Genomic DNA, 72,089 nt, shown 5'->3' with positions numbered 1-72,089 from the left:
ACCACACAAACCCATTTTATCTCAACTATGTAACGACACAATTGGCATTCAAATTGATTTCATACAAATTCAAGGAGAAGCAATGCCCCATATCCAATAACCATGTCTTAGCCTTGAGACCTCCTCCTAGGCCATCGAACAATGGTGGTTTAGACATCTAAAGGTCATCCCAACCATGACCTCTCCTACAGTCACCTCTACCACTAGGTGGTGTATGAGAATGCTCATGTTCATGCCCAAGTTCTTCCTCAGCTTCAAGCTCTAACATCTGGGAGTCTCCATGGTGGGATCCCTCTTTGTGGCCATGGTCCTATCAATTTTCCTCAACTTAAGGTCCTAACCAAGCTATAATATTTAGTCACAAAGGCAATAGTAACCTAAAATTACCCTAATTGTTATCACCTTGTCCTCCCCTAACTTCCTAATGTTCTTCCTCATGGTCTTCATCTTCATTGTTATTCTATTGGTTGTTACCTTGACCACTTGGTCTGCACACACGAGACATCAGTAAAGAAGAAACAAGATAAGGGTTAGAGTCACACATAAAAATCATAAGTGTCACAAGCATTAGCTAAAATAATAAACCAATGTTCACAATAAAAAAATATCATAGTGGGAGCATAACACAATGATCCCATGTTGCAACATGGGCTCTGATACTAGATGTAATGCCCCACTCAGAGATCCTTAGAACAAGGATAAATAAAAGACAATACATTTTGTTTTTAAAGAGCATGCATGGAAACAAACACATCAACATGCAATTGATCATAGGATCACAATGGAATACATCACCAAATGATCCATACGTCCAATGATCTCTAAGCATCACTACTTACTGACATGATCAATTGACTATGAAAGTTTGACAATTACGAAACCTGAATCTCTAGTCTATCATAACCTAGAAAAGTGTACAAGCTTAAAGGGTACTCAAAACACCAAATTACATTTCTAGAAAGTATGCATAAATGCTCCCTATCTTTTATGTGAGGAAACACAAAGCTATAGTCTTGTGAGAGAGACTACTTCCTTCCATGAGGAAGTATCCCATTGCACATGAAAGAATGTAATGATGAGATCACCAAAATTCTACTAGTAAAGTAGATGCTTACATGAGCATCTACCTAGCTACATGTGAGAAAATACCCTCTCGCTCAAGTTTTCAACATGCTCTATGTGAGAGAAGGTTTTCTCACATGAGAGAATACATTTCTTGCATGAGAGAATACATTTCTCATGCAAGAGAACATACTTTGGAATTAGGTTTGGTAACAACAAATGGATAAATAACATGCAAAGTAAAATATAGGATAATTTTTCCCACATGGGGGAGTATTAGATCCACAAAAATTGAGGCTCAAACATTCAAATGAATGTAAAACAACTGAGCATGCTAAAGGGATAAATCAAACATCTAATCACCTAATCCATAACATCTAGTATCAATGTAGAAAAGTAACATTGTAATAACATACATGAGCATAAATCACATAGAAACATAGTCTAGAAGGAATGGACCATGTGAGCATCTACCTCTAGAATTGAACATGGAGAAGGGCCAACTCTATACGTTGGTCCCTAGCCATGGTAAATTTAGCTACAACTCCCAACCATGTGGAACCTATAGGTCCACTCCCACCATGCTGATGGAGATAGTGATCTGACCTCAAAAATGCATAAGACAATCATCCATGGCTAACACATGCCAAATAGTATAAAGGACTAAAACCAAGATCATGAGATAATGCAATACAACAAGTCGTAGTCAAACACTCTATAGGTCTACTATGTAGGGACTTTGATGGAGAGTAGGTTTCTTGGTACTCCCAAGCTCAACATCATTATAGAATATTCCTCTATGTACTCCCTTAAGAGGAAAACATTCTACGTCCTTGGATGAGTCATTCAGGCAATGTATTTTCATATCTTAGTTATTTACCCATGAATTTATTTAGTTATTAGTTTTTAGAAACTTTTACACATATACCTTGTCAGGATAATGACCCATGGTTACAAGAGAAGCCCCTCTATTGACATTACCCTGCTTACCCATGCTCATCACATGATGAGTGACCATAGGCAATGCATTTTCCCAACCCAACCCCAATGAACATGACTCAATTGAAAAGCAACCATGAGTTTGGGTCTTGCAAGAACTCAACAAGTTCACACTCACATGCTCGTGTATGGGCATACCAACTATGCAATGATCATAAAAAAAAACAAGTAAAGAAATCACTCAACCTACCTATATCTAGGAGTACAAATTTGACACAAATCCCAATGCAATAAGAAAATAAAAAAGTTTGAAAGATAGCCATATGGATGATTTGGATCCATGACCAACTATAGTGCCAAGAAAACTTGAGAAAGTAGGATGGCACACAAATTGAGGGAAAAACCAAAAATGTCAAAAACCTCAAAATGAAAACTCATTATGTCATTGGGTATAAAAGTCATAAATATCAAATAAAATCTGCATTCAGAGTCCATATGCAAAAATGGCTAGCATAATGACATGAAACCCCAAACCCTCAAGTCCAAAAAGTGACAAATGCTCATACCCACCCACTCAAGTAGAGCTAGCATGTAGAAATGGAGGGGAAAACTAGTTCTCAACCTCTATGCAATTTACTACTAGAAAAAAACATTCAAACAAAAAAAAAAAGTAGAAGAGAAGAGCCCTACCTTGTAGCCAAAAGGGCTAAGTAGAAATGTGTGTGATAAAATAATCTCCCTGCGATCACTGCCAAAAGTCTTGATAAACAAAGGTATCCCCAAGCTGGATCCAACATGATCAACTTCATGATGATCCCACACCCATAGTTCCTATAGTGAATAGAACAATCAATCCTTCAAAGAGGATTTTGGAATTTTCTCTCTAAATTCTTATTTTGCAAGTGAGAAGTGAGGAAACAATTCCCTTTTGTGATATATATTCACTTTTAAAAGTGGAATGTAATATTAGGAAATTTATTGGCTCATTAAATTAACTCTTGTCAACTTAGAAAAAATTGGCCTATTCCAATTAAATGGAATTCAACTACAACAATGCTGCCAGGAATTAAAATAATTAAATCAAATATAAATTCGCAAAAACTATTAAATCATGATATTCCAAAATAACTTTTGCAACAAATGCAAGCCTCTAAATGCACGAACACACTCACTGGCCTAATCACATAATGTAAACAAGTCTAGATTTATAAAATCACCAAAGGGTTTAATTAATCAATTAAATATTATATGTCAACCATACATGGATAACATTGGCTAGGTAAGAAAAACCAAATCACTAACTCCATGTGCCACTGCTAGGGATATAAATCTTAATACTGAACAACATGATCAAGTGAAATTTCATATAATAGTATAGTCAAAGCGATAAATGCATTAAATCACATTAAATAGCCATTTATTTAATCAGTTTAAAATAGTCTATTTAAATCATTCACTACATCATTAAACATCTCAAAGAAAAATTAAAGTAAATAGCTATAGCAACAAATTAAAGTATCCAGAATCCAACAAGTCCATTATATAGTCATAATAGAGTATATGTCCAAATCAAAATTAACTAGATATCATCATAAAATATCATGTCACATCAATGAGCATCATGATGTAGATATGATCAAAATGAACAACATAGCATCTAACATCTATGATACTAGTAAATCAAAATAAAGTATCTGACCATTAGGTCATCTCGAATGTCCTCGAACATGATTATCAAAGTATCTCTCAAAACCAAACTAAAACATGGTACAAAATACAAATATGGGAGGCACCACAATGATATACTAATATGGGTACTCAATATTTATGGGTTGATAATCATTCAATGGTGCTTCTGCTAGCTAATCAATAATAACATTTCATTTAGTAGGTTTCTATTCAACATATTCAATGTTCAATTCTCTAAGAATCATCACCCATTTCCTACTAATGTTTCTTTATTCTATAAATATTTCAATGGATCAATATTTTATAGTAGATTAATAGAATGTGCCAACATCTAGTTCCTAAGAATTTTGGAAGTGAAGGTAGGCAAGATTTTTTAACTATCATGTATTTTATTTTAGACTAGAGTTCTATCGATATAATATATTTCTCTTTCTTTCTTATTTTCACCTTCTTGAACTAAAAGTGTTGGAAGCATGAATACTGATGATATTCCTATGGAAGAGTATTGTAGATATGTTACTATGATGATATGTTACATTCATGATTGAGTTTTTCATTGATTTCAACATAGTAGTTTCATGTGGTATCTGACAAGAATAATAGAAAGATCAAGTTGGTATAGATGACTAGTTGAGCATTCTAACCATTTGAGGTTATGGGAGATACTTTTGAGTATCTAGTATATGAAGCTAATGTCAAAAGAATAAAGGATAAGTCTATAAGAAGTTATGTAAGTTTTGGTGATGTCTATTTTGAGATAGAGTTTATAGAGGCATGTTCTGGTAAACTTTCTATATCTCTTAGCAAAGTTAATATTATAAGAATTGAGGTTGAGGACATGAAGAAGACATGTTGATGATGATGTGGCTAAGTTTTCTCATTATAATATTGCATGTATGAAAAGTTATTTAAGTTGCAAGGTGAAAGATTAATGTTATCACTAAGTGTAACATGTTCTTAATGTGGTCCTATAATAATTAATTCATAAGGTTTAATAGTCAATTTAGTAAATCATTTTGAGGACTTGGTATAAAGGAAGGATATTTTCCTTTATCATGGTATGGAATGATATGGTTTTATGATTGATGATAAGTAGCCATAAGAGTAGAATGCAAAGTTGAGCAGAGCAGTGTGGAAGTAAAGGAAACTTCATTACCAAGATTTTGCTGAGTAATCTAAGGTTTGATATTTGGATTTGTGGTTCTTGACCTACTCTACAGGGTTTGATAGTGATTGGTTCATTTGAAATAATAAAGGAAAGAAGAATACAATAGTAAATTACATGTTTGTGCAACAAACTCTTCTTGTTGTTGAAATTGCATGTTTGGGTAGTGGGCTCATCTTGCATACATTGTACTACAACTTCTAGTAGGGTTGAAATCTCCTAATAGGAACTCTATGTACCAAATGTTGTAATAGGCTCCTAATAGGGTCCATCCTCTAACAAGGAATATTTATATTAGTACATCATCATGCCGGCATCATTCCCATTGGGGTTTTCCCTTTGACCAAGGGTTTCCCTAGTCAACATATCTAGTGTAATTGTCTATGTGCATTATGGTTGCTATTTACTTTGGTTGAACGGTTACGTTTGTTTAAAGAAGATAAATTTTTTAATTCTCAGACAACATATTCAACCCCTCCCACTCTCAGTTATCTAGGTGGACTATTGTTTCTAACAATTGGTATCAGAGCATCAGGTCCTTGAAGGTAAATTTTAACAAGTTTGGGAGATCCATGGCAAACATATTTAGAAAAGATAGTCTAAAGTTTGATGGAAAAAATTATAATAGCTAGAAAGAAATGTGAAGAAACATTTTTTGCATATGGGTTTGGGATATTGGATCTTGAAAAAATCAGAGAAGACAATCATTGTTGAAAAAGGATTTGGAAATTTGCACTAAGGCAGAAAGAAATCTTTTTATGTGTGACATGAGAGCTAGAGAAGGACTATTGACTGCACTCTTTGAAATTGAGTACAATTAGGTAAAATCACTTGCTACTTGACATTTGATTAGGAAAGCTTTGGAAAATGTTTTTGAAGGAGATGTGCATTTTAAGAAGTTGAGACTCCCAAGTTGAATGTGTTGCATTTCAAGATGCTAGAATAATGGAAGATGAATCCGTAAGAGCATATATAAGCAGAATATCAGAAATTATTACGGGTATTCAAAGCTCAAGGAGGAACCAAAGAAAATGATGAGGTTATATGGAAGATATTGAAGACTCTAAAACCACCATTTAAGTTAGCATTTTAGATGATACTATTGTTGATATCTTGTACCAAAGATTTCACAAATGAGTCACTACTTGGAAGACTTGAAGTAGTTGAGAATGAATCTGGTATGAAGATTAAATATTTAAGATCAGATGAGGAGGAGAATTTACTTCAAATGAGTTTAACATGTTTTGTGAAGAAAATGGAATTAAAAGATAGTTATCATCTTCGAGAACCCTTAAATAGAATGGTGTTGCAGAGAGAAGGAACAAGTTAGTTACAAAAGTTGCAAGAGCTATGTTAGTAGAGAATGATGTATCCAAAACATTTTGGAGAGATGTTGTGAATAAAATAGTTTACACTATGAATAGAGTGCAAGTCAGGAAAGACACAAACAATACTCCTTATGGACTGTGGTTTGGTCACTCACCTATAGTTAAGTATTTCAATTTTTTTTGAAGTGCTATATCAAAAGAGATGATGATATTGGTAAGTTTGATGCTAGAAGTGATGAAGGTATGTTTCTTGTTTAGTTATTGAAAAGAAAGGCTTATAGATGTTATAATTAGAGAACTAATACTATTATCAAAAGTGAAAATGTGAGAATTGATGAGAAATTCATAATACAAGAAAGAATAGTTGATTACAATTTAGATGATGATGTTGTTACTAAGCCTAGGAATGATGAAGTATTTCTTTAAACTAATAATGTTTTGTTGAATGAAGAAGAGCCAAGGTAGTAACAAAGCTCATAACCTTCAATAGAGCCAAGAGTTAAGATAGCAACTCCTACTTTAGGAAAGAATATGATAAAGAATCACCCATCTGAGTAGCTCATCGAAAGCAAAGACAAAGGTGTGATGACAAGAAGCAGAGTAAATGAAGAACTATGCTTGATATCTCAAGTTTAGCCTAAGAATGTAGATGAAGCATGTAAAGATGATTATTGGAAACAAGCCATAAAAGAAGAATTGGATCAGATAGCAAAGAATTAGACATGGGAATTGGTCCCTAGACCAACAGACAAGAATGTGATAGGAACTAAATGGGTATTTAGAAACAAAATGAATGAACAAGGTGAAGTTGTAAGAAATGAAGCAAGATTGGTATGTAAAGGTTACTCATAGCAAGAAGTGATAGATTATGATGAGACCTATGCTCTAGTGGCTAGAATAGAAGTAGTAAGATTATTCTTAGCCTATGCAGTATAGAAGAAATTGAAAGTATATCAGATGGATGTCAAGTCAACATTTCTAAATGGAGAACTTGAAGAAGAGGTCTACATTGAGCAGTTTGAAGGATGTCCTTTGACAGATGATAAGGACATAGTATGTAGATTAAAGAAAGCATTGTATGGATTGAAGTAAGCACCCAAAACTTGGTATGCAAGGTTGGACAAAATTTTTGAAAAAACTTGGATATAGCAAAGGTATGGCAAACAACAATCTATATTGGAAAGAAATTGAATGATGGTTTGATGATTTTGGTAATATTTTTTTATGATATCATATTTGGAAGAAATGATGAAGAAAGTGAAAAGTATGCTAAGGAAATGAAGAAAGAATTTGAACTGAGTATGATAGAAGAGATGAAATATTTCCTAGGATTGAAAATTGTATAGAATAAAGAAGGAATTTTTATTTCTCAGACTAAGTACTTAAAGGATTTAATGCAAAGTTTTGGGTCTGGAGTCATGAAAACCCATTGGAACACCTATGGTAACTAGACACAAGTTATCTACAAATGATGAGACACCTACTATTGAGTAAAAGAAGTATAGATCTAAGATTAGAGGATTTCAATATTTGACTCATAGTTGCAAGATTCCAAGCTAATCCCAAAGAAACATATTATGCAGTAGTCAAAATGATATTTAGATATCTAAATGGAACATTTGACTTTGGATTATGGTATGACAGCTCTAATGATTTCACTCTAAGTGCTTATAATAATGTAGATTGGGTAGGTAGTATGGATGATAGAAAAAGCACCAATGGTGGAGCCTTCTTTCTTGGAAGAAGATTGGTTTGTTGGTTAAGCAAGAAGCAAGATTCTACATCACAAAGTACAATAGAAGTAGAGTATGTTGTAGCAGTAAATAATTTCAATCAAGTCATTTGGATGAAGTAGATGCTAAAGGATATAAGGATAGAAATCAATGAACTTGTTGTCATACATTGTGACAACACAAGCATTGTAAATATTTCTAAGAATCTAGTGTTGCATTGTAAGACCAAGCACATTTCTATTAAGTATCATATGTTGAGAGAGAAAGTTGCAAAAAATGAAATTAGACTAAGTATGTGAGCTCTAAGGAATAGATTGTAGATATATTCACTAAACCTCTTCCCAAAGAGACTTTTGATTATTTGCAAGGTATGCTTGGGGTTATGTCCCTTTGTACATCAAAGTAAGAAGATGGAAGAGTGCATCAATCTAGTGTAATAGAGAACCATTTTTGTCTAGACTAAATGCTGATCCTTCCTATATGGGGGAGTATCTATGATGGATAGAGTCATCTAGGACTCTTATTGGATGTTTTTTTTTAATAGTAACTTTTGAAACCTGTGCTAAGTAAGAATTAGTTGTTGTAAAGTTTGATGCAGTAAAGTTGGTTGCTGAAACCTTTGGCATTGATGTCAATAGGGGAGATGTTTAGCATGAAAAATAGCATGGTAAAGTAGTATGCATGATAGTTGGAGATGTTTGGTATAAGTTCAGCATGGAATGACAACTTGGTAGAAAACACATTGAGGTATATCAATTGGGGAGAATGATTGATAAAGAGGATTTGAAGTTAAACTAGAACAATCTTTTGTTGGTATTCTTGGAACTAGATGTTTTTCATCTATGTTGCCATCAATGCTAAAGGGGGAGATTTTTGGAAGCATAAATGTTGATGATATTCATATGGGGGAGTATTATAGATATGTTACTATGATGATATATTACATTCATAACTGAGTTTGTCATTAATGTCAACATAGCAGTTTTCTATGGTATTTGACATAAGAACAATGGAAAGATCAAGTTGGTATAGATGGCTAATTGAGAATTATAACCATCTAAGGTTATGGGAGATACTTCTAAGTATATGGTATATGAAGTTAATGTCAGAATAAGAAAGGATAATTCTAGAAGAATTTATGCAAGTTTTGGTAATGTCTATTCTAAGATAGATTTATAGAGGCATGTTCTGGTAAACTTTCTATATCTCTTAGTAGAGTTGATATTATAAGAATTGTGGTTGAGGACATAAAGAAAATATTTTGATTACAACATGGATAAGTTTTCTCCTTATAAGATTATATGTATGGAAAGTTATTTAAGTTTCAAGGTGAAAGATTAGTGTTATCGCTAAGTGTAACGTATTCTTAATGTGGTCCTATAATAATTAATTAAGAAGGTATAATAATTGACTCAGGGAATTTTTTTGAGGACTTTGTATAAAGGAGGGAAATTTTCCTTTTATCATAGTATGGAGTGATATGGTATTACGATTGATGATAAGCAGCAGTAAGAGAGGAATGCAAAGTTGAGCAGAGCAGTGCGGAAGTAAAGGAAACTTCATTACCATGGTTTTGCTGAGTGATATGAGGTTTGATATTTAGATATGAGGTTCTTGAACTAGTATACAAGGCATGATAGTGATTGGTTTGATTGACAGAACAAAGAAAAGAATAACACAATAGTAAACTACATGTTTGAGTAGTGAGCTCTTCTTGTAGTTGAAATTGCATTTTGGGCAATGGGCTCATCTTGCATAGATTGTACTACAACTCCTAACAGGGATGGAATATCCTAATAGGAACTCTATGCACTATATGTTGTAATAGACACCTAACAAGGTGCATACTCTAACAAGGAATATTTATATTAGTACATCATCTTGTGGGCATTATTCCCACTAGGGTTTTCCCTCTGATCAAGGGTTTCTCTAGCTAACATATCTGGTGTAATTGTCTATGTGTATTTTATTATGGTTGATATTTTCTTTGGTTTAATAGTTAAGTTTTTTAAAGAAGAATTTTTTTTTAATTCTCATATAAATAATTCACCCCCCCTCTCAGTTATCTTGGTGAACTATGATTTCTAACAAAAAATGCCCCCAGTGATGTGGATGTTGTCGAGATGTACAATTAGTGGTTGTATTGAATGGGAAACATTAGAATTGGTGGACTTGAAAGATATTATTTTAGCTTGTACCATCTTAAATTAGACATAGTCAAATTTAATGGAGCTTTAGTACCTACTTAATGCAAGATCATCAATTTACTTGCACCTTTCAATATTTCTTCCCATTTTTTGTCCTTTCTCCTAGGGGGAATTGGGGTAAAACTTAATATATCCTCTTGAAAATTCCTATTTCCATGGGATTAATCTTGATGTTTGATCTATCCTCCCATGTCACTCCTTCCTTTCATTTATCTACATTGAATATGCTCTTTGCATTGAGATGACTATATCTCAAAATTTGTGCCTAATTTTGTGGTTTTGGGACTATGTTGGGTTCATAAAGGGTTCTTAGAGGTTTTGGGCCCTAATAATCAAGGACATAGTGTTCCCTTGATCAATTAGGGCCACAATGCACCGTTGATGCTCTAATTAGGGGCATAGTGCACCCCTAATTGTGTCCTATTTTGGGTCCTCTACTTGGATTCCATCCTAATTAATTTTGGGGTGCAAAATTATAGGTAGGTTGGTCTATGGGATAAAGCCATTATAAACCCTTTGTAAACCATTCTATTTTCCCTATTTTTCATCCATAAATGGTATTAAGCATTCACAAGTTCAAGATATCACACTCAAGCTCTCAAGCTCTCAATCATTCAAGGCATTCAAGCAATCTCTTTATTGAAGATCAAGGATTCTATTGGTGTAAATAAGTATTTACTATATACACTTTACTTAAGTTTACTTAGCTTAATGCATTTTCATATTAGTTGTCATGTACACATGTAGGAGTTTACATATTCATATGAGTTATCATATTGACAACATAGTAGTTTGCACTCCAATTGAGCACATGTTGTCTACTACATCTCTTTATGTGATACACCTTATATTTTTATCCTCACATTGTTGCATGTACATTCATGCACAATGGAGGATAATAAAATCTTGGTGGACATGTGCTTAGTTGTTATGCTTATCTGTTGTATGACTTCTAGACATATTAGTTTCCTTTATATACCAGACACTTCTATGATGTATTCATCCAATTATCCATTTATCTGATTAATTCATTCTCATTTGATCATATCTTGTCTCTCTTGTGCTATCTCTTGAGCTTCTAGATCTTGGCATTTTATTCTTGCCTTAGCCAAATTCTTACATGGTATTAGAGCCATAGGAGTTTCATTGCATGGCCATTGGAGAGATTTTTTTTTGTAGGTCAAGATTGGAGTTTTTTGGTGGCAATCAAATGTTGGTAACAATTTCAAAAGGTCAAAAAACCCCTAAATCAATTTTTGTTTCATCAAAATCAGACATCTGGTGAAAAATCTAGAGTCATTTCATTTTTTTTGGAGGTGTGACAGCGGCAATTTAGGAAAAATAATTATAGAGGTGATTTTCAAATAGCAATATCTCCCTCATACATACTCCTTTTTTCGGGGGTAGAATCCATCTAGCATCCTGTCTTTTGGGATTCCTATCTTTTTCTTTAACCGTCTTCCTGTCCCCTATATCAACTTCCCCCTCCTTCATCACTTGAAGGTTTTCTTTTATGTTTTTCAAAATCTTCCTTCCCAGAATTATTGCTAGCTCCTCTCTATCGCTAAAAATTCTATTGGTCCTAAATCATAACTATAAGGTTGCTATTGGTACTTTGAGGAAGTATGTACATGAAGGATCTTATCTTCCATATTGATAATTGTAAAATAGGAAAGGAAGCATGGGATAAGTTTGCTATCTTGTATGCAAAAGTAGACAAAGCTAGTAGTTTTGAACTTGATGGATTGTGGAATTACCATAGAGGATGAAAAATTGATCTATAATCTGATGAGAAAACTTCCTCCACATGCATCATTTGTTTCAAGCTTGAACACTCATAAGTTGACCTTAGTTTCTTCCTAAACCATGCCTTCATTTGATTCCTTCATAGAGATTTTAATGATAGAACTATCGAACTTGATGAGCATGGGGATTCTCAGGTCTTCAAAGTCCAAAGCATTGGTGGCTAGTAAAGGGAATCAAGGAAAAGTGTATAACAAGAAGCATAAATCATGGCAAAAAAATTCACAACAAGAGAAAGAATAATCAACCTCCTTACCTCAAGACAACTCCAACAGTAAGGAAAAATCATAGAAGAAGGAGTTTCTTACTTGTGTATATTGCAAGAAGAATGAACATGAAGAACATCATTGTTATAAGAAGGAGATAGATGAGCTCAAGAATCTTCTTAAGAAAAATAAAATTTGTCTACTATCAAAAATGACCACTCAATTCTCTTCTTCACATTTAGATTTTGATAAAGGAAAGGATCACATGGGAAAAGGTCAAGCCTTAGTAGCTACTTTAAGTCAAGATTTAGGGAGATGGCTTCTAGATTCAGGGGCTTCTCATCATATGGCATCTTCACAGTCTATGTTTTCATCATTTGATCCTTGTCACACTCCACCTATCTTGATGGGAAATCATACTAACATGAATGTTGTTGGGAAAGAAATAATTGATAAGGGGGAGGGATAATTTAAAGATGTGTTGTGTGTACCTCACCTAAGTCATAATATTCTTTCCATCTATTAGCTCACTCATCAAGATAGAGGAAGGACTGTGGAATTCACACATAATTCAATTTTTATCAGAGGCTTGGAGACTAGTCAAATCATTTCTATAAGGGTGGTTGATCATGCATCTCAGCTATAATACTTTTAGAACTTTGATTATGATGATGACAAAAATTTCTCAGTAGATTCTTTAATAGATTTTGATCACAATTCTATTTTTGATTCAGACATTGAGGAGAACTTGGGATACTTAAACTTAGGTGTTCTCAGATGCGAACAAGTTCTTGAGCCATCCATGTAGTGCCTCTCACATTTGCAACCTATACCTTGTTTATTTTGATTTGAGAGATACTTGTCACTCTTATTGTTTATGTACTTTGAGACAACCTAAGGGTCAGATGTTATACTTTGATTCAGTACCATAGATGCTTTACTACTATGTTCTTCAATTTATCATATCTTCATGTTGATGCTATTTTGAGATGATAGTAGATCTATGATGATATATGGTTATATGGTTTATTGGACATATTTGTTGATTATGTTATGAGATGGATTCTATGCTATGGTTATTTACTTCATTCTTGGTTTTTATGCTTTTTGTAAATGTGAGTGATGTAAATGGATTAATTAGTTAATTAATGTTTTAATTGCTTCGGCTACTATATTATATGTAATTGCACTTTATCATGTGTTTTAGTGTGTATGAATTATATCCCTAACAGTGGCCTATGGAGTTAGTGATTCAGTTGTTCATATTTTACCAATGTCATCCCTATATGGTCGATGTACCCTTATTTTAGTTGTTTAAATTAAAACCTTTCAATGATTTGTAAATCTGAACTCATCTGGATTATGTGATTAGACCAATGAGCATTTTTGTCCATTTAGAGGTTCGCTCTATCACAAAAGTGTTAAGTGATTTTATGTGATTTTGGGTTTTAAATCTTTTCAAATTTAATTTCTGGCAGCTTTGCCTTAGGTGAATTTTTGTTATGAATAATAACCTATTTTCGTTTGGGTTGATTCAAAGTTTAGCTACTCCAGCTCGTTGTTTTCCATAATCAATTATTCATTAAAAAATGAATAAGTATTAGAAAAGTGGATTTATTATTCATTTCTCACATTTTAGAAATAGAATTTTGAGAGCAAATTTGGAAATTCTCTTCTAAAGGATTCTTGTTTTGTTCATTTTGGGAGCTATGAGTGTGGGATCTACATGAAATTGGTCTCATTGGATTCGGCTGGGGGAGTTTATACTTTGCCATCATTTTCAGTAGATTTAGCAGGAGATTTATTTTATTGGGTGAGTTACTATTTCAACCCCTTTTTCTATCAGGTAGAAATTTCTCATTTTGTTGTTTTCACTTTGTTTCAGCTTTCATTTCTTGTAGCAGTATGTTAGGTGGTTGAGAACTAGTGTTACCCTTCATTTCTATTTACTAGTTCTACCCAATTGGATGAGTACGAACATTTTCCTTGTTTTTGAAATGGGGGTTTGGGTTTTTGAGCTGTTATGTTGGCCGTTTTTGCATATGGTATCCATTTTTAATTATTTTTGAATTTTTGGGGGGGTTTTTGCACCCAAAGGCCAAATGTATTTTAATTTCAAAATTTTTCCAAAATTTGGGGTTTTTACTTTGTTTTGGGTGCCACCTTGTTTTCTCAAGTTTTCTTGGCACAATGTGGGCGTGGACCTAGATGATCCATTTAGATATTCATCAGACCACTTTTGCATCTTTTGTTGCATTGGGATGCATGTTACATCCGTCCTATCAATTTTGTTCTTAGTTGAGGGAATTTTTGGCTTTTGTTCTCATCCAGTCCTTTGTTATGATCTTCATGATGGTGGTGCACCACACACGAGTACATGCATGCACATTGTCAGATGACTTGCAAGTTTCGATCTTCCATGGTATTTCCAGAATTATGATCATTGGGGTTGGGTTGGGAATTTTCATGCCTACAGGCACTCATCATTGGATGAGCATGGGTAGGGTAGGGTAGCATATGAAGGGGGCTTCTATCTTGCAACCCGATGATCATGACACCATGGATTGGTAGAGGGAGCATTATATAAGTGTTAACTAAAGAAAATGTTGGGTGGTAATAAAACTTAGGATAATGAAATGTGTTCACTTGATTAAGTTCGAGGACACAATGTGTGAGCACCCATTTAAGTTTGAGGGCACATGATCCAAGCTTGGGCTTTTTGATGCCAAGTGACTCTCCATGATGTTAGACCCTACATAGTAGCCCTTCTGAGATGTTTGACCAAGACCTATAGTTATGTATTTTCTCTGCCTTGGGTTCAGTCATCATACTACTTAAGATGAGTGTTAGCCATGGATGTTTGTTTTGCATGTGGTTGTAGTTGGCTCATTATCTCCATTAGCATGGTGAGTGTGGACCTACGGATGCCACATGGTTGGGAGGCATAGCTACCTACACCACTGCTAGGGACTAGTGTACAGAGAGGGTCTTGTATCCTAGTGCAACCATTGCTGGAGGTGTTCGCTTAGTACTTTAGTTTATAGAGTATGCTTTCTTGTGATTTATACTTTCATTGGGATTTTGTTTATTATTTTTAGATGATGTTATTTTTAACACATTCCTTATTATGATTACTAGCATGTGGTAGGTGATGTTATCTACTTCATGGGATTATCTTATGCTTTACTACCAGCATGCTAGATTTCCTTTGCTTTTGTAGCATGTTTAGTAGTGACATTTCCGTTATGATAGTATCGATGATTTGATCGGTAGCTTGGAAATGTTAAGCGCAAGGGATGGCTAGGGCCCATGATGGTTTGATAACACTATTATAGTTGGGAGGAATCGTGTACTTAGTTTTCTATTTGTGTTTAAATGTAATGCTGCTTTTAGTTTACTGTGATGTTTCTTTCTATTTTTTTCCTTCAATGTTGATTAGATGGTTAGATTCCATCTTTTTGTCTTTCTATTTATGTCAAGTGTTATTGCTTTGAAATGTGGATTTCCTTAGCTTTCTATTGTGTTTCATGTTTGTGTGCTGATTTAAGATCTTGTGCGAGATTGCACTTTCTCGTGTGAGAATGCAAGTCTTTGCGCGACACGGTGGGTTTCTTCTCATAGCTTTGCACTTCTTTGCAAAAAACCTAGCATCACTTTATGTTTTGGAGTGCACTTCCTTGCACGAAAATGCACTTCTTTGCACAAAACTATGCACTTCTTTGTGTGCCAAGGCACTTTTTCACATGAGAATCTGGTATTCTTTGCCTTCAAAAGAAAATAAGAGGCTATCTAGGGTTGTCAGAGAAAAGTTTGGAAATTGGTTTTGGACACCGTTTTAGGTTTTACACCTTCCTAGTTCAAAATAGATTTCTTATACTTAAGATATATTTCAATATATGCAACAATTCATTTGAGATAGGTTCCAGACCTCTACGGGCTAAGATAAAGATTCTAGGAAATTTCAAGGTTTCAAAAATTCAGACTTAGCCAAATTTTAGGGCTTCAAGATTTCAGCCTTAGCCAATTTTCAAGAATCCACTTTTGTCTTTCAGCTTGGTTGATCTCTTATGTTTTAGTCAGTGGTGACATTTGGAGATCCATTGGTGTTGGATGTTTGTTAGTCTTTTGTTGTGATCTTTTTAATCTGTGTAGGTTGTTATCATGTGCACTTACACTTGGTTTTAAAAAAAAGGAAATTCTTGCTATATTTCATCCTTGTTCCAAGGATCTCTAGGTAGGGCATTACAATCCATTTATTCTACTCCTACTAACATTCCATCTACTATTGTTCTTGATGATAGGTGTATTCACATAGCCATGGATTCAAGTGATTCAGTACAACAAGATATTCATTGTCTTCTAGACTCAGTTCCATGGGATGACTATTGACAAGCATTTTCAGTTTGTTTGTGGAGTCCTACATTGCAGATTTGGGAGACACTATTGATGACATTCATCTTCTCTTTGGTGAAGATGATTCTTCTTCAATTTTTTTGAGGGAGCATGCTGACTCTCATCTTCATTCTCTACTTGATCAATCTTTCAAGGTTGATATGATGATAGATCCTTTGATACAATAGTTGGAGGAGGTCACTTTATTTTCAGAGGATATATTTGAGTCTTTGATACATGTTCTACATTCATCCTTAGTTGAGCTTAATTTTTCTTTTTTAGCAGAGTGTCATAGTACACATGATTTAGAGGAGACACCATTCAATATTGACATAGGGACACTTGTGCAGGTTTCAGAGATTTCAAACATTTTGAGGTTTCTTCCTATGCATGAGGGAGGCTTCTTTGATACAACTTTGGTTTTGTTTCTTCCTAAGGGGAAGAATTTTGCTCTACACTCATGGAGGAGTTTCCATATTGAGCCTTATGCATCGACAATAGGTGTACATTCTACATTGGCGGTGGGGTTTTACTTTGTCTATCTTCCTCTTCTTCTCTCTTATGGGGGGATTGTTTCCTCACATAAGGTATTCTTCTCTCTCATTTTATTTTATTGTACTTATCTCTCTTTTTGGAGGGAGGTTTTTCCCATGTGATTTTCCCTCTTTCTCCACTTTATTCGAGATTGTATTGCATATTTATTTTCACTTGCATCTTGTACACAGGTACCTAACATGGCCTAGTAGTTGAGACCCATCTTGCATTATTATCTAGCTTTTGGGAGCTGAAGTACATTTCCCTAAGTTGCACTTAAGGGGGGGGGGGGGGGGGTGTTGGAGTAAATAAGTATTTACTATTTACACTTTTCTTAAGTTTACTTAGGTTAATGCATTTTCATATTAGTTGTCATGTAGACACCTAGGAGTTTGCATTTTCATATGAGATATCATGTTGACAACATAGTAGTTTGCACTCCAATTGAGCAGATGTTGTCTAATACATCATTCATGGGATACACCTTATATTCTTATCCTCACATTTTTGCACACACATTTATGCACAATGGAGGATAATCCACTCTTAGTGGACATGTGCTTAGTTTTTATGCTTATATGTTGTATGACTCCTAGACATATCAATTGCCTTTATATACAAGGAACTTCTATGATGCATTCACCCAATTATGCAATTATTTGATTATTCATTCTCATTTGATCATATCTTTTCTCTCTTGTGCTATCTCTTGAGCTTCTAGATCTTGGCATTTTATTCTTGCCTTAGCCAAATTCTTACATGGTATTAGAGCTATACCAAATTCTTACAGATTCATGCATTCAAGATATTTAATTAGCTTATGCAAGATCTATCATTCCAACATTAAAAATCTCCCTTCATACATTTAAGATCTTTTGTTGCATCTTCTACATTCATCCTCTCAAGATCTATATGCATCTACATGCATTCCTAAGATAGATTTCAAGCACATTCATTCATGAAGGTTTTGAAGTCACTTTGATTTCCTTTCTAGGGATTTTAAGTTGAGCCAAGGCTACTTCATCTATGTAGTTGATTACATTCCAAGTTCAAGAGCACATTCATAGATTTAAATTTCTTCATAGTAGATATTGTTGATTTATGGATGTATAAATATGATAACAAGATACCGAGAGTGGGAGGGGGTGAATCAAAATTTTAAACACTTTAACTTTTCAACAATTCATTAACACATTCACTAGTTGTCTTATGCATGCAAAATTTGTAAAAATAAACTTGCTATAACATGTAGAACTAATCTATCACATGCATGAAAATAAACACATAAAACAATATCTGGTTATCCAAAAACCATCCAAGGTGAAGGTAAAATTGGGGTGTGGATGACACCCACAAATCTTTACTACTGCAATAATAAAGTTAACATGTTAGGGTTACAACTTTTAACCCTAATATATGATCTACCCTATGAAAAGTCTTCCCTGTTAAGAGCTTTTGAGACTATCAAGTCTCATTTTTTTAGAGGATTTAACACTTACAATAAAGTAAGGACTCTATTAAAAGATTTACAAAGATATGTTAAGACCACTTTGCTAAGAGATTTACCCTGATTCAATTTGACTAGAACCAATTCAGTACCTAACTCTCAATTTTCTTTGTAAGCTGATTTTGAGTCTTCTCTTTGCAAACTAATCCTCTCTTTGGATCTAATAAAGATTTTCTTCCCTTTCACTACATTGATTTGGTCACTTTTTCTACTAAGAGATAACATAACACTTATACTTGAGTTCTAATATGGTCTTGATCCTTCACTTTACCATTCACATATTACTCCTCTCTTCATATCATCTATCACACTGTAGCTCCTCTATATCATTCACATCTCTCTCTAGGTTAAAATTGCTAGAACTCTTTAGGACAACTTAGAGTGGGGAGGGGGAGATGAATCAGTGGTCTAGATGTAAAAATAAAACTTTTCACAACTTAGTGAACCCATATCCATAAAACATATTCATGCATGCATCCATTAGATCATACAATCACATAACCTTTGTAGGTTACTATTGAATCAACTTTGCAAAAATGTAATCATTAAACATAATAGATTCAATGACACATTTGACACAATGATTTTGAAAATGTGGAAACCCAATTTGGAAAAAACTACCAATAGCATGCTACTCATTCTCACTCTTATGAAGTGATGTCCTATGAAAAGCCAACCTCGTTAAAGGTTACAATGTAAACTATTGAATGTGATCTAGTTAGAGGATTTGAATTATCCAATTAGGAGTGATCCTTGTTAGAGGACTTTATATCATTCACTTGGAATGTCACTCGGTTAAAGGATTTATAAATGACTATTAGGTCAACCTTAATCCAAAGGACTTACCCTAGATTGGTACAATGATTAGAAAATAATAGTAAGGCTTGATCTAATAACAACTTACAAATCACTTGCAGATTACATATCTCTATTTCAATCCTTCATTCTGCTTGACTTTCAAACAATTTAGCTTTAATAGCTTGTTCACCCTTCAAGCATCCATACCCTTAAGCCTTCTTGCTTTGCTTGCCAATAGCAGTCTCTTCTGTTTGGTCTCTAAATGAAACAATACCCTAGTCTCCTTGTCTTCCTTAGGTTCTTGTACATGATAATATTTTCTTCTAACTAACCATCTCTATAAATAGAAAATTAAGATCTTTTTTCATTCATCCTCTATCATTCATTTTAAGGCTAGGTAGGATTACGTAGGATTCAAAGAGTCTACCCATTTTTTCATTTTAGTCCCTTCTAGAAACTTCTTCTTTAATCCTCTTTGAATTCACCTAAAAAATGTTTACCATGAATTCTATGCCATCAAATCATCATAGTTATCTTCCACATGCTTCACAAAATTCAAGAAAACAAAATAGTTGGCTTCAATTCATCAAATCCATGATTTAACATGAATACTAGCACTTAACATCAATATGATGTCACTTAGCTTCCATACTATTCTTCCACTCATTGTCTACTAGATAAATTTCCAAATACTAAAGTTTATTGGTGCTTTGCATCAACTAAACTTTACTTAGCTTACACTATATTACTTGACATACACTGAACTTTGACTTTTCTCATCTCCAACTAATTTTATGCTCAACTTGCACTAACTTTGCTTGGCACCTACTATCCACTTTTTCAAGCTTGGTAGAATCAATTTTTCTCACTTGTTCTTCTATACTTAAGTAGTATATCCAACCTTTACAACCTTAAGTAGATAATAAATGCACTATATCATCACTATCTTCACTAATCTTTGTACTCTTTTTTCATATCATAACTCAACCTTTCCTCTAGGTGCTTTTGTTATCTCATTTGATCAAAACCTTCTCATTAATAATACAAATGATAGTACTCAAATCAATGAGGAAGTTGTCTTACAAACAAGTAGTAGGTTTGGAATTACTGAAAAAATAATGATTGAAACACATTCTCATACTTGTATCAATATGTTTTCAACAAAAAAAATCTCTATTTAAAGAGTTTTCTAGATGCTTCAATATTTTGCCTCTTCATTTGAGTCATTGATCACAAAACATAGGGATTTTTTATCCACATCATAAACACATAAAACTCTCTATAAAAACCTCTACAAAATTTAAATGTTCCTTTCATGTCGGCTTGAAATTGGTTTACCTCTAAGTTAGTATCATTTCTAACTTGTATGTAAACTCTACATTACTCAACACTTATTGTCTCTGATACTCAACATGCTGTCAATGCTCGATATGTACTGTACTTGATGCTTATATACTTGAATTTCTTAGTAGGTTTTAAAATTGACTTGTATAAAAAATAATTAATGACCACATACTTGCTCAACCCTTATAGAGCTTAGTATATACAATTTTATATACATGACTTGGCCTATATAGAGTAGCCCGATCGTAGTAATGACCATCTGCCTCTGCCTAGTAAATGAGTAAGTGTTTGACACTAATAGAAAAAAATAGCTAGAGACAACTACAATCTCCCCCTTTGACAATAGTGGCAAAAAAACTTTTTCATGATTATGTTGTTACAAATACAATCTAATATGAGTACTCCTCCTAAGTCTTATGACTCAGTTCAATGTAAAAGTTTAAAACTATGACTCATCCCAAATAAACAATGTATAAATCTATACTTATCCACATACTCTAAAAGTCTAATATCACAACATCATACCCTATTTTACTACTAAACTCTAAACTATATTAACCCATTCATTTGTCAGTTCCTCTTTTATTAAATTTTATGCTACATAAGAAACAATCATTCACCCTTATTTTTTACACTTATGTCACGACTATTGGGTTGAATGGGCGGAAGAAAACTATATTTATCAATGAATGTTTGATGAACTTGCATGATCATGGAAAGTGCATGAGCCCAAGTGGTTCTTTTTGCCTCCAAAATGTGATTTTGCAACTGTAACTATGTTGCTAAGTCAATTAAGATATTAGCCATTGAAAGATTGTGATCTTCTTTGATAAGATCCTATGCTGATTGCATTTCACTTTGTATGACCTCCAAATTAGGTATTAACATAGCTTGAATAGAGATCAATTTGGATCTCATGCTATTTTTATTTGTTTGAAGCTTGACCAATTTTCCTTCAGCATTCAATAGCTTATTATAATATTTAATACTAGATTTTGCTAATTACGAAATAATGTTGTTGGATTTCTGCATCTTAGCTTGAATCTATTGAATTTATGCTTGAATGTTATTTGTAAATCTTGGCACATCTGACAAAATGATGTACAAATGTTGCACCCTATGCATAAGTTTTGTCATATTTTGTACATGCTCTTGTAACTAAACATTTTTCTTGAAAATCATTGTAGAAACTTTATCCAAAACCTTATTCTCAAATTTTCTCACTGACCAATCTATTACTTTCTCATTGGATTTTATATCACCAACATTTACTTATTCAATAATATTTACAAGTTGAGTAATTATTGGGGCTTCATCATCAAAAGTTTGAATATTACAAGCATCAACAAAAATATTTTTAACATCATATAACGCCTTTTTTTCAAAATAATAAATTCCTCTTCTTAGCTCTTCTTGCTTCTTCTTCTTCACCAAAATTTATTGTAACAAAATTATTTTCTCTAACATAATATTTTCCAAATCTAATTGTGGCATTTCAATTGCTTCATCTATACTAAATTTAATATCCAGTGAGGTGTCTTTTATTGATTTACCTTTACTTGGTGAAGGAGTGATGTTTCTCGACACTTCTTTGGGAGTTGGTGAGGGGGTTTCACCACTTAGTCATGTTGGTGCATCAGTGTTTGAGACAACAATAGTTGCACTTAGCTAAGATTTACTCACCTCTTTATTACCTCAATGTAAGTTGCTAACATAATTTGACTTTATACACATGTGTCTATTATTCTTTAACTATATCTGTGAGCCTTTATTGCTCAACCTCTAGAGTGTTAGGGTGCTAGCATGTACTAGTGACATGCTGCCTTTTAGATATGCATGTTGATTCCTCCTCTTTAATCATATTTATTTCATGAGTATATGCATGTTGATTCCTCCTCTTTACATTTATGTTTAATTACATCTAGGAGATATTTATTTTCCATATTTTATTCTTATTTTTAATTCATTTCTTATATACTATTTCATATGAATTGTAATGATGTATGGTATCTTTTTCATAATCATTTTACTTTATGCATCTACATCCCCATTATGTTGCTCTTTGCTTTGTGACATTGTTAGTCTATGTTTTGGAGGCTTATTGTCTTACTTTGAGAGTAACATAATAGTCATTTCCCTTTTCTCTTCACTTGGGGATAAAGAACCCTATTTCCTCTTTCTATCATTTTATCCATTATTTCCTTTTTTTGAATTTCTTTACACTTAGGGAGGCATAATGTGTCCTTCTTCCCTTCTTCAATGCATCCAATATTTTTTTATGAATTTTCATTCTAGTAGGGCTTATATTAAATTTTCTCTCTTTTCTCTCTAGGATCCGTTATCTCTTTGTTGTTTCTTTCAAGATAACTAATTAGGAATAATGTGGTATCCCTTCATTTCTTTATTTCATTTCTCTATATATTTGTATTGTATTGTAGAAATTCTTATCTATGGTATGCGCTACTTTGTTACATCTATGGCTATAGTTTTTGCCTAACAAATACATTTTCATAATTTATATTTTAATGCTTCTCATTCAATGATCATTTATAGTTTACTTCATATATGATATATGTTCTAGAATCTTTTATTTTTTAGAATCACTTATCCTATGATGTTTCTTTCTTTTATCACATTTATGGTGTAGGATGATTCTATAATACTTCTTGTTCGATATAGGGTGTTTGCATTTTGTGCATGACTATCATTTTTTTTTCTTATGACTCCTCCTTATATCCTTCAATATCTTGTTATATAATCCACCATAGTTTTCTTTTTCTTGTCTCACACTTTGGGGGCAAGAATTTTTGTATATTCTTTATCTCTTTTCTAAGGATCTACTTTCCCTAGGCTTTAGTGAAATTTTCTTGTTATGTGACATTTTTCATTCTTTTAAAATATTTGCATCTTGGCTATGGATTCTCTCTTTTTAAAGTGGTGCATGTCATATGTCATCAACTCTTCTTTATCAAGAATAGCTATTTCTATTATTTATAGTTTCCCTTGCTTGGAGATTGTTATCCTTCATTCAAGGATCCCTATATCACCGATATACATAGGGGGCTAAATATGTGCATTCTTTTTCTTCTTCCCCTCTTCCTTTTCTCATTGGAGGTCTTATCTTGATCAAGTAATCCTCTTAGGTATATGTATTATTATTAATATTTCACCCTTTTGAGGATCCCCTTTTGATAAGTGATCTATCCTTTTCATGATTATCTATGTTCTTTGATTGTAAGAGTTAAGGCTCTTCACTGTAAATGTAGTATACATTGTTTCTTTAAGGATATATTATTGTTACATGAAGTAGGTATTCTCCTTATCTTCCTTCTCATGTGTATTTGATATAGAAATGATAAGGAGGGGCAATACATATACCCTCCTTGTACATAATTTCTTCTCTCATGGGGTAGATAATTCAGATTATGAGAATGGCTTATAGTTTAGCCCTAGATGCTTTGTATGATTTCTAAGTTATTCTCAAATATCTACATTTATGCAAACACATATGCTAAATATCACAATGAGTAATATAAATAAACTTGCTAAATCATTCATGGGTAATCCATCCAGGGACATATATTCTAAATCTTATATTGGGTAATGCATAATAACTTGCTAAGTTCCAATATAGGTAACACATTCAAATACAATATGTTAAGTCCCGTACATGGGTAACACATCTTTTACACAAGACCATGCCATGGTGATACAATGGATATAACTTTTATGGGTTGACTAGTAAGTTACTAACCCATTAGACCATTCAATTCCATCTTTTTAAACACCTCTCTTAGTGATTCATAGTAGGGTGGGCACATAACTTGTCTCTTCATTCCCTCTCTTTTTCTTTCATGCTGGTAGAGATAGATCCAAAAGTTATGTTTATTAATGATGTCTATCTTGCATTTATTATGTCATTACTTATGTTCTTGTAATGGCTTTCCAAAAATATTATTAGTGGGTGAGACATTTCTTTAGCTTAGGTCTCTTCCACTAGTTGATTTGGGTTTTTAGTACTTATCCCTTGTTATTTCTTTTTAGATTTTTTTTTCTTTGCACCCTAGTGCATGGATGTGGATTTAAGACCCTTTCTCTTGGGGGATTTTTCTCTTTGACTAAGTGATGTTCTGTGTTGTTATGATTTTCCAGATTCTTCTTCTCATCTTCTTTACCAAAAGTGTGAGTTGATCGACACTCTTGCTAAAGTGGGGGCTAAATAGTTCATCTTAATTAATTGGATGTACTCCAATTTAATGATGGTTTTGGACCTTTTTAATAAGAGATTTTCAATCTCCTTGCACCTTTTAATCTTTCTTCTCTTTCATGTCCTTTATCCTAGGTAGAATTGGGGTAAAACCTAATAGATCCACTTTATAAATCCTATTTTCATGGCATTAAGCTCGAGGTAGGATACATTTTTTATAGGCTAGGGTTTTTGTTACACCAAAAGACCGACTTGTTAATGCCTAATTCAACCACTAGAATTATAGAACATAGAAGGCAATTAAGCCATGTCATGAATCTTGAAGGGGAACGTTGGCAGTTAGTCCAATAATACACCCCCTCAATGTTACCTAAGGAGATTTGAACCTATGAACAAGCTCTAATATTTCTTATAACAAGCTAGGGCTGCCATTGTGATAAAAGATCAACTTTTTAATGCTTGATATAACTACTAGATTTATAAAACAAAGGAGGTGGTTAAGTCATGTGATGAATCTTGAAGGGGAATGTTAGCAATTAGTCCAATAATATTATCCTAGGTCCTCCCTTCCCTTCATTTATTCTTCAAATATTCTCTCTACACTAAAATGATGATATCTTAATCTGTATCTAATTTTGGGGTTCTAGGACCTATTTTGTGACCTCAAAGGGATCCTAGAGGTTCCAGGATATGGTAATTAGGGTAGTGTGCACTTGATTAATTAGGTTTGCAGTGCACCCTTGATTGGGCCCTATTTTGGGTCCTCTACTTGGATCCTATGTCTGATTAATTTTGGGGTACAAACTTCAAGATAGGTCAACCCATGAGAGTAAGCTATTCCAAGCCCTTTATAAGCCCTTTCATTTCTCCATTTCTCATCCATCAATAATATCAAGAATTCACAAGATCAATCATTCATTCTCAAGCTCTCAAGTTCTCAAGCATTCTTCAAGAATTCAAGGCTTTCAAGAAATATCTCTATTGAAGATCAAGGAATCATGAATTGAAGCTATTGAAGGAGTTTATGAAAGATATATCATTCCAACATTAAATATCTCTCTTCATACATTTAAGATCCTTTATTGCATCTTCTACATTCATCCTCTCAAGATCTACATTTATCTACATGTATCCTAAGGAGGATTTCAAGCACATTTATTTATGAAAGTTTTGATGTCACTTTGATTTTCTTTCCATTTTTTTGAAGTTAAGTCAAGACTACTATATCTACATAATTGATTACATTCCAAATTCAAGAGCATATTCATAGATTTACATTATTTCATGGTAGATATATTACTACTACTTTTTAGCATTCTATTTCAATTATTTCAATTCAAGGTTAATTCCTAAACTAGGGTTTGACTAAGGAAACACCCACCCACCCGCCTCCACCCCCCCCCCCCCCCCCCCCCCCCAAAAAAAAAAAAAAATAAAAACCTCTTATTTTTGGAGGTTTCAAATATTGGATTGGCAAATAGGTTGTAGATTTGGATATCCTTTTTGGCTTTCTATAGAAATCAAAATTAGAATAAAAATCACACACCTTTTATCATGGGTTGACTACACTCATAATGCTCTATTTCATCCCTACTTATCAAGGTCACCCCTAATAGATCATTGAACAATTTCTAGGTTTTTTCTGTAGTGCAATTTTTAGTTCAACTCACAAGAATTAGCCCTTCTAAAGGTTGTTTGCAAACTCATTTTTAGGTTTGTATCTCACATAGTATATCATCTTCCTCCCTTTCATTGCTATATCCTTCATCATTTTTTCATATCTTTATATCTCTTCTCTATATTGCACATCTTCTTACTTAAAACCTCTTGAGGTGGAGGTGAGAGGGAAATATTGATACAAAGCTTGCAACCTAACCTAAAGGTAGCCTTGTGTAACATGGAAACAATCTCTAAAGTATGAGACTTTGTGACTTGAGATTGAGTCTTCAAAGAAGGTTGACTTCCTTACTATTAGGATGCACCTAACTATTTCTTGAGAGGAAAAGGGATAAATAATACATGAAACAAAACTTTCTATTCTAATCTAAGAGGAGTTGGTACACCAAATAGTATGTTCAACCTTATCTCTACCCAAGAATGCAAAAATCATCAATATAACCTCAAAGTATACAAATTCAATCCTTGCTTAATCCAATAACCATATGTAGATCAGAAATAAAAAAAATTCTATAAGGAAGAGACTTCACTTTATATCATTCAAAAGGCCAAGTAGATACAATCATATAGTTGAGAAATAAAGACAATAATTAATACAAAGGCAAGAAGGCATTGCATAGTATATTAATGGAAGAAAGGGATATAATATAGGAGTATATTAACTTAGAGGCAAAGGGAATTATAGTAGCAGAGCACAAGCATACAATGCTACAAAATTAGAGAAAATATCAACCTTGAGAAGGGTTACAAAATCTTCTTTTATAGTGCAAGCATAACTCAAATAGCTTCTAACCTAAGAAAAAAACTAAACAACTGCATTTAAGGTTATAGAGAACAATCACTGCAAATCTAGAAAAGATTTGATCATGACACACATCCAAACACAAGAAAGTCATATTATTCACCAAAAAAAACCATGAGAAGATAGAAATGATGACCATTATCATTCTAACTAGGTAGATGGATAATTAGATAGTGATGGATTGTTCCTTTACATTTATTAGGCATGGGGAACATTGAAGAGTAGTTGTGGATGATCAAGAAGATCAAATTTTCCATTTAAGAGCTATTTCTTTCTTGCTATCAGCACACCAAGTTAGCCATGTCATTGGTCACTTGGAGTCAATCCTCTAGCTTCGCTAGGTGGACTAATCATATTTTATCATTCTATTGCTTGACCACTCTTCTATCTTTCATGTTTGACCTCTGACTAAAATTGATCAAGGTTTTACAACCCTTTACCTTCATTAACCTCTTTACCTTTTGAAATCACAAACAAATCATATATCTACTTCATATCTTGTCCATAAAATTTTATCCTAACATTTGCGACTAGGCGAAAACAACATCTTACAACATCTCCATGGTTAGGGATTTGAAATTTATCTTTCCTATGACATTATGAAGCCAAAACCTTTACTTTATTACACCATCACAACTTAATATCAAACTAGCATTAGATGCCTATGACTATGCATAACTGTGAACTTAATTGCCACTACTTACTTGCCACTCAAGCCCACTAAGACACATGTTGCATCATCGCGATCTTGCTATATATTTCATCACACACTTTTTCTTAGCAACATAGCAACATGTATTGAAGTTGGGAGATTAGATAGCCAAGGGAAAACCATAATTTGTGATCCATGTCAAAACTTCTGACCAATTCAGTGCTACCATATCATTAGAGTTGTCCATATGGAACCATGTCAAAAATTTAATTTAAGGTTAGCTTGAAGCTCATTTGACCATGTGAACAAAAGAGAATTAATCCACTTCTGCTTGAACCCTTGTTAACTATTTAACCTTGCAAACATGTAGAGCAAAGGATAATGCAACATCATGACCTTGATCTTGAGTTAAGCTAAATCCTCATTGAACTTGTAATGAAGCCAATCAATAAACCATGATCACATAGTTGTAACTATTAACTGGGTATTAATACTTTATATTGTGACCCTGTACATACCACAAGGATAACTACCTTGCACCTTTGTGGCTTGGTGAATGGTTAAGTCACAAACTACAATGACTGGGTGACGAAAGATAATCACATGGTCATGACTAAGAAATACAAAGGGAAAAAGCATGAAAATCTTAAACTTAGGAAAACAAGGGATAAACCAAATTTTTAAATATATCCTTATGTCATTTTAATTATTTGAATATTTGAATTGATATGGCCGTTGGCCATGCTTGACAGGAAAAACTCAAATTTTTAGTGGGAGGGCAAATATGGCTAACAATTTTGGTGACTTAGAGGGGATACTAGCTTGATATTTATATGACCAATGACCTAAATCATCCATTAGGCTATAGAGTCATAAAACTAAGGTCTACACGTTGAAACCATAAAACCCCATCTCCTCTTCTCTACAGCTGCAAAACTTCAAAACCTAGCTATTTTTAGAGAAATAGCCAGTGCACAACACTTCTTAGAAAATTGGAACCTAAACTAATATATACAAAAACCATAAACCTCTCTTGAAGTAGGATTAAACATGTATTCCATTGACTCAAATTAGTAGGACATCATCATTGGGAACGGATAGATAAAAAGAGTTATCCTCCTTGCAACTGGTCATAATGTAAGGCCCACTCCAGATAACATCAAACTTAGAGTGCCTTCCTAGCTTGGCTCCATCTCCATCCCACTTGAGAACAAGATCTCCTTCCTTGAAAATCCTAGCTATAGCCTTTCTGTGAAAACTTCTTTTGACTTGCTATTGACAAGCCTTAAGTGTATGCTGAACTTGTTGCCCTTGTTCTTCTAATTCAATCTGTTTTGTGAACTTGATTGTCACATGACCATTTTTCTCTAGTTTCAATTGATGAGCCAACTCAAGTGAGAGGAATTCTAGTAAAATAGGAGCTTGGCTTCCCTTCTATAAACTAGAATAAGAGGTAAATTCCCAACTACTCTCTTGGGTGTAATTTTGTCAGCCCAAAGGGCTCTATTCAACTTTGCATGCCAACTCCTTTGATTGTCTTTAATTTTCCTCCTCATGATCCTAATGAGATTCTTGTTAGAGGATTTGGCCAAGCCATTGCCTGGTGGATTATAATTTGAGGAAGTACTCAAATATATCCCATATTCTAAAGTGTAAGAATACATGTGAGATCCAACAAAAGATTTGGTGTTATCAGATATGATAGTTGAGGGAACACCAAATCTTTTCATAATTCCATCAAGGAATTCAACTGCTAAGGCCTCTATTGCATCCTTCAAAGCCACTACCTTATTCCATCTTGTGAAATAGTCTGTGGCTACCAAGATCCATTTATGACTAGCATTGGAGGGTGCATTAATTGGACCAATGAAAGCTGAACCTAATTGGGCAAAAGATTGGTCAACTTGAACGGGATGGAGGGGAAGGGCAGCCAATCTTTGTTATCCTAAGAAGAAAGCACATTTCTCACACTTCCTTGCCCACTTATGGATTTCATTGAATAAGGTGGACCAATAATAGTGAGCCCTTATTATCTCCATTGTAGTGACTCTAGTTGAGAAATGACCACCAATAGGGCCATCATGAAATTCCTTTAGGAACCTATTAACTTGATCTATTTGTACACAACTTAGTAGGATTCCATTATAATCATTTTAAAATAATACTCCATCCACCAAGACATAGGGAATAGCCTACAATATGAACTATCTTCTCTTAGTTCTGTCTAGGCCTTGGGGGCATCATCCTTCTATCAAGAAGGTAGTCATGTCTTGTAGCCAATCAATTTGATCTTCATTCTCCATTGGTTTCTCATTTTAGATCAAGAGGGTAGCCTCTTCATGTGTCTCAATAGATGAAGCTATCTGCTCACACAGTCCCTTACCTCTTACCAACTTGGTGATCTTAATATCAATATCATATTCCATGACTCTGGTAATCCATCCAACTCTCTTCTCATTGATATCCTTGTTAAAGAGGAAATGCTTTACACTTGCATGTGGAACTAAAAGTTGGAATTTATTGTGAGACAAGAGGTGTCTAATTTTTTTGAGCACCCTCACAATAGCAAGGACTTATTTCTCTACATAATTGTATCTTTCCTCGTAATCATTAAGTCATTCACTAAAGAAAGCAATGGGCTGTTCCAAATTTTCATCATTTACCTATGTAAGAACAACTGAAATGCTTGAATTTCCTCCAAGGGAGTAGAGGATGAAATTTTTGTTAAAATTGATGAGAGTAGGGGTTGATGCAATTGATTTCTTGATTTCTTCAAAACTGGCCTTTCCCTCTTTGGTCCAAGTGAATGCTAGGTTCTTCTTGAACATAGTCATGAGAGGCTTTATCATAGAAGGAAGATTATGGATGAACCTTCTTACAAAGTTGATCTTACCAAGGAATCTTTGCAATCCTTTCTTATGGGTGGGGAGTGGGAGAACAAAGATTACTTCTACCCTCTATGGATCTATACTTAACCCATTTCTTAACACAATATGTCCAAAGAGTTTTCCTTAGTCAATAGAAAATACACACTTCTTAGTGTTCAGGGACACACCATACTGTATGCATCTTTCAAATACCTATCTCAGATGATCAAAATGATCTACTACATGCTTTGAAAAGATAGTTATATCATCTAGATACACTAGCACAATTTTTTCCAACAACCATTGAATGCTATCTCCATTGCCTTTTGAAATGTGGCACCTGCATTGGTTAGTCCAAAAGGAATCTAACAATAAGCATATGTCCCCCCACTTGGTGGTGAATGTTGTCTTATGTCTATCTGACTCCTATACTAACACCTCATTATAGCCTAAAATTTAACCATCTAAGAAAGACAAATTTTTTGAACTATTAAAATTGGATAGGATTTATTCCATGGAGGGAAGGGGGTGGTGATCCTTAAGAGAATCCCTATTAAGGTCTCTAAAGTCTACACATAGTCTAATCTCTCCACTCTTATTCCTAATAGGAACAATGTTAGTGATGAGGGCACAACCCAAGACAAATGAACATAATAGGAAAATGGAAATATTATTATTAGAAGTGATATGGTATTACATTTTTTACAATGAAAATAGACTAAATGATGCACCCTAGGGGCTTACAATGTTGTCTAATTCTAGAGAAAAATACTCCTCATAGTAACTTCTCCCAAACTCCACCGAAAACTACAGTCACAATGCTAGAAATGACCTTAAGTAACCTAAATTAGGTTTAGGGTTAGGAAGAAATTTTATAATATGCCATTTGGTATCCACTACCAAAATATAAGGTTCTAAAAAACATGTTAAAAGTTGGTGGAAAATTAGAAGTATCCAGAAATGGTAGTCCAACTTTAGGGAGGCATAACTTTTGATCCAAGACTTTGATTAATGAACCATTTATATTTTCAGAAATATCTCCAAGTACTTTAAAGATCTATGGACCAAATTTTCTTGTCCCCCATTTTTTAGGCTTCTACAAGGCCATTTAGTTCCTCAACTTTGACTTTGAAGTGCTCTTAGGGGGTCTCCAGACAACTTAAAACTGCAATAACTTTCAAACTGTAAAGCCTTGTGACCTAATTTTTTTTCTAGAGTTCTTTAAATTACAAGTATAATCATCCCTCCAACTTAAAATCTCTAACTCATCATAATTATGGATCAATTACAAAATAACCCATTTTCTACATTGACACATATCCCAAGGTGCTAAAAAACACTAACCCAGAAAACCAATAATGGAACTATGAGAGTTGGAATACCTATTTGACAAAAATAGGTATGTAGAAATAAAATAACATTAAATAGAAATTAACACTAAGCATATTTTTGGGTGATACAAGATTTTCCTTACACCATTGGATCCTCCTACATCAAACACCCAAGGTAAATTGAAAAGTGACCTTCTCACTTTATAGCTAGTAGAGGAAAATCCAAATGGGCAACATCCATCACAGATATCTATTTTGAATCTTTTACTGGTCGTCCTTTCCATTTCACTAGGTATTCTTCATATTTCATGTTTATGGTACTTTGACCAACATGACTATCCAAAATTTCTTCAATCTCTTCCTTCTTAGAAGTAGGAATTGGACATGGTTCTAGAATCAACTCCTCCTCTGCACCATCATCATAATATTTTGTTAAGTCTACAATATTGAAAATAAGAGAAATGTGATTCCCATTTGGCAAGTACACCTCATATGCATTTCTTGAATCATGTTTCTTCAAAATTTTGCAAGGACCAAATTTCTTCATCTTTAGCTTGTTGTTGGTACCCACTAGAAATCATTCCTTCCTCAAGCATACCATAACTAGATCCCCAACTTGGAACTCCTTATGTCTCCTCTTTTGATCTACTATAGCCTTATACTGTAGATTCATGTTGGCAATATGTTCATGTACCTCCTCATGTAGGTTCTTGACATGTTCAACAAAGTCTTTTGCCTCAACACTTGTCCTCTCTCCTTGCTTCATCTTCCTCAGCTCTAGTGTAGTCCTTAGACTAATCCTACACACAATTTGGAATGGTGATCTACTAATACTCCTATTCACAAAATTATTGTAAGAAAATTCTTCTTATGGTAGAATCAAATCCCATCCCTTGGGCTTATCTCGTACTAAGCACCTTAGAAAATTGCCCCAACTTATATTCACTACTTTTGTTTGTCCATCATTTTGTAGATGATGTGCAGAACCAAACTTTAATTCTATATTTAACTTCTTCCACAATATCCTCTAGAAATACCCAACAAATTTAGTATCTCTATTAGAAACAATACTTTTTGGGAGACCATGTAGCCTCACCACCTCTGTAAAAAATAAATTTGCAATATGCATTGCATCATGAGTCTTGTGGCACGGGATGAAATGTGCCATCTTGGAGAACCTATCAATCACCACAAATACTAAGTCATTACCCCTTTGTGTCCTCAGTAATCCAAGAACAAAATCCATACTTATGTCCTCCCAAAGCTTCAATGGAACAAGAAATGCTTGATAGAGCCCATTATTTTGATTAAATCCTTTGGCTATTTGACATACTTGACAATTCTACACAATATTCTTCACATCTTGTGATAATTGAGGACAAAAATAATGTTCAATAATAATTAAAATGGTCTTTTCTTGACTAAAGTGTCCTTCCATCCCTCCACTTCATTTCTCTTTGATCAATTTCTCCCAAATGGAACACCTTGGAATACACAATTGACTGCCCTTAAACAAAATACAATCCAAAATCATGTAATCTAGCCACTTGGTCCTATCTAGAGTAACAGGTTCCTTACAAGCCTTCTAAGCCTCTACAAAGTTAGGGTCCTTAGGGTACAAATTATTGAGTTAATCAAACCCAACCAACCTGCATTTCTATCAACAACTATCTCCTACTTAATGAATTTGCAACCCTATTATACCTTTTGCTTTTATGTTTCAATACAAATGTATAGCTTTGCATGAACTCTACCCATTTCAAATGTCCCTGATTCAATTTACCTTGGCTATTTAGGTACTATGATACCCTATTATACCTTTTTCTTTTATGTTTCAATACAAATTTATAGCTTTGCATGAACTCTACCCATTTCAAATGTCCCTAATTCAATTTACCTTGGCTATTTAGGTACTATGACACCCTATTATACCTTTTTCTTTTATGTTTCAATACAAATGTATAGCTTTGCATGAACTCTACCCATTTCAAATGTCCCTGATTCAATTTACCTTGGTTATTTAGGTACTATGATGTCTGATGATCAATATACAAGACAAATTCTTTTGGCAACAAATAATGCCTCCATTTCTTTAAGGCCTAAACTATTGCATAGAACTTCTAATCATAAATAAAAAAGTTTTTTGCATCATTCAATTCTTCACTAAAATAGGAAATAGGTTTACCTTCTTGGCTCAACACTCCCCTAATAGCACTGCCACTAGCATCACAATCTACCTAGAACACTTAGTTGAAATTAGGAAGTACCAATATAGGTTGCTTTTTCACCTTCTTCTTTAGCAATTCAAAACTCCTTGCAGCACCTATAGTCTACATGAACTATTTTCTAACTCCCCTCATTGTTTCTGTTAGGGGTGCACATATACTACTAAAATTCCTAATGAACTTCCTGTAAAAAATAGCTAGACCATGGAATGACCTCACCTCAGTGGAAGATCTTGGAGTAGGCCATTCCAAGATGACCTTCACCTTCTCCAGGTCTATTTTGAGACCTTAAGCTAATACAACAAACCCAAAATAGACTAACTCCCTTTTGACAACGCTATACTTCTTCAAATTAATCAACAATTTCTCTTCTCTCAACCTTTCAAGGATACTAAAAATGTGCAATAAATGTTCATCCAAAGACTTACTAAAAATCAAAATATTATCCAGATAGACAATAAAAAATTTTCCCAAAAATTTCTTTAGTACCTCATTCATAAGCTGCATGAAGGTGCTTGGCACATTGGTTAGTCCAAAGGGCATGACTAACCACTCATATAGACCCTCCTTGGTCTTGAATATAGTCTTCCACTCATCTCTCTTTCGTATCCATATTTGGTGATATCCACTCTTGAAATCTATCTTTGTAAAGTAGTAAGATCCACTGAAGTAGTCCATAAGATTATCCATCCTTGGAAAAGGAAATTGATACTTGATGGTTATTTTATTTATAGCCCAAGAGTCTATACACATTCTCCACTCTCCATTCTTTTTTGGTGCCAACATTGCAAGTACTACACATGGACTTAGGCTCTCTCAAATCAAACCTTTCCTCAATAGCTACTGAACTTGTTTGTTTAGCTCCTTAGTCTTAGTGCGAGTCATCCTATAAGAAACCTTGTTAGGAAAACTAGCTCTAGGGACTAAATCTATTTGATGACTGATTTTCCTTATTAGAGGCAACCCTTCTAAAAAATTATCAAAGATGACATCTCCATACTCACTTAATAGACTTGAAACTTCAAGTGGAACTTCACTACTACCTTCCTTATACTCTTTAGGAGTTAAAGAATAACACATATGCTAATATTTCATGTCATCCAAAAAATTTCTTCCATCAACAAGACATGCCCTAGCACTACTGCATACCTTTTCACCCTCTTTATCAAGGGCTTTAATTTGTGGTGAACTCTAACCTTTGTTAGAGAGTATATATTTGCATGACCATCATGTATAGCATGCCTACAAAACTACTATGACCTTCCCAAAAATAAATGATAGACGTCCATTGGAATGATGTCACAAAGAGCCTCATCATGGTAACTCCCAATCTTGAACTTTACCAAACATTACTAACTAACCAAGACCTTATGATCTTCCTACACCCAGGCAATCTGATAGGGATGGGGATGTTTCTCCCTCTTGAGCTTTAGCTTTGAGACCATTTCTTCTAACACTAATTTTTTAGTGCTCCCACCATCAACAATTAAATCACAACATTTACCCTCACACTTTCACCTAGTACAAAACAAACTCCTCCTTTGTCTAGGTTTAGTCTCACTACTTAGCAAGACCCTTTCATCAACCAGAAACTCTCCTCTTTTTACATCCTCTAAATGCAATGACTTTGCATAATTAGCCATGTGAGGAACTCTTTCTTGACCATCAGCTCTCCTATCTATCCTTCCTTTGCATTGAGGGAACTTGTAGGCATGATGATCTCCTTCATTTCAAAGAAAAATGGTACCACAGAAGCCTCCTATTCCTAAACCTTATCCATATCATCTACCTCTTCCTCTCTAATCTCCAAAGTTTTGACCATGGGAGTAGGTGAAACCCTCATTCCTCTTGTTTCAATTGGTATCAACATCTTCATTTTTCTTCTGTTTCTAATTTCAGTCTCCAAATAACTTGCCACGATCCCTTCCTCATTGATTGTGCCCTCTTTTCTTTCCATCAAACTTTTTATTTAACTTCTCCTCAACTTGTAAGGAAAATTGGTATGCCTCTTCAATGCTAGTAATTCTAACCAGACTTAACTCCTCCTGAATGCTAGGTCTTAACCCATTAAGGTAATAGGCAACCTTCTCCTTGTTTACTTCCACATGCCCCACCCTAATATGGATGCAGTAAAAATCCTCTATCTATTCTTGGATAGATTTTCCCACTTGATTTAACCCTTGCATCTTCTTGAACAAATCAAGCTCCTAATCAATAGGAATGAACTACTTCTTTAGTTTGTCTACCATGTGATCCCATCTTGTGATTTTCTCCTTTCCTCTTCTATTTCTTTCCAATTGAACCTCTTGCCACCAAATTTTGGCATGGCCTTTCATTTTGGCATTTGTAAACTTAACCCTATTAGGGTCCCCAATATTCTCATAATCAAAATATTCTTCTAGCTCATTGATCCAGTTGATCAACTCATTTGGGTTTAGATTTCCCAAAAACACACTGACATCAATTTTTGATTTTTTTTATAGCTTGGAAATGGACCTAAAAAGATTCTCCTCTACCTAGTTTAGGACTTCTCCATCTGTTTCCCCTTCCTACACAATATTTCCTTCTTCATTTTCTTCCTCACTTTTTTCATCTATGACAATATTCATCCTTCTATAGATCTCCTCTTGCAATGCCTAAACTTGTCTATGGAGGGATATAACCTTAGGAGGAAAAACTTTGGCCCTTCCACCATGCTCCCTTCATGGAGGAATCTTCTCACTATATCAAAACCCACAATCACACAATCTTAATACAAACTACCTCACAATCGGTGCTCTGTCTACACACTCAAGAGAACCCACTCTGATACCACTTGATGAGGGCATAACCCAAGACAAAATGAACACAATAGAAAAAGAGGAATATTATTATAATAAGTGATATGCTATTACATTTAGTACAATGAAAATAGACTCAATGACATGCCCTAGGGGCTTATAATGTTGTTTGATTTTGGAGAAAAAGACTCCTCATATAACTTCTCCCAAACTCCATTGAAAACTGCGTTTACAATTCTAGAAATAACCTTAAGTAACCTGAATTAAGTTTAAGGGTAGGAATAAATTTTATAATATGCCATTTAACATCCATCACCAAAATAGGAGTTTCTATAAAATATGTCAAAAGATGGTACAACATTAGAAGAATCCAGAAATGGTGGTCCAACTTTTGGGAGGCATAACTTTTGACCTGAGATTCTGATTGACAAACCGTTTACATTTTTGGAAAGCTCTCTAAGCACTCTATGGTCCTATGAACCAAATTTTCTCATCACCCATTTTTTGGGCTTGTATGAGGCCATTTATTCCCTTAAATATGACTTTGAAATGCTCTTAGGGGGTCTCTAGGCAACTTAAAACTATAATAACTTTCAATCCATAAAGCCTTTTGACCTAATTATTTTTCTAGATTGCTTTAAATTACAAGTATAATCATCCCTATAACTTAACTCATATAACTCATCATAATTATGGATCAATTACAAAATAACCTATTTTTTACATGGGCACATATCCCAAGGTGCTAAAAAACACTAACCCATAAAACCAATAGTGGAACTATGAGAGTTGGAATCTCTATTTGAAGTATATTTTTGGGTGATACAGGATTGCCCTCACACCACTAGATTCTCCTACATCAATTAGCCATACATGGTGAGTGCTTGATAGGAAAAATAATGTTGGCCTCTATGAGCCTTGCCAATTCTTTTCTCATTAGTGGTTCAATCTTAGGGTTATTTGACCTCTGCTTCTATCTAAGAAGCTTGGAATGATCATATAATCTATGGTGTGCTAAGATGATTTTGGGTCAAAATCCTTTAAGTCTTCATATGTCCAAGCAATAACATCATTGAATTCTTGACATAATTTAATGAAGACTTCTTGTTCAATATTAGTACAATAGTAATAGACTAGACCTTTTCTTGATCATTAGAGTTGAAAATACCTTCCAAGGTGACTAGACCTTTAGGAAATCTTTTAGAGTTCAATTTCAAAATCTGATCCCCATATTGACTTTGGAGCTTAGACTAATTTTTAGCAGAGAAATCTACTTCATTTTGCAAGAAATTGACAATCTACACATCACAGTAAAAATCTTGCCAATTTGTACAATTATAAAGAACAATGGGCCTTACAACAATTCTGATTTGTTGCTCATTTTCATCAAAAACATGCTCTGGTATATTATAAGAAGCACCAATTGCTACAAGCTTGTAAACCTATAGAAATGTTTGTTTTCTCTCATAGGGACACTCTAGATGTTGAATGCTTGGAAGGCTAAGAAAATCCCAAACCCTATGCTTGTATGATTTGAGAAGGTTGTTCTTTGTAAAATTATAATTCTTAACTTGATGAATGACCAAACCACTATCCCCATATACCTTAAAGGATTTGATTCCTCTCCTTTGTGCTAGTTGAAGTCCCTAAATTAGAGCTTTATACTGTGCTACATTATTAGTGTAGTTGAATTGGAGCCTATAAGAGAAATAGTATTTCTCCAATTTAGGGGAAATGAGCATGACACTAGCCCTTGAGCCATTCTTATTCCTTGAACTATCAAAAATAATCTCCACAACCCACTTGAATTTTCTCTTGTCCTTATAATATTGGGGATAGGAGCATCCTTTTTTGATATGCAATATGTGCTAAGGCTTGTCTCTAGGGCTTCTCGTACTAGATCAAACTGATAAGAAATGGCCCATTCATCCAAGAGATAATTAGGCACATCTATTAAGGAAGTAGCGGGATCTTGTGTTATGTCTCCATCCTTTCTTCAAACATAGTGCAATTCTTGTTTATGAGGCTTGGAGTATAAGTCTCTATGTGATTAAGAGCCAGAGGCTCTATCCTTATGGAGGCTTTTGTTCCATACCTTGTTCTAAAAAGCATATAAGACCAATAAAATGAAATATAGCCACCTATTTGTGTAGTAAAGTCTCTAGAATGATAGATTGAAAAATGTGGTCTTACCTCAATTATTGATATTCCTTGTGTAACAATACAACTAGGGCAAGAATGAAATTTTATTTCTACATTTTATAAGACTCCTATAGCATTGACAAAGCTTCCATCTAATTGGAGTACATCTCCAACCATTGGCTCATATTTGATACCCATAACGTTAGCTACACACCTAGGCATTACAGAGCTACTAGCCCCTAAATCAATCATGCAATTATGGACTAGTTTATCTTCTATGATTTAAGAGACATAGAAAGGAGGATGCCTAATTTTCTTACTTGTTTCTCCTCCTTCACCTCTATACTCTCTAACTCCTACTATAGTAGCTTCTTATGTGATGGTATAGTAGCAATAACATCCCATATAGAGATATTAACATTAATCTTTTTTCATTTGATCTATCATGTTCAAGGGAGTATTAGCTGCTTTGATTGAAGCCTTGGGATTTGCATGGATAGGTGGCTAAATTTGAGAAATTTGAGGTTTAGTAGAATTCTTGTTGCTCATATCTTGTCTCTATTGAAGAGTAACATCAGATTGTACATTTATCACTGGCACATGAGGAGTAACACTAGGAGAGCCCTAGATCACCAATAATGGTGAGCACTAGAAAGGGAGGGAAGAGTAATTTTCAAAATTTGAATTCTAAGAAGGGTGAGATTCCTCTAGATTGCCAGAATTGAATCCCTAGCTTGGATCACAGGTCATAGAAGGAGGTCAGTCAGGGATCTTCTAGTATAGGTGATCAGTCAGAGAAAGATGAAGGGGATGCAGATGCTCCCTCCAAGGTAGTGTTCAAGATTATTTTAGTTCCCAAAGTGGGTCTACCTGACCCTGCTAAATAGTCATCTCTTTTTGGGGCCAAACCCATAGGTAAGTCCTCTTTCTCACCTATTAAGATTCTACACAAGGTGGAGAAAGGATCTTGTGCTATTTCCATTCTGAATGAGCTTGTGGATCATAGTATTAAATCCATGGATTCCACCCTAGTTGGAAAATTCTTAGGGCCAAGGCCAAATATCAATGTTGTGAGAACATTTATTAAGAAGAAATGGGCCCTCAAAGGTCAAGTTTTAGTCATGGCCATGGCTAAGGGCTTTCTATCCTTTGATTTCTCATGTTTGGAAGATCTCTCTAACATTATGTGTGAGGGGCTATGGGCTATTGGTCATTCCACTCTGGCTCTCTAGAAGTGGTCATCAAAGTTGAATCTAAATGACTCATTCTTTGAGCAAGCCCTTGTCTAGGTAAGGCTACTCCAGCTTCCCCTAGAGTTCTAGAATGAAGATGTCTTTGTGGGGCTAGTTAGCTCCTTTGGGGAGCTTCTCTCCATAGATCTAATTACTACCTCTAAAAGACACCTCACTTATGCCTATGTTTGCATAGGCATAAGGGAAGGTATTGACATGCCAGAAATTGTGGTGTTTCATTCCAAATTGGGAGTGCATGTTCAAAATTTGATTTATGAGACAGTGCCATTTGCATGTTTGCTTTGTTTCAAATTAGGGCATAAGGAAAATCAATGTCCTAGGGTAGAAAATAAAAAAAGTAAGTCAATTGGTACTACTATCAAGGGGAAGAAAATGATTTGGAAATAGAAAACTTTGAAGCTTTCCAAGAACCAGGATGGCACCATGGAAAAGAAAAATGCCTTTTGATAGGAAGGAGAGCTAGATATTGAAGGCAGTAAAGGACCAAGCATCTCAGAAAAGGAAAAGAAGAATGACCCCAGCTAGGAAGGAGATGAGAGAAAGGAAAGTGATATAGGACCAAAAGTGTCTAAAATTGAGGGCCAAGCCACTGAAGCTATAGTTGTGGCAGGAAATTCCTTGCACAATGAGAAAGAGTAGGACATGGGTAGGTTGGAGACCCCCTAAATGGAGATTTTTCCAAAAAAAACTTTGAGAACCTTGAATAGAGGAGTTGGTGGTCTCCCAAGGGTGGATGTACTCAGCCTAAGAGATGTAATCATATATGATGGGATTAGTCAGGCCGAAAATGAACTAGTTCTACCTATTGTTGCCCTGGTGAATCCATTTATCTCCAAAGGTCTAGAGATGAAGATTTTAGAACTTATCAACAATTCTTCCCTAGAATAGATTTCAAAATGGGAGGAATGGATTAACAGTTTCTCTCAAGACAATAAAGGTAACTGGAGTATAGTTAAAAAGAAGAAGAATCAAAATTGTGACCATCCTCTACTATCTCCAATGATGACTAGACGCAGAGCCAAGGCTAATGTTGGGGTCAAGTTTAAGTCTCTAGGTAGGAGAAGCCTAAATCAGACATTGTAGGATGAGACCAAAATGAACTTGGTAGATGGGAGCCAAAGAACCATCAAGGAATACTCTGGAAAAAAGAGATGAAGATCATATCTTGGAACATAAGGGGCCTAAATGGTGCCCAAAGTAGAAGATAGTTAGCAATATGATCAGAGACCAAATACCTAATTTTTTACTAATCCAAGAAACTAAAATGAGAAAAGATGTGGTAGGCAAGCTATATTTTAGCATAAACATGAGTAGTGAGGCTATAATTTCAGAGGGAGCTATAGGGGGGTGTTGATGATCTACAACAAAAAGGATTTTTAGATTTCTTCTATTCATAATGAAGGTAATGCTCTCCTCTATAAGGTTTCCCATGTTCATAGTGGTGACTCTTGGTTTATTTTAAATCTATATGCTCCCAACACTAAAAGGGAGAGAAGGGTCTTTTGGGCTAAGATCCTTGATGTTATACATAATTGTAACATAAATAAAGGGGTTATTATGGGGGATTTGAATTCCCCCCTTACTAATGATGAAAAATTTGGAGGGCTAGCCCTAGATCAGGAAAGTAAGTTAGACCTGTCAAATTTTATTAACAATATAGCTTTCATGGATGTTGATCTCTCGGGGGTAGTTTCACTTGGTCTAATAGGAGAGTAGGTGAGGGCTGCATCTAGGTCCATCTTGACAAAGATCTAACTTCCCCTGCTTGGATGCAAACCCATTGTTGCAGAATTTCCCTTCTCCATAGAGTTGGAATGGACCACTCTCCCATCTCCCTCTCTTTTAATCCTCTGATGGTCAAACATAATTTTCCTTTTCATTTTGAGAAGATGTGTACTTCCCATCCAGATTTGGAAGCCAAGATTTCTTCTTGGTGGAAGATTGTAGTGGAAGGTACTGCAATGTTTAGGATAGCCCAAAAATTGAAGAACATGAAAAGAAACATTAAAGTTTGGAATACTTCAAACTTTGGGCATATATTCTAGGAGAAGTATGAGAAGTTAGACTAGTGTCATACTATATAGGAAGAGATTCAGTTGGAGGGATATAATGACCTGAATAGGATTGAAGAAAGGTCAATTCTATCTGATCTCCATAATATCATAAGCAGGGAAGAACACTTTTGGAAGCAAAGATCAAGAGTTAATTAGCTCAAAGAGGGGGACCAGAATACCAAGTTTTTTTCCATTTATCCACCTTAAAGCATCAGGCACATAATAGGATTTCAAGCATCAAAAGGGGGAAGACCTTGTTTTCTAAGGATAATGAGATTGCGGATGAAGCTATGAAGTTCTTCTCTTCACTTCTTTCTAAGGATCCTTCTCTCTCCTTGATAGATCAATAGGACATTTTAAATGCTATTCCTTCTTTGTTGAAGGACCACCATAATTCTATGTTGAAGGCTATTCCAACCCCACAAGAAATTTATCAAGCCCTTACTTCTCTTCCTAGTGATAAAGCTCTTGGCCTAGATGGTTTTCCAACTTTCTTTTTCCAAATATATTGGGAGGTGGTCAAAAGGGATGTCATGAAGGTTGTGCAAGAATTTTTTTGGGCTAGGAACCTTTTGAGAGAAATCAATGCTACTTTTCTGGTGCTTATTTTGAAAATCCCAGGGGCTGACTCAATAGATAGGTTCAAACCCATTAGTCTATGCAACTCATTTTGTAAAATCATCTTGAAATTTTTGACCACTAGGCTTCTCAGTGTCCTGCATCTGATCATCTCCCCACATCAAACTAGTTTTGTCCCAAGGAGATAGATTCTAGACTCTATTATTATGGTCCATGAGGTGATTCATTCCTTGGAAGTTGGAAAGAGGGAAGGATTTCTACTTAAGTCAGATCTATCTAAAGCTTATGACAAGATGGATTGGAATTTTTTGATGGCTATCCTTTAGGCTTTTGGTTTTGATGCTGAGGTTTGTAGACTCATCCTTTAGCTTGTCTCAACCTCTTATTTGTCCATATTAGTCAATGGTTCTCCCTCAAATTTCTTCTTCCCCTCAAGAGGGTTGAGATAGGGAAAATCTTTATCCCCTATTCTTTTCATTATTATGGTTGAGTACTTGGGGAGGTTAATTATGAGGAAAAGACAAGATAGGAGCCTACATGGTCTCAAGCCATCATCTAGGAAAACTTCTTTCAGACACTGGCAATTTGTGGATGATACTATCTTGGGTGGAGATGCCTTAGTCCATGAGGCCAAAGTGTTTAAAGGTTTTCTGAATTCCTACATGAATGGTTTATGCCAAGCTATAAATTGGGATATAAGCTCAGTCCACTTTATCAACACACCTTTGGAGAGATAGAGGAAATTTTCTCCTATCTTGGGATGTGGTGTTGGGTCTCTTCCAGTAAGCTATCTTGAAATGCCATTGGGGTACAAACCTCCATAATCCTTATGGAATGGTATCATTGATAGATTCAACAAGAAGTTGGCTGGTTGGAAAGGAGCCACCCATAGTCAAGCAAGTAAATGTACTTTGGTGAAATCTACCCTTCAAAATCTACCTACTTATGCCCTCAGCCTCTTTGGGATCCTGGTTAAGCATGCTGACAGAATGGAGAAGATTCAGAGAGATTTATTATGCATAGGTGTTGAAGATAATGAGAGATATCATCTTGTTTCTTTGGACCATGTCTATCTCCCTAAATGCTATGGTGGACTTGGCATTAGAAAAATCAGACATCTCAACAATGCCCTGTTAGCCAAGCAGATATGGTGAATTTTGCAGAGCTTAGGAGAATGGATGGACATAATGGTGGAGAAATATCTAAGAAGGTAGTCCCTCAATTTTTTACTTAGTGAGGTTGAGATACCTCAAGGATCTTACATATGGAATGGGATTCTGAAGGAAATTTTTTTGGCCAAGTCTAAGGCAAAATGGAAAGTAGGAAATGGTGAAAATATCTTTTTCTAGTAGGATAATTGGCTATACCAGGGACCTCTTATTAACCACCCTAGCTATGGGACATGGGCATAATTATGTATAAGAAGATTTGGTCTAAAAGTTATCGACTACAAAGCTGGTCAAGGATGGTAAGACCTGTCCCTAGTTCCCTAGGACCTCAAACCTTTGATGATTACTTTGAATGCTATGATCCTTAATAACAAGAGGGATGAAGTCATTTGGGGAGAAAACTCAAATGGGAAATACTCTATTGCTTTAGGTTACTTCTTGATGTGGGATAGAATGGAGAAACTCATCTGGGCTAAGGCCTGGATTCCTGGTCTTACCCCAAAAATTAACATATTTTTTTGGCTTCTTCTCCAAGACAAAGTTCTTACCTTGGATAACTTGGAAAAGAGAGGTTAGATTATCCCTAATAGGTGCAACATTTGTAAGAAAGATTTGGAGATGATTAACCAACTTTTTATTCATTGTCCCTACTCTTCTGAGGTTTGGAATCTTTTGATTAGGGACTATGGGGTTAGTTGGTGTATCTCAAAAAACATCCAAGAGTTCTTTAGATAATAGAATAGTGTGCACATAAAAATGAAGGCTCAGATGTTATGCTCCTAGTCTCTTCTACATTTTTGTTGGGGAATATAGAAAGAGTGAAATAATCATATCTTCAAAGATAGGGAATCCCCTGCTTTTGTTCTTGTAGAAAAAATTAAAGGATCAATGAAGGAGAATTTTGACATCAGAAAGGAAGGAGACATAGAAAAGAAAAAGGATAGTGATAGGAAAAGATAGGAGGCTAGGTGGCTTTTTTCCCCTGAAGACTAGTATAAAGCCAACTTTGACAGGGCAACCAAAGGGAATCTTGGTCCTGCTAGATGTGGAGGAATTAAAAATAGTCATGGGGGAAACATTGTGACTTTTTCTTATCCTCTTGGGACTCAATTGAACCATTTTGTTGAGGCCAATGTAGCTTGTCACATTGTTAATTTGGCCCTAGCTTTTGGGATCGAGAACCTTTGGCTGGAGGGGGATTCTTTAAATATTATTAATTGTTTAAATGGTTAATCTTTGCCCACTTGGACTATTTCAAATGTGGTGGAGGAGATCAAATCTAACCTTGGAAAATTGAAAAAGGTCCACATAAGCCATGTGCACAGGGAGGACAACTTAGCCACGGACTGGTTTGCAAATGAAGCGATAGTCAAAAACACGGCAACGATGTGGCATAACGACAAAATCATTCTGGGGCTATAAAATATTTAATATTGCTATATCATATCTAGGGAAGTATGAAGGTAATCCAATATTAACTATGGAAAGATTTGTAAGATTTCAGGTTGGACAAGGAGTAAATGAGAATCATGCAAAGGTATTAACTTTCCATCATATTGAGTATGTGTGGCATGCTTTATGGGTCAATTTTCCTTCTACTATTATAATTTCCAAATGTACAAAAAATTTGGGGTTCAAAATTTGAATGAAGTTGAAGTCTATGAGAGAATAGGGAGCAAGTGTAGGTTTTTCAAACTAGAGGACATTATGGTTGGGAAAAGTAAGAAGGAGCTAATGGGGGAGGCAAAAAATTGGAGGAAAAACTCAAAGGTTTGGCATAAGCTAGAGAAGGGTGGTATTACAAGATTCATAGAAAAACTCCATGGATTCAATAATGAGATCACTAAGATTATAGTGAATTCTTGGAAGGACAAGCATCTTAAAATCGATGGGGTTATACATCAATTTAATGTGGAACTAATTGCCCAAGTCATGGAGATCTCCTTAGAGGGGATAAATTTTTTTAGAGACAAGAAAATGTTGGCTAATGCAGTCAAGGACTTTGTGAAGGATGAGGATGAAAAGAAGAAACTCGTGAAGACTAAGACATACTACAAAATAGAGTCAATTAAAAAGCTTCAAAGGTATGTCTTAAGGGTTATTATCGAATATATATCTCTAGATACTAGATTTGATAATATCATAACTAATCACTTCGTTTTGTTAATGTTAGTGTAGTTTTTTATTTTTCCTATTTTGATAGGTTTTTCCTACACTTTTAATAATCTCGCTTAGGTTAATAAAGCATGTCTTATTAGGTGAATGGTTGTGAGGTGTCACCTTCCTACATGTGAGCATCCATTAGCTATCTTGGGAAGACACTTTGCTATCTTTAGTCCAATAGATGGTTGCTCCTCATTGGTTGGTGTTGCCACCTCCTCCCTCTTCCTAGCCTATATAAGCATGCTACCTGGCTTGTATTTGTATCTCTTATTTTTGCATCCTCTTAATGCTATTTTGCTTCCAGCATTTGCATTACTCTCTTGGAGACTAACTCTATGATGCTATTTCGATTTTGTATCATTTGCATTCATAGTTTAGATATTTACTCTTTGCACTAGTTTTCTGGGTTATTAATCTTTTCAGATTCTAACATGGTATCAGAGCTTTTTTATGTGCAAGAGTAGATTTTAGTTTCCTTATTTGAGAGATTCAAGGGGGGCAAATAAACTTTATTGTAGTTTTTTGAAAAACAAAGTATGCTCTTCTCTTGCATCTTTGGATGATCCTGAGAATCAGAAAAGTTTTGACAAAAACAATTTTTCTCTGGGGTTTCAATCTCAAATTTGACAACCAACTTGCATATTTGGAGTTTTCAATCAGTTTTGTAGGTTCCAACATGCCATTGATGGACTTAAGAAGCTGATCCAGCATTTGCATCTCATATTTTGATTGCTGGGGTCGTTTTCTGATTTTTGGAGCCATTTTTTACTATTAAAGGCGTCTGATTTACACTACAACAACATCTTCTATTCATCAGCAAGAAAAACGCTTTCTGGGTTTTGTTTGCAGCCCCGAAAAACCATTTAGATATCTTTTAGATTTTGCATGCAAGTTGTATATTTTTTAGAATTGAGCATGCAAAGCTACAGCCATACCCCTCTCCGTTGGCAGCCGCAGATTTGAATGCAGTTTTCAAATGTCTCGTTCTTGCTCATACGGACTCCGATTTTGATGATTCTTGTTATGAACTTGGCTATTTTTTTGTGCTCTATCCACTAATGGAGTTAGTTTTTGATTTTCATGCATGAATTTTTCAGAAATTGCTGATTCTTAGTCGTGACTGTGCACAGTTCTCATTTTGGAAACTTCGGAGGATCATAAATTTCTCATACGACCTCGTATCGAGGCGATTCTTTTTTTGAAAGTGCATGATTTTTTGAGTAGATCGTAGTGGTGCTATTTGTTTCCTTGATTATTGTGCCCAAGTTTCACTTTTAGCATATGCTCTTCATGAGGGTTTGTAATGCATTGAAATCAAGACCACTAAATATCTCTTTCTAGTGGTAGTTGTAAATGCACTAAAATAAAGTGCCAAATCATATTTCTTTGGGGGGGTTCTTTGATTGAGTAAAAAGGGGGGGGGGGGGGGGGGGGCATTGTTGTGGCTGGGTTCTCTTCTTTCTAGCATTTCTTCTCTGCATTTCTTCATCATGGATCAAACAAATATGCCCATTCTAACTCCATACAATTACTTTGAGTGGAAATCACGCATGACAATTCACTTAAGGAAAGCTGGATTAAATAGGATAACTATGGGACTTGAAACTGAACCTGCTAAAGATGAAGATAAGCCTAAGTGGTTTAACAAATGTGATGAGGCATTTGGAACATTGTGTTGTTCTGTTTCTCCTGACTTGCTATTTCACATTGAGTCTTTGGATACACCAAATGAAGTATGGACAAAGCTAGAAACACTATTTGGCACACAAGATTCAATGAGGGGTCATATGTTGGAAAATGAATTAATTAGTTTGAGTCCAGGCAATTTCAACACAATCCAAGATTTCTTCACCAAATTGAAATCACTAAGGCTGCAGTTAAAACAATGTGGAATTGAAAAGAAAGATGAACAACTGATTCTTAGTATTCTCTCTAAGCTAAGTTCAGAATATTCTGTGTTTGTCTCTACCTTCTATGCTACTAAGGGTGCACTTGGTACTCAATTCACCATGCCATCTTTAGATGATTTTGCTGTCAATCTCACTCGAGAACAAGACAAACTAATCCAGATGGGCATTCTTAAGTCCTCTAAGTCACATGCCTTGGCTTCCAATCAAGGCACAAAAGAACAACAAGGACAAAGTAGTAACAACAATAGTAAAGACAAGAAACAAAAGAATAGCAAGAAGAAGAAGGATCAGATGTCAGTTTCTTCAAAAGCAACTATTGATACACCATCTTCCAAGGGCGATAAGCCTAAGAAAGAAAAGGTCAAATGTGCTTATTGTAAAAGAACTGGTCATAATGAACATAAATGTTTGCAGAAACAACTTGATCACTTGACATACATTCTTGAGAAGAATAATATCATTGTTCCTGAGTCTATCAAACAAAGTTCTAATGAAGGGTCTAACAAGGAAAAAGAAAATAGCAAGGGGAAAGGAAAGGGTAAGGCCCTTTTTGCAGTTGCTTCCTCACCATCCACTTGGGTTCTTGATTCGGGTGATTCACACCAAATGACTTCATCTAAGGAAGAACTTGCATCCTTGGAGCCGTGTACTATGCCTTCTATTTTGATGGGTGATAACACTCTTGTTGAGGTGTGTGGAAGAGGGCCTGTTGATGTGGGGGATGGTACATTCCATGATGTTCCTTATGTACCCTCATTGTCAACTAATCTCCAATCGATACACCAGATCACTCACATAGGTTTAGGCAAGCGGGTTGAGTTCACTCCTGATTCAGTGGAGATATATGAGTTGCACAATGATTCTATAGTTGCAGTTGGGAGAGCAGATCATCAGTCACGACTCTATATGTTTTCTCACTTTGTTCCTAATCCTCCTTTGACTGTTTCACTCACTCACTTTAATGATGTGAGAAGATTATGGCATGAGCAGTTTGGCCATCTTAACTTCCACTACTTGCATCAGCTTAACCAGCAGAGCATGGTCACAGGGTTGCCTTCTACTTTGACATTGAAGTCACTTGGAATACATGATAGATCTTCTGATGGGTCAGATTCACTTGAGCAGTCTTCTACCTCCACTTTTGATGCAGAGAGTGATTCAGAGGACTCACTTCCTTCCTCTCCTAGTCATCATTTACAGGTTGATGATTCTCCTCTAGATTCTCCATCTTCTGGTCCACTTTGGGCTAGACAAGCCTTGCAGTTTGCAGATGATTGGGTTGGGGATCCATCAGACACCAAAAAGACTTGGTTACAATTCTAGGATGCTCTACATATCTTCATTGCTACTGCCTCAAATCCACAATCCTTTCATGAGGCTTCTGGTATTTTTGAGTGGGATACAGCTATGCAGGAAGAGTATAGTTCCTTGATGAGGAACCACACTTGGGATCTTGTCCTTTTTCCTAAGGGAAGAAAACTTGTTCGATGCAAGTGGATCTACTGGACAAAATTTGCAAGCTTTGCTAGAGGTGCGGGATGCTACATCTTTTGGGGGGGCCTCTTCCTCTCACTTGGAGTCCTAATCTTCTTTGGGGAGTCTCTTTTCTCTCTCTTTTGGGGAAATTTTATGTACATGGGTACCTCATCAGGCTTGACTTGCCGGGACCCATTTCTACATTCACCTAAGCTTCGCTTATGGGGGGGTGTTAGTGTAGTTTTTTATTTTTCCTATTTTGATAGGTTTTTCCTACACTTTTAATAATCTCGCTTAGGTTAATAAAGCATGTCTTATTAGGTGAATGGTTGTGAGGTGTCACCTTCCTACATGTGAGCATCCATTAGCTATCTTGGGAAGATACTTTGCTATCTTTAGTCCAATAGATGGTTGCTCCTAATTGGTTGGTGTTGCCACCTCCTCCCTCTTCCTAGCCTATATAAGCATGCTACCTGGCTTGTATTTGTATCTCTTATTTTTGCATCCTCTTAATGCTATTTTTCTTCCAGCATTTGCATTACTCTCTTGGAGACTAACTCTATGATGCTATTTTGATTTTGTATCATTTGCATTCATAGTTTAGATATTTACTCTTTGCACTAGTTTTCTGGGTTATTAATCTTTTCATATTCTAACAGTTAAATCACTTTAGGCATGGAATAAAGATTTCCTTTCCTTTTTATCTTTTCACTTCAATGAGCAAGGACATTGAAGGTTTTAAAAAGAAACCCACTGCAAACCCAACCCTTCATGAGGGTTTTCTCCTTCTGGTATATGAGTATCTAAAGAATCGAACCAGGGGAAAATCCTTCAATGAAATTAGGGATGTTTCTAAGGAAATTGAGAGCTCAAATTTTGAGGAAGTTCAAATCATAAATTCAAAAGATGAGGACACTTCTCCCTCTAAAGGCAAGAAGTCAAAGGAAAGGGAGAAATTTTATCCCTTTGCCAGCATTGTTCCTAGCAAAAAGAGCCCTCAGGGCTTAACCCTCAATCCCCCCAAGACTAAGGAACAAGAGGAGGAGGAGTATAGCATTGAAGAAGAGGAAATAGAGTCAAAGGAAGAGGTGAAGGGGGAGGATAGTGAGAAGGTTGAGGAGGATACAAAAATTATGCTGGGGAACCCCAAGAAAAGGAATGCTAAGGAGGCTTCACTACTAGAAGAAATAAAAGACCAGACTCCTGTGATCTCAAGTCCTATCCCTTCTATTTCTTCACCTCAGGGGAAGATAATTTCTCTAGTGGAAGAGAGTGGGGAGATGGTTCTGAAAGATAGGAGGGGGTTGTGGATAAATTTCAACTCTAAAATGGCAAAGATGAGGATTGTTAGGGAGATGATGAACCCCCGAGTGATGGAGGTTAAAGATGGAAAAGTCCATTTTGATTAACTTCTTGACCTGGCTCTAGTTGCAATCTTTCACAATGCGAGAGAATATGGGCTCAATTTTCTCAACAATGCTAAAAACAACACGATACATAACTTTTTCTCTATCAAGTGGTTGTTTCATTAGATAGAAGAGCTCAAGGAGAAAACAAGCTAGAAGGATGGCCATATAAGAAGTAGTGACTAGGGACACCATGCTAACTAAGAGGATCAAATCTCAATGGTTGAAAAAAGAGTTTTAAGGATGGAGACTTCTAATCATAGGTGATTGTAACTTTGAACACCTTGAATGAGAATATCAATAGTTTGGGTGAATCACAGAAGGAAGCTAGATTTGGTATGGAAAAAGAAGATAAAGCCAGTATGGACTTTGGGAAAGTTGAGGGAGAAAAGAAAGAGACCAGGGGATCAGCGAATGATTTGAATGAGGACCAAGTAGGCATAGACATCTGGAGGGTCAATGAAGTTGTAGAGACTGCAGGTTCTGGATAGGGAGAACTAATAGTTTCAGTTTTCATTTTTTTTTCATCCTTATCTAGGGTTACTAGCTTCTATTTCCTAGCCACTAGCCTGTCTTTTGGTTTTGACCTTTTATAAGTAGATGCATAGTAGCTGGACTTTACTTATTATTTCTATTTTAGATATTATGTAAAAAAAATTGGGTTTCAAGATCCCTGTAAAACCTATTTTACTTAATCAAAAACATCTGAAGTCAAAGATTGATAAGGAGAGAGGGATGCAGCATCTTTAACATATCTTGTCTTACTTATAGTATTGCGAGCCATGAAATCCTGATTAGCATGGAAATGCTCCTTTGAATTATGGTTCATGAAAGAACAATCACCAAGCTATTGCAGATGAGAAGCATTAGTAGGTTGATTAGCATTGTGTTGTTGCCTTGATAACTTTTCTTGTGTAGTTGGTGCTAAGTAAGATTCTACCCTCTATTACATACAATATCCATAGGAGTAGTTACAAGAAGGGTAGAAGTCTTGATATTGAGCAAGATTATTCTATTGGACTAAAGCCCTATTTAGGTTTGTATTCATAGTAGGGGCATTATCAATAGGTCCATTATGATTGTAGGGGACATGACTCTAGTTTGGGGGTCTATTATATATGGGACCTTGATATTGAAGTTGGAGAGGCTTATTGTTTTGATCTTGTTGCCTTTCTAGGTTCACTACCTTGTTACTCATCTTTTGCATCACTAAGAAGATATCCTCTAGTTTCTTCTCTTGACCCTACAACTTCTTGTCTATATTTTGCATCATAGACTACATCATATCTTTAATTTCATCTATTCCATTTGAGCATGTGGAGACTAAAGGGACACTAGCAAGTGGTTTATTTGTAGATGTGGTGGGGATAGGGGCCACAATAGGCTAATGATTGGCATTTCAGGAAAGAAAGTTATTGGAGGCCTTGGAGCTAACTTCCCTTCTTATATGAATATATTCTCTTCCCTTATAAAAATTTCATTGGCATTAAGTAAAGTATCCCCTCCCATAGATTGTAGAGTGGTAGAAATATCACTATTAATGGCTATGAGGTAATACAAGAATGCATTACCAAGGGAAGGCTTCACTATAGTAGCTATTCCATCCCATGCTTTTTGAAATCTATAAATAAAATCAATCATATATTCATTGGGTGCTCTCTTGATGGTTGTTAGCTACTCTAAAAGTTATAGGTGATCACTCTTATCCTAAAAATGCTTACAAAGCCTTGTTTCTAACCCATCCCAATTAGTAATAGAGTTATGAGGTGAACCTCTATAACATTGTAATGCTTTTCTATTTACGAATGAAGCTATAAGTCTAACAATAACATCATCCTCTATAATACCATGTATATTGAAAACATTTGAAATTTCTTGAATATGTTTTGGAAGTTTCACCAGTGAAATTAGGTATACTTTTGAGAGTTGATACTAGAATACCATTTCTTTGGGCCAAAAGTAGAGGACTTCCACCATTAAAGGTGGAAAATGTATGTGCCTTAGGTTTTTCCACATGAAATAATGATCTATTTAAATGAAAAGATGGCAACCTAGGTTGTGATCTATCAATAGGAGGAGTGGAAAGATATCTTATAGGTGTAATTGTTACTACTGCACTACTAACAAGTGATAGAGATAATATGTTCCTCTTTCTTCTAGGATTTAGAAATGAAAGCCCAGATATTGAAAATTACCTCTAGAAGATGCTCTTGTATGATCTTTTGACATGAATTAGAAAATTTTTTTCTAGAAACTAGATGCATTGTAGAATAAAGTCTCTAAGTACTTGAAAATGAGACTCTTGAAGGCCTAAAAATACTGAGAGTAGCACTATCTTCTCAGCATGTAATAGAACTTTTCTTCTTTGACACTAGTGACCTTATAATGCTTCAAGTGTTAGTTCCACTTAGCATGCCAAAAAATATTTATAAAAAATCTTTGACCCTCATCTAAAGTGTTATTTAAAGGCAACCTCATATAACATGTAAACAATCTCTAAATTGTGTGACTTTGTGACTTGAGATTGAGTCTCCAGAGAAGGCCTGATTCCTTACTATCAGGATGCACCTAACTATTTATTAAGAGGAAAAGGGAGAAGGAATGCATGAAATAAAACTACCTAATCTAATATAAGAGGAGGTGATACACCAAATAGTATGTTCAACCTTAGCTCTCCTCAAGAATGCAGAAGTCATCAATATAACCTTAAAGTATACAAATTCAATCCTTTCTTAATCCAACAACCATATGTAGATTAGAAACAAAAATAATTCTATAAGGAAGAGACTTCAATTTACATCATTCAAAAAGAAAATAAGATATGATCATATAATTGAGAAATGAAGACAATACATTAATAAAAAGGCAAGAAGGTATTGCACAATATATTAATGGAAGAAAGAGATAAAACAAAGGAGTATATTAACTCAAAGGCAAAGGAAATTATTGTAGCAGATCATAGGTATAAAATTCTATAGAATTAGAGAAAAGATCAACCCTAATAAGGGCTACAAAATCTTCTTTTATAGTGCAAGAATAACTCAAATAACTTCTACCATAAGGAAAAAATTAATAACCGCATTTAAGGTTGCAGAGAACAATCACTAAAAATCTAGGAAAGATCTAATCATGGCACACATCTAGATGTAGGAAAGTCATATTATTCACCAAAGAAAAACTTGAGAATATTGAAATGGTAGCCATTATTATTCTGATTGGGTAGATGGATAATCAGATAGTGATGGAGTGTTCCTTTACATTTATCAGGCATGGGGACATCAAAGAGTAGTTGTGGACAATCAAGAAGATTAGATTTTTTTTTTAAGAGATATTTATTTCTTACCATCAACATGCCAAGTCAGCCATGTCATCAGTCAACTAGAGTTAATCCTTAGGCTTCGCTATGTGGACCAATCATATTTTATCATTCTACCACCTGAACACTCTTCTATCTTTCATGTTTGACCTTTGAATACAATTGATCACAAGTTTTCAACTCTTTAACTTTATTAACTACTTTACATTACAGAACTACAAACAAATCATATCACTGCTTTGCAACTTGTCCTTAAGATTTTCTCCTAACTGTAATGACCGGGTAGTAATGTGAAACTATTATCTTGTAACATTGCCATAGTTAGGGCTTTGACATTTATCTTTCCTATGACACTATGAAACCAAAACCTTTTCTTTATTAGATTGTCAAAATTTAATATCCAACTAGCATTAGATTCATGACACCATGCAAAATTGTGAACTTAGTCACCACTGCTTACTTGCCACTTGGGTGCATTGAGACACATGTTATATCATCACTATCTCACTATATATTTTCATTATACACTTTTTCTTAGTGACATAGAGACATGAATTGATATTGGGAGATCAGATGGCCAAGGGAAAACCATAGTTTACCACCCATGTAAGAACTAATCAATTTAGTGCTACCACATCATTAGAGTCATTCATATGGCATAGTGCCACAAATTTAATATGAGGTTAGCCTAAAAATCATGTGACCACAATCATTCCATCCCCACCTAAACCCTGGTTAACTTTTTAAACCTTGCAAACATGCGGAGAAAAGGAAAACATGACATCATGACCTTGATCTTGAGTTAAGCTTAACCCTTTGTGACCCTAGGATGAAGCTAATCAAAAAATCATGGTCACATAGTCACAACCATTAATTGGATATTAATACTTTAGAACATGACCCTACTCTAACCACAAGGATAACTACCTTGCACCTTCATAGCTTGGTAAATGGTTAAGTCACAAATTGAAATGATTGGGAGATGAAAGATAATCACATGATGATGATTAAGAAGTCCAAAGCGATAAAACATGAAAAGATTGAACCTATGAAAACAAGGGATAAGTTAAAGTTTTAATTATATCCTTATGTCATTTGAATTATATGAATAGATATGACCATTGGCCATGCTTGACAAGAAAAACTCAATTTTTTGGTGGGAGGGAAAATATGACTAATATGAAATAAATCTAAGTTATTCATCCTTTTACATTGGGGTTTTACATTAGTACTTCCTCTTGTATCAATAAAATTTAATCAAAGGGGTGGATCTTAGTATTTGTTCTTCTATAAGTATTAGGGTGATTGATTCTATTTTACCCCTGGTGATACCTTTATACAAAGTTTTTCTAAATAGTTGTTCCTTGTTAGCCAACTATGATATGAATCTTCTGATGGATTGTAGTATTCATTGTATACCTCTGATTTGATTATTGTTTTGAGGTAGTTTGATATCCATTATAGCCTTAAAATTTTAAGGATCTACTTTAATAACTTTAGCTGATATAAAGTATCCCAAGAGTTTTCTAGATGTGTCTCCAAATCCTAACTTCTTTGGATTTATTCTTAACCCAAGTTGTTCCATTCAATCTAAAATCAGGTTTAGATCTTCCAAATGTGTTATTCTCTATATAGACTTAGCTATAGTATTATCTACATAGTCCTCCATAATTTTTTACATCATATCATGAAAGATAGTCACTAAAGCACATTGGTATATTTCTGTTGGATGTTTTAGAACAAAGGACATAACATTCTGACAAAATGTTCCCCAAGAAAAACTACAAGTTGTTCTCTCTTGATTATGTGATGCTATTTTTAACATACTATACTTGGATAATCCATCCATCAATGAATACAATTAATATCTAGTAGTTATGTCCACTATCATGTCTATATTAGGAAGTGAAAAATCATCTTTAGGGAACACCTTATTCAAATCTCTGAAATCTATGCACACCCTTATTGATTTGTTAGATTTAGATACATATACAATATAAGAGATTCAATCAGCATAATTAATTACTATAATGAATACCTCTTTGAGAAACTTTTCCAATTGATCCTTTATCATTAATGCTACAAAAAGGATGCATTTTCCTTCTATTTTACAAGTTGTACTCTAGGTGCAAAGGATAAACAATGCATGATGAAATTAGGGTCGAGATCGAGCATATTAGAATATGTAATCTTCTTCTCTTTAAAGAATGTATTTTCTTCCTTTGGTAGGGATTAAGCTAAGTGTATGATCTATGGATTCTCTTTAGCTCCTAGATTTATGGTATGTGTTGTCTCTATCAAACTTGATGATTGCTCCTAAAAGTGACTGGGGAGGACATAAAAAACCCATATTTAGGTGCCTTAATGAGGTTTTCACCCTTATATATGTCCTTTTGTTTTACATTTTTTTGGTTCTAATACAACCATAATTTGGTCTTCGCCATCATAATATTTATTCTTTTTGCTCTTTATTTTGAGATTAAGATATTCAATGTCTGCCTCTATCATTCTTGTGATTGATTCATTAGTGGAAGATATTACAAGTTCAACAACATTAAGCTAATAGGATAGAGCACAATTATTTTGGAACATAGGGAATTCAATGGATGTATCATTGGAGTTCATATCAATTAGCTTGGGATACATGAGGGGAAGTGAATCAACTAGTAGATGTGCATTCATGGTAAGATAATCAAAAGATTAGACTAATACGTCAAGAAATAGAGAGATCTTATCTAAAGGTATGATCAAATTACTAAAATATATAATATTAGATAGGGACACATTAACATAAGTTAAATCTAACTCATTTTGACCTAGCATGAGACCCTTCTCCCACTTTGAGTTAGTTTTCATAGCGATGAACCACATCTATATCCACATCTATAGTAGCCCTAGATAATGAATAAAAATCAAATTCATGGGAATCTATTTGACTTTTAGGAGGTAGTTGAAATGCTCTCCTATAGTCATGGGTATCTATTCTCCACTCTCATTACCTTTGTCTTATTCAATTCCATCCATTGGCATGGCTCTACTAGATTCATTTTTTGAGACTATGGAGGTACATGATGTTCTCCTTGATATTGATTATTAACTATTTGTATAGCATGTAGTTATTTATTAATTTTTTGATGGATTGAAACCATTTCATCATAATCACCATCCCCTTCAGGTGTGTTTAGTTGTGATTTCTCTCTTGATGAGCATGGAGTAAATTAGATATGTCTTTAGGGATAGGATAAATAGATATTCCTCCTTTGATCTCTCATTATAATTCTTAGGGACTCATACATTTCTATTCCTTTCTAGATAAAATAGTGTTTTTCTAAAACCTAGGCCTATTTTGTCATTAGGCTTCTTGAATTTAGCTTCAATTGGGTTAATTAAGCCTTTTTCATTTTTTCCAAGAGGACCTTTCCCTTCATATTCCATATATTTCATCATTTTATATCCTCTTCCATATTTTTAAGTGATATTTAACAATGTTTCACCTCTTTTTCTATATCTTTTCCCCTATAAAGCTAAGCCAAAATAGGTTTATTTTCATCCTCGTCCCAAAGAGGGACAATTGACTATAGAAAAGTATCATCATGTATAAGATTTTATTTATTTAATATGGTTTCTTGTCTTTAGATCATCTACCATAATAATTAAGAGATATTGGGTGGCATGTCAGTGAAAAAATAGGTTCTAGCTTGTAGTTCCCCATTCCATGCTTCTCATCTTGAGGGATTTCTTTATGTTCTTTAGTTTAGTAGCATTTTTTTAGTAGACTCTCTATTGTATGTTACAAGTATATATACATATTACTTTAGCATATTGTAATCATAGCTAGAGCTAGTAAGTACCAACACCTCTACTCCATTACAAGGAAATTTTATACATTGATGGTACATGGAAGGTACAACTTGCATCTCTTGTATCTATGGCCTTCCTCATAAAGTATTGTATGAAGAAAAATCTAGCACTTAGAAATTCACAACTCTCTCCATAGGTCTAAATTTGATAGGTAACACAAAAAACCCTTTAGATGGCCTCTCTTCCTCATCATACAATTTGATAGAAAACTCATAATCTATAATTGCTACCCGATGATTGTTTCTTTGAATGCTTGAATATTGATAATGGTGGATCAAGGAAAATTGGATCTCTCTTGCTCCAAATGTATGTTCACAATGGTGTGGTCACAAAAGTGATTGATATCAACAATGGCTTGATATTCTATATCATTCTCGTACAATATTGCATCTTCATAGTGTTTTCTTGTTTTCTTGTTATCTCTTGATTCTAGTTGTAAATGGATGCAAATGAGAGTCTTTATATAGAGGCTTCAAGGTGAGACTCCTAGAGTAATGTGAGGACCCATAATTCAAATTTCACCTTGAATTATGGTCTAGTCATAATAACCACCTAAGGAGGGAAAATAATTAAAGGAATATCAAATTAAAATCCTTTCACATTTGAATTTGAAAATAGAGGTCCAGACCCAACCAAACCAAAGTAGAAAATAGAGGTCCAGACCCAACCAAAGTAGAAAATAAAGGGTCTCGAGGATACTCAAAAACCTAGAAATGATATCAGAACATGACTAAATGCTAGGAATACGTACACAATCCTATAATTAATATGATGAATGCTAGGAGGATCTATGCCTAAGTACTACCTGGAAAATAGAGCCATAGAGGAGGGAAATTAAGGAGAATGTTAAAGATCCTAACCCTAATTTCACTTAGAAGGAAGGAGTAAAATGAAAAATGTGTTCTAAATAAAAATATATCATGATAAATTTACTAAAAGAGGGTGCTAAACCTACCAAGCTTGAAGTGCTTCCATTTTAAGAAAGAAAGAAAATAGTAAATAAAAAAGGATATAGCCAAGTCCTCGATGTAACGATCCTACAAAAGATTGTTAGAACCTGCAACACATAAGGCTAATGAAAAATCATAAATCACTAAAATCTTAGTAAATGAAACTTGAGAAGTGTATAAATCCCCTTATGCCATCCTTTTTTCAGCTTTCTATTTTTGAAGGGTGAAATAGGGTGATAAGGATAATGTCAGACACTAGATATGTAGTTTGTTGAAAAGATATTTCTTACACAAATTAGAAGGATTTATACCCTTCCTAAATTTATTCAAGAGTTAGGTATCTAAATCATTATTCCAACACTATTTATGACACTAAAAATAGAGTTACCAAACTCAAGTTATGATGAAAAATGTGAATGTCTATCTAAATGCATAAGAAAAGGGGAATCCAAGTTTACCATGACTAAACCCTAAAAGAAACCCTAAATTTAACCTATAAATAATGAAAAGGAAGTCATAATTACTTATTATTACCTTTTTAGAATTAAAATAGGGGAAGCAAGATGCCAAGGAGAGAAGAACTTCGAGTGACACACATGGATCTTCTTAGACAGTGCTTAGCTACCAGATGGTCACTTCCTAAGGTTTTTTTTATTTTTGTACTTTCCAAATAATTTATTTTTATAGGAAAGGTCAACCTTGATCCTTCAAGGATGACCTTGACCCAAAAAGGTCAACATAGATTGGCAGGTTTCCACTTATTTTGGGATAAGGTCATCCTTGACCCAAGAAGGTCGACCTTGACCCTAAAAGCTCAACATTGACCCACAAAGGTTTACCTTGACCTAAGTGAGGTTGACCTTGAACTAGTTAAGTTAAATATGCAAATTTGATGATACATAATACTAATATGATGTTTTCTTGTGCTTATAGGACATGGTTCATCTCTGAGAGCATCCTTTGGAAAGTTTCTTGTTATCATTAAAGACAAACTATTTGAGCTTTATGAGGATGCGATATAACTACTGAGAAATGTAGGACTACACTAGTTAGCAATCCTACCACAAATTAGGCTACATCAAGCCATTTTATGACTCTAATGCAAAGGTGGGAAAAGAATACATGCTCCTTTGATTTTCCCTTAGGAGAAATTATAGTGACATTAGAGGATGTCTACAAGATCCTATGACTTCTAGTCTAAGGTGAGACCATTAGACTTAGAGCATAGTGGGTTTGTGAGAAGACCTTTGTAGACAAGAAGTATTTCTTGGGATAGGCTCCATAGATGTGGATATGATCAGATCATGTTCTTCTATTATCCATACTATTAGGCCCTACACCATTGGTACAAAGAGTGATGCTTGATATAGTATCCTTGGTTGTGTTACCCAAATCAAAGGGTACCATATTTTCTACACATCCTACCCATCTTATATGGAGGATGGAGAGTGAGTGGACTATGTTCTCATGGGGTTGTAGCATGTTAGCCCAAATATACCATGAGCTATGTTAGCTAGTGAGATATCAAAGAGAGAGTTTGTCGACATACACACTCTTACAATTTTGGTTGTTTGAGAATTTTACATGTACACATCCACAGTGTATCCTAGTCATGGTATATGCAAGCACATCAAGAGCCTTTTCTTATCCTTTGAAGAATGCCTAGTAGTTTGGAGATATCCTCTATTGGATAATATCTCTAGACTGCATTTCGAGCAAATGTAATATGGAGACCCTACTGTGAGATGATAGAGTAACCTGATACATGATTCTAGATGAGATACTCACATCAATGGAAGATACTAGAGGTTGATTAGAATGATATAGTGATTCCCTACTATTATGATTGGGTGATGATATAGTTCATCCTGGTATAGGGAGTCCCTAGAGTAGTACCTCACTATGTACACTTGACGAGGTACTATTAGAGACCTGACACCATACACAGAGAATTGACAAAAGACATTAAGACTAGTGATGTTGATGATATTGAGGATATAGAGGTAGCATTAGATTTGATCTATTTAGGAATGAACCAATATTACATCAGATACTAGAGTCTACAGGGGTCCCACACATCTTCCCTAAGAATTATCCTACAAGTGATCCAAGTGTTTTAGAGAGGACACACCAGGATGATGGTAGAATAGAGGAGGATGAGGATATCAAAGATAAAGAGGAGTACATCTTTGAGGAAAATCCCATGAAAGACGAGAGAGAGGAGGAGAAAGTAGAGGAGATGCCCCTAACTATTGATATTGGTACAAATGTACACATTTATCACATATCACCATTGAGATCTTAATGACCCCCACATGGCCACATAGAGACACCACTTGAAAGGCCTACACACAACAAGCATGGAGAGAGTAGCCACTCTATGCCCCCACCATCTAGACCTTTTAATGACATTCAAGAGGGAGACCCAAGTATGAAAAATGAAAAATTAAAAAATATATAACGTGATTTGAAATAGTATGAAATTGATAAATGTAATTTTTGTTGTACATCTAGTGTAGTAGAGTGGAGAAGCTTTGTATCCAATATTATGAAGAATACATGCATATCCTACTAACTACCAGTGAGCAAGGGAGAGTCCTCTCTTGGCTATAGAGATCTTGACAAGCATGTCAATATCTTTGCAATTTCCCAAAAAGAGTTAAGGATTTGTAGAGAAAGGGATGTGAAATTAATTTAGTTGAGCTATAGAGTGCCTGAGAGTGTTCATGGTATGAGCATATCCAAAAGCCATGCCTAGATAGATAGATCTACCTCTTCCTATTATAGGCTAGAGAGATCTAAGAGCCATTGGCCATTAGAGCATAGTGATAGGCATAGTGATAGATAGGGCCATTGGCCACATATGTATCAAAACTTGAATCACCTTTTTGGTGAATGAAAAATTTTCTTAACTCTATGTTTGATATAAAAATTAATCGAAGGAAAGAAGGTGCATAAATATATTCAATATGTAATTTTTCTAAAACTACATAACCTATAAAACAAAGACTGTAAGGAATATATAAATGTAGAAAGAAAAGAATAAACTTAAGGATAATAATATTTAAGATGCATAATATTAATAGGTTCCTTGAAATAAACATCATCCATATTAGCAAGTTTATAAGCACCTAAACCAAAATCTTTGACGACAAAAAAAGGTCTAAGCTAATCAGGGCTAAACTTTTCTTTGTCATTAGGTAAAGAATTCACATTTTATTGATTCTCATATAAAAATAAATCACCAACGTAAAATGTTCATTCAATTACCTTATGCTTCTATTTCTTTTATAGAGATTTATGATAAGATATTATATGCTCTAATGCATGTATTCATTGTTCATTCAATATTTCTAGCTCTTGTAAGCTTTGTTCCCTAAAAGTATCTTCATCAATTATCCCATGAAATGAAACATGCAAAGAAGGCATTTCTAATTCCAAAGGCATAATAACATTAGTACTATAAACAAGATTGTAAGGACAAGTACCCATGGTAGTATGGACACTTGTCCTATAAGCCCATAAAGTATATGTCAATTGAGTATGTGAATCTTTCGCATGTTTGTTAACTATTTTTCTCAAAATCTTCTCAATGATTTTATTTGATGCTTCAACTTGACCATTAAGTTGAGGATAATAAGGAGTTTGAAATTTATGTATCATTGAAGGTATACCAAATCGTGTTATGATATTATTAAGGATAAAATCATAGATAAAATCCAAAGTTGTTGGAAAAAGAGTGATAGCTTCAAACCACTTTTTAAAATAATTTGTAGCACTTATAATATAAGTATGTCCTTGAGAAGAAGCTGGGGAAAATTTTCCAATAAGATCAAAACCCCAACTATTAAAAGGCAATGGAGAAACTTGATTACAAGCTCATGAGTAGGAGCATGAATCAAATTATTACGTTGTTTGTTGGAAATATAAGAGGAGTAACTGAAAGGGGTGGTGAATTAGTTACCACTAAAATAAATCCCAGATCCCTTAGATGTCAACTATAAAATTCAAATTGGTAAAACTAATTACTTCTAATACTTGGTAAATGCAGAGTGTGAATTACATTAGTAGATCTTAAGATGTTATCAATAACTACTTGCAAGCATGAAAGAAATAACATGAACACATAAGACACCAAGATTTAACTTTGAAACCCAATTTGGTAAAAAACCACCAATGTAACTAGTTACTATTTTTCACTCTTCTAAAGTGAGCCTTGTTAGGAGCCAACCCTGTTAAAGGTTACAAAACACACTATTAGGTGTGACCCTGTTAAAGGATTTAATCGCCTTGTTAGGAGTGGCTTTGGAAAAGGTCTTTAAACAATTCAATGGAATTTCCATCTTGTTAGAGGATTAAAAATGGCTATTAAACCAACTTTGTTAAGATATTTTAGATCACTACTACAATGGTTAGATAGTAACAATGAAATGACCTAATTGTGATGCAACTAAATTGCTGATTACAGATCTCTATTCTAGTTCATACTTGATCCTTCCTGATTCAATAACACTTTTTTGCTCCATAAGGATATTTGCTTATCCTTCAAGTTCACTTCCTCTTCTTATCTCTTCAACTCATTCAACTTGCATATCACAGACATTGAAATCACAACTTGACCTTTTACTTATACCTTCCAAATTGTCAAGTTAGCTCAAATAAAAATTAAAATAACCAATATTCATCACATGGTTGGCTAGAATCAATAGGTAGAATAATTAAGCTTTACATGCAAAAATAAGAAAATCCTTTTGTAGCTGACCCAACTTAGTAGAAATTGATTCTGAAGTGATTTCTTGTGTTAACCAATAGAAGCTTGATTAACACTACAAACTTACAAAATTCCTTTGGTAACTAAGTAAAATCAATTAATACTAACTCTATTCAACTTTTTTTTTGTTAACCGAGTGAGCTTGGTTAACACTTGTTTCTGCATAACTTCCTTTGACGCTCAAGTGAGCTCGGTAGATACTATCTTCTATACAGAGTAAACTCAGGAATGCTCGATAGAATAGGAAAACTGTCTTCACTAACCAAGTGAGCTCAGTAAGCACTGACTATCAACTGATATGAAATTTGTGTAACATCAAAGACAACGCATAATTAATCAATTTTATCCAACAATCTCCCTCTTTGGAATTGATGGCAACACAATATGTCATAGAACAATGAAATTTTGAGAACAAGGCTCCCTTTGTAAGAAAGTTTCTCCCTCTTTGATTTTATGCAAAAAATTTCTCCTATAGTGTTCTCCCTCTGTGAATGAACTTCTTAACTTCTCCCTCTACAAAATTTTAGAAAAATATGACAGTAAACTTCTTCCTCTTTGACAACACATGCCAAAGACAATTCTAATTAGTGCTAATGTACCTTGAGTATAGATTCATTTGCAATATGTCCTTTTCAATACTACATCAACTAATTTATCTTCAACTTAGTTCCTATTGATGCATCACTAAACTTTATTTAGTGATCTTTAGATAGGGGAATGACCCCTAGCTTACCTCTTAGATACAAAAATGCATCCTTAGGTAATGGCTTGGTGAATATATCTACAATTTGTTCTTTTGTATGCATATATTCCAATATGATTTCCTTTTCCTATACTAATTCTCTTATAAAGTGATATTTAATAGCAATGTGCTTTGTTTTGGAATGCATCGTCGGATTCTTTGATATGTTGATTGCACTGGTGTTATCACAATGCATGACTATTGGCTATTTTATTTTAACCTTCATTCCTTCCAACAACTATTTGAACCAAACAATATTAGAGAAATTTATTGTTGCTACTACATATTATGCTTTTGTTGTGGATTTAGATGTGTAGTTTTTCTTCTTGCTTGTTCAAGATACCAACCTTTTACCAAGAAAGAATGCTCCACCACTGGTGCTCTCTCTCTATCATCAAGATTTCCTACTCAATTAGCATTAGTAAATACTTTTAGGTCAAGATTGCCTCCAAGTTTGTAACATAAGCCATAGTCTTTAGTACCTTTTAGATATCTCAAGATTCTTTTTATTTCCATTATGTGATTTTCTCTAGGTTTTACTAAGAATCTTGCCACTATCCCAATTGCTAAGGCAATATCAAGCCTTATATGTACTACATACTGTAATTTCCCAATCACTGATTTGTATATGGTCTAATCTACTTCTTTGGAGTCATCAGCTTTGGTAAGCTTAAGTCTAGTACACATGGGGGTTCCAACTGGTTTTGAATCTTCCATTCCAAAGTTCTTGAATATCTCTTTGATATACCTAGATTGAGTGATATATATACCATTTTTGTTCTATTATATCTAAAATCCAACAAAGAATTTTATTTCACCAAACATGGACATTTCAAATTCTTTGTTAATTTTTTTTGAAAATGATTTACATAAGTCATCATTTCTTGTGAATAGAGTATCATCCAAAAATATTTCTACCTGATAATCTTCTTATCTAGTCCTTCCTTGATATATAGGCTACTGTTATCATTTGTTCTGTGAAAACCAATCTGTATCAAATAGTTATGTAGTATTTCATACCAAGCTCTAGGAGCTTGTTTGAGACAATATAGGGCTTTGTGTAATTTTTAGACCATGTCCCTTTTGTCTAGATCAACAAAAACCTTCTAGCTATTCAATGTAGACTTCCTCATCAAGAATTCTATTCAAAAATGCATATTTAACATCCATCTAATATACTTTGAATCCTTTGTGAGGTGCATAAGCTAGTAAAGTCCTAACACCTTCTAATCTTGCAATAGGGGGAAAAGATTCACTATAATCAATACCTTCTTCTTGAGAATAGCCTTTACATACCAACCTTGCTTTGTTTCTTAACACTTTTCTATCTTCATTCAGCTTATTTTTGAATACCCATTTTGTACTAATCACATTTTTATCTTTGGGCCTAGGTACAAGAGTCCAAGTTTTATTCTTTTCTATTTGTTCTATATCTTCATGCATAGCCTCAATCCAACTTTGATTTTCTAGTGCATCTTTAACACTTCTATGTTCAAATTCAGCAAGTAGACATGTACCTTTTAGTTTTTTTCTCGTCATTATTCCATCTGATTTGTCTCTAATGATCCAATCAAGTGCATGATGCCTTCTGACATATTCAGCCAATATAGGTTCTTTGACTTTTGAATGAATTGCATTGTCTTCATTTTGAATCTCAACTTTAGGCTCGGGTCCTTTTATCCATGGCTTGGGTTCTCTAGATTCAGTATGCACTAACTTGGTAGCCTCTGAATGTGACTCGGGTCCCTATGACTTAGTTTGCACTTCCTGCAACTTGGTTTCTAATGGAGATTTGGAGAGTTCAGGAGATGAAGTCTCTTTTTTGTCAAATGTGTTTGGAAATGTACTAGGTTCATAGTAGACAAATCTTCTGTAATCTTCTGGTTCTTTTTTGCTTTCTTCTTCAGTCTTTCCTACAAACTCATCAATTGTCACATATGCACTTCCTCTGATTTTGTGAGTGGAAAAAATCAAACATTTGTACGCTTGACTTCTATAGGAATATCCTAGAAATATACCTTGATCAATTTTTACATCAAATTTTCCTTTTCTAGATTCTTTCAAGATATAACATTTTCTGCCAAATACTTTCAAGTAACTTACATTGGATTTGTAGCCATACCATAGTTCATAGGGAGTTTTTTTGGAGTCCTTCTTCAATTAAACTTGGTTTAAAGTATGAACTATAGTGCTGATAGCTTCCTTCCAGTATTTGATAGAAAAATTCTTCTCAATCATTAGTGCCCTTGCATAATCCATGATGGATCTATTTCTTCTTTCAAATATTCCATTCTACTCAGGAGTACCAGGGGCTGATACTTATCTTTTAATTTCTCTATCAATGCATAAATTTTTGAATTCATTTGAGATGAATTCATCACGTGTATCTAATCTTAAGCATTTCAGTCTTTTTCTAGTTTCTTTTTCTACTCTAGCTAGATACCATTTGAATTTCTCAAAAGCCTCTAATTTTTTTTTTCAGATACATAATAGTTATCATTCTAGAATAATCATCAACAAAAAGAGTGAAATTTTTTTCTCCACTATAAGTTTCTATTCCAATGGGTATACATAAATTAGTATGCACAATTTCCAAGGCATCTTCTGATTGATAGTTTTTTCTTTTAAAACTAGTCTTTTCCTTTTTACCAATTTGGCAATTCTTGCATAATCCAACATCAAGTTTCTTAAAACTAGGAAGACCTCTTACCCTTCTAAGTTTTCTTATCTTGACCATATTATCAAAGTTTACATGACATATTCTTTTTGTGCCATAGCTAGCTTTCTTTTACTTGAGCAATAAAACATGAACAATCACCAAGATCAAGATAAAATAGGTTACCTTTTGTTTGCCTACTTGATCCAATCAGATTTTCTTGGTTATCTAGTAGTCTTGCCTTGCCATTCATGAATTCTACCTTGAATCTAATGTTGTTCAGCTATGCCACACTTAGTAAATTATGTTTTAGTCCTTCAACCCAATAGGCATTGTTTAATACAAGTTTATTGGTTAATTATATTCAACCTTTTCCATTTATGCAACAAGGTTCATTATTTCCAAACCTTACACTACCTCCATCATAGTGTTCAAAATGTTTAAACTTAATTTTCTCTCCTGTCATACAGTGAGAACATCCACTATCTATGATACATGTGTCATTTTTTATAACATGAGAGACAAGTGCCATCTTATCTCTTTCATCATTAGATTCATCCTTTACAACAATATCTACTATTTCATCTTCATTGTTATCAGAATCTTTAGCCATAAAACAAGTTTTCTTACCTTTTTCTTTATAGGATTTGTGACCTTTGAATTCCTTCTTGTCTTTGTACTTTTGGCTTTTCTTCTCTTCCTTTCCTTCTTTGTTTGGAAACCTAGTAGAAATATGACCAATTTCTTCACAAGAAAAATAGATTAGACGGATTTTACCTTTGTACTTTCCTCTGCTCCTAGAATATTTTTTTGCAAGTAGAGCTTCAACAATTTTAAGATCACTATCAAAACTTTCTTCAATTTTTTCCTCACTTTCTTATTGATTATATTTTATTTTCCTACCCTTTTCTTTGAGTGAGAGTTTAGCTTCAAATGTAGACTCAATATTCTTGGAAGTAGGAACATAGTTGTCAAAGTTCTCTAGTTGAATAACTATCAATCTTCCTACTAGGACATCCAAGCCTATCTTGTTATTTGGATCACATCTCTTTTCTTGAATAGTAGACACTCTAATTGCATAGATGGGATGTAGAGTTCTGAGAATTTTACTTACAATAGTTTCTTCTTTGATTTCTCCTCCAGATGTCTTCCATCCACAGGAAAGCCAAAAATCTCCAGCCAATCCTCCTTAGGTCTGTCATGCAACTTTGACTCTCCCTAGGAAATCTTTCATCAGCCAATCCAAAATCTGTGCTTAACCCAAATCCAACCATGAGCTTCCGTGTTCATCCATACGCAAGAGCCCATCCCCATAAAACTCATCATCAAAGCATGAAGTACCAATCCTATCATGATGTGTTTAGTCGCATTGTCCTTACTCCCGCCACCTCCTATTCCAATGATGATGAAAATCTTGTTGACTATGATAGGTATATTGAAAGCCTTAGAAAAATTCCCCCAAGCATCCCCCAAAATCTAAGAGTTATTCTAAACTATCTAGTCATGCCATCTGATATTCCAGCTTCCCCTCCATCACCCCATCAACCAAGCTTCCAATCTTCCACCCCCATCACACTAGCTATTCCTGTCAATCCACCTCCACCTTTGACACATGAGTCTCCAAGGAATATCCTAGAGGAAATACAAGAAAAGTTTCCTCCAACAGTCGATAAGCCATTTCATCTAATCCAACCATGTGAAGTAGTCAGTGATGAAGCTTCCCCATCTATAATATCACCTCCATCTCCCATAGCTATCATCCCCATACCATCCATCAAATTGCTTAAAATCCTTCCACTTCCCGCAAGCATCAAAATCCCACCACCTGTCAAATCCCTCCAAATCCTATCCAAATCGCCTCCAAGCATTTCCCAAATCTCTTGTAATGACCCTTATGCATCCATCTTTTACTCACCCATCTGCACTACTGAATCTCCCATCTATCCATCCGTTGCCTTTGAAGAATCCATCCCTTCACCTCCTATCGCACCATCCACTCCAAACCAATCCTATCAAGATCCTGCCCAAAAGCATGTTGACATCCCCCAAAGCATAAATGAAGATATCATCATACCATGTCTTCCATCCATAGTGCAGTCACCATCTCCTCCATCTCCAAAACCTCGAGCCATATCTCCTCCACTACAAGATATCTTGTCATCCCACCACCTACATCAAGATCCTATCCTTCCATCTCCCCCACTCCATGCTTCCATCTTACCACCTATCCAAGCTATTCCACCATCTCTAATCTACCCTCTTGGTTCACTTACATTCATCCATGGTGGCCCTCTCTTAGCAGAAGAATTAAGAATAGTATCTCCCCATTGCAATACACCTAATAAATCACTTCTACCATTTTCTGCAAGCAAAAAGTTTCCTCAGCTTGTTCAAATGCTCAATCGATGGCATTATCAAGGTCAAGGTTTAGGACCACAAGAGCAAGGAATCAGAGAGCCTATTACTGCACAAAAAAATCTAGGATTTCATGGTCTTGGATATGTATCCAAAGGCTCACCATCTAAAGGTGTTGGTACACCACACCCCCAAACCAAGCCTATCTCCAAGCCCACCATGCCAGCCTCCCATCACTCCTTTAAGAAATCTTATGTCATCCCCCCTCCACCATCTTTGCAACCCAAAACAACCTACCATATCCCCCCTTCATCCACTAAATTCATTTTGGGTCCCTATGTCCCAAAATCTACCATCCTCCATCCTCCTATTAGCCATCATAAAAATCCTATTCCATCCATTCCTATGCAAGATCAACAAAGGCACATATCAGGGCACATCATCCATCATCACCCCCCTACATGCTCTTTCATATCCTCTCCATCTCACAAAGCTTCTCCTAACCATCTTCCCAAAGCTTACCACAACAATGTAAATGCCAACTTCAAAATGCATAAAGCTAAAAATCCACATCCTAGGCAATCATATGTCTATTCTAAAAGACATACTCCAAAAAGGCAAAATCCAATCAAAGAATGCAAAACAATGCAAAAGCCTATGAAAAGAAAATCCAAAACCATGTGGATCCCCCAAAAAAAAAGTTGAAACCCAATGCATAATGGCATCCACCATTGCTAATCCCCCATCTAGTGACTCATGTCCCCCATCTCCTAACTCCATCTTGGGTGCCTATATCCCTAAGCACGCTTCCACAAATCCTCCATCACGCCCGCATCTACCATCTATCCCCCATATGCTCTTTTCACACCCGTCCCAACATGTGCCAATGTTGCTCTTGCAAGCATCCCCATCTCATGCTCCTTTCTAGCATTTTCATCCCTCCATCTCCTACCATCAATCCCATCTAATCCGATCTATTTCATAAATCACACATCCGGTGTACCAACAGCTAGCAACAAAATTGAACATTCCAATAGCCAGTGAAAAATCCCAAAAAAGCCAAAATAGCTGAAGAAAGCCAAAAAAATTCCAGCTAAGTCCAAAGTCAAAAGGTCAAAAAAAGAAAAGAAAAATAAAGTGTCCACTAGTGAAAACTTGGCAATTCAAGCACCTTGGACAAGTACCATGATGAAAACTTGGCAAACAAGCGTCATGCATAATCCTGCCATCCCTAGCTTAGCCTATCACCCTCATGCTTTTGGTCATCTCTTGACATCCACCTCCATCTTCCAATCTATCCACCTATCCTCCATCCTCCAGCTTCCATCTCACACCATCCCCTAATCTTATGCAGCTTCAACCAATCATCTCAGCTATCATCCATCTCCCTAGCCCCTTCAACTTTTTCCATCCTAGCTTCAATCCTATCACATCCATCATAAGACCTCCTTCCGCATGTTATCTTCTGATAGGGGCCACTATATTCTTTGGAGATCTTGTCTTGTCCATCCTCCCTTGTCATTGGTATCTAGCTCTAGGCTATCCTCATGCAAACCCAATGTGATCTCTTTATATCCATCATAATCCTAGTTATCTACCATCCTATCCAGCCATCTCATCCTGCTCCTCTAGCTATCCTTGGTCACAAAATCTCTCATCATCATTAGATGCATCCTGCCAAATCCATATCTTTCGCTATCACCCCACCCTTAGCTTTTGAATCTTGCACAACATTGAACCATCCCGCTATCCTATCATCCTGAGCTTTTGCCTGCTTGTAACTATCTTGGTCCGTTAGGTTGTACCATATCTTGATTAGCTCACTTGTAAATATCTTGGTCTATCAGCTTGTACATCCTCTTTAGCTTAGTACCATTGCATCTATCCAGTGTTCATGTCAGTTCATCCTTGATCAGCATCTTGCACCCATCGCACATCTTGGTTAGCTATTCCAATGCATCCTTTAGCTAGATTTCCTATCACCAAAGTTTTATCTTTCTTAGTTCAGCTTGCCAAATGCATCACTCATCGAAATCCA

Source organism: Cupressus sempervirens, chromosome 1, assembly GCF_028749045.1.
Source record: "Cupressus sempervirens isolate cs-2001-9-10 chromosome 1, ASM2874904v1, whole genome shotgun sequence".
In the NCBI taxonomy this organism is placed as follows: domain Eukaryota; kingdom Viridiplantae; phylum Streptophyta; class Pinopsida; order Cupressales; family Cupressaceae; genus Cupressus; species Cupressus sempervirens.
This window is presented reverse-complemented; position numbering follows the sequence as displayed.